This window comes from Solanum stenotomum, chromosome 6 (genome assembly GCF_019186545.1).
Source record: "Solanum stenotomum isolate F172 chromosome 6, ASM1918654v1, whole genome shotgun sequence".
Classification (NCBI taxonomy): domain Eukaryota; kingdom Viridiplantae; phylum Streptophyta; class Magnoliopsida; order Solanales; family Solanaceae; genus Solanum; species Solanum stenotomum.
Genome location: NC_064287.1, coordinates 54,663,530 through 54,726,495, shown reverse-complemented (window position 1 = coordinate 54,726,495; position 62,966 = coordinate 54,663,530). Strand labels below are relative to the sequence as shown.

Here is a 62,966-nt window from a genome sequence, read left to right as displayed (position 1 = left end):
ATTCTCTCTTCGAATTGTAGGCTGCAACTTGTCTGCAAAACTAGCTCCTAGATCACTTCTGGCAATCACCACCCAGAAAAACATAAATAGTCAATATAATTGCCACAAATTAAAATATAATTTTTTTTTGTTTTCCATTCAAATACTATTTGAGCTAGTTAAGAACAATGCAAGTTATAATTATTTCTCAATGTTGAATCTCACATCATTTGGGGATGAATATTTGGATACGGGATACCTCGATCTTAAACAATCCTCACATCATACTTGGACTCAATGTCCATTTCTTAATATGGAGCATAGTCAGACACATCTCAATTTTAATTTGATAGTAACCCCATACTGACAATGCTCTAGATGTCTAGTCCTAGACATGCGTAATATTGAGTTCCACATAAATTTATGGGATCGGCATTTCAACTCATATAATCTTGAACAATAATCTCATGAGCTACCTCTTATAGTCGAGTTAAGCCAAATTTCCATTTGTTAACATAATATCAGAGCCAAATCCACCCTAATTCTTATTTAATCCGATGTTCGTAATGGCATGTTGTTCTTTGGCAGATCCAAAAAGAGGAAATTGTTCCTTTTTTTGTGGACTTCAACATTCTTCTTAGCCCAATGGGCTTAATCTTTTCTTTGAGGTTCATTTAAGCTTTACCAGTTGGGCTGAAACCTTAAAGTCCATTTTGGACATTTAGGGGCCAATTTATAGGAACTAGACGATTGTCTCAGTTTTTCATGTGTGTAAGCCCATGAATATTTTAGTGATATGACTTTCGATCACTTTTTTTACAAAACCTTTACGAAATCCTCCGTAGGGAGTTGAGTGAGCAGTACGTACAATCTCACTATTTCTTAAGACATATTTTAACTTTTTGGGGTCAGTTTACAGAGTAGCTATACATGCATAACTTCATCACATATATATGCTTCTTTTTTTTCTTTCCTTTAACACTTTGTTTGGATAATTGTTACCCATTGTATTGTATTGTATTATTACTATACCTACAATGTTTGTTTTGATTGTTACTTAAAATATATTATATTGTATTGTTAAATTTCATTGTTACGTAACAATGAAAACCCCTATTTTATGGAACAACCGATTTGGTGTGTTTCCATTGTTACTTAAATTTCTTTTTCTAATTATATCTTTACATAATATTTCAAAATACTATTTTACCCTTTACCTTATATTATTTAATTCTAGTCAAACCTTCTATCCTAAAATAATTAAGGATATTTTAGTAAATTTATAAATTACAATACAATACGATACAATCAAACCAAACAATTAAAATGTTATTAAACAACAACAAACAATACAGTCTAACCAAACATTGTATCTACCATACAATACAATACAATAGAGTACAATACAATACATTATGAAACAATGGGTAACAATGATCTAAACAAAGTGTAAAGAGTAATTGATTTAATACTGTTATATTGGAATATAGTCAACCTAATAATTGTCTAACGTAATACGATTATGTATACTTTTAATAAAACTAACCGATTTAATTGATCTGATTTAATTCCAACATTTGAAAAACCAACTTAATTGATTTGGTTCCTTTTTAAGAGAATATCAACCCTCTTTCCCGAATAAGTTATTGTGAATAAATAAAATTAATATAAATATCGAATACAAACTTTTTTATCCACAAATTTATATATACATTCCAAACTACTCCTATGTGACTTGTGAGGTTCACAAGGCTATACCTACACTTCTATCTTTAGTGCTTTCAATAAATTCAACAACCAAACAATTTTTTTTTTGTTGGTAAAATATGTTTAAGATTAATTGGATTAAGATAACCTTCTAAATTCAATTTCCCTTGAATAAGAATTCAAAATAGGGATTAGGAGGAAGAATATTTCAGGTATAGTAGGGTAGTCATCTAGCTGTGCACCAACATATCTTATTTAAAGAAAAAACAAATTTCTTTAGTGGATTGAGAATGTCTTATATTTAAATTTTAACAATACAAAATATTAGATGATTTCAAATCTTAGTGACTATAGTTACTCGATATTTTTTATTGAATGAAAGATACCTTTTTTTTTTTTGTTCATATTTACTTGTTCACTAGAGTATTTTGAAAATAAAAATTTCACTTTTATTTGTCACTTTTAACAAATCAAGAAAAGAGAGTTTTTTCCCATGAATTATGCTTAACATTAATTACTTATTTTTCAAAACTTAGAGTACTAAACATTGATTAATAGGGATAATGTGGTAAAATAACCTGATTTTTTTTAATGAACGTGTAAAATTTAAATATGACAAGTAAAAATGAATGAAGAGAGTAGTAATTATCTCGTAAATTAATCGAGGTGCATAAATTGATTCGGATAGTGCAATTATATATATATAAAATTGCCTCCACTTAAATTCCTAACTTGAAGATATGCTATAAACAATTGGCTTTGAAGTGACACTTCAACAAATTATTGAAGCCGCTTAATTAGCATTAACTCACGAAAAAAACCCATAGTATAATGGGGTTTGGTCTAAGAGTTTGGCAGTGATTGACTAAAAGCATTTTCACTTTTTTTTAATATCTAAGTTCTTTTTATTTTTAATTTGTAAAAAAATACTTGTTATTTGAGGGAATGATTCTTGTGCCATACATGAGAAAAAATTATTAAATTAAGAGAACCATAAAGACAAAAAAATATAATATATGATTTCAAAATGGCTCTTTATTTTAATTATTGTGATTAAAATAGGGGGAAAAACAAAGGTGACTTGCCTAATGCAAGTTTGGGCCCTAAATTTTGTCTCTTCAATAGCATAATGCCTTCACCAAATTGTGCATTATTTTTTGTTGTCTAATTCCAAATATTATTATTATTATTATTATTATTATTATTATTATTATTATTACTATTATTATCTGCTTAAGAGAATCCCTCTTCCTTTTTTCCATTCTTTAATAAATAAAAATGACTTACTATATATCGATCATTAGAATCAACATTATTTTATGTTGTTGTTTAATGACTTGTTTGAATGCATGGGATGAATTTGATGAAATTTGAATACCCTTCACCTAATTCTTCAAAATACTCAAGGAGGTGGAAGGCAATTTCTTGAAATAAAACAAATAATTTCTTCCTAATTTGGTAGGAAAAAAAACAATTTGACTAAAGTTGGGACCGGTTTGTCGCATAGCAACTAAGACAGGGGCTCTACCACTAAAATCATAAAAGATATTATTGTTTTGTCTCAAAGCCTATAGTCCTTCTAATCATTTGTTACAAAAGTTGGTGTTTTTGCCTAAATCCCACCTACTTAAACAAAGTTTATTGCATTTTAATCAAAAAAAGTTAGAACCAATTCCAAATTCTTGCAATTTTCTAAAAAAATTTCAATGGTATCTTTACCAAATAAAGAATAATTTTATTGGTTTGTGGGGTTTGCACTTTGCACCGTGCATGTCGTGCCACATTATGTGACACATAAAAATAAGTTAGATAAAAAAAAAAGATCGGAATAATTTTTTCTAAAAAAAAGAAGTTATTTAATGAAATCTTTGCAAAAAGAATCTAATAATAGTGGTTTAGTGAAGTTTTGCATCCATGTTTTTTCTTGATATGTTAAATATAATTTGTATGATTATAAATCATCTAATAAGCAATAAAATGAGAAGTATACATTTATATTACTTATAAATATTAAAATATGTTTGTCATCAAAAGTATTTTTTTAAAAGCATTTTTTGAAGTAGAAAACATTTTTCAAAATAGACTAATTTTAGAAGTTTGGCAAACATACTATTAATTAACTTTTAAATATATATACGTATATACCACTTGTATATTATCATGGTAAGCACAATTTTTATTCCAACATAATACATATTAATTGTCTTACAAGTTACAACTCACAATGTTGCATTAGTTCATTCAACCTCTATTAAAAATATAAAAACCTATTAAGAAACATTAATTGAGGAAGGAAGCTAAGGTTGATTCTTTGATTCCAAAAAAACAACATGATTTTAGACCAAATCTTGATTAAAAATGATAAGAAATGATTAAACATTGTGATTAAAAAAACAAGATAGTTTGGATAGTCAGTTATTAGTTGACTTTCTATTAATTGACTTTGACAAAAGTTTGTGTTGTGTATTTTTTACTACCTTATAGTCTTGGTTTGGGCTTAATTAGTTCAAATGAATTTGTATTGGAATCTTGATTTTAGAAACTTTTATTTTTCCCCAAAAGAGTTGGTTGAATATTTTGACAACTTAAAAGAACAATGCTTAATTTTCATAAAAGGATGCATGTGATGTGTTTGTTTACATTTATCAAAAAGTCACAATCATCAATGAAATAAAATATTTAGGGTTAGTCAAATTCTCAAGCTATGACTTTTGGTTTTTTGTATGATACTCCATATGTCTCGTAAAATTTGTCATGTTTTATTTTTCAAGAGACAAATTAACTTTAGCTAACATTTAGATATTTTTCATCATATTAATGAGAGAATTGTAACTTGTAATTTTTTTGCGTAATTTTTTAGTATTTTATTATAATTTTAAAATATTCAATTAATCTAATTCAATTTAGCTTCAAAGATAAGTCAAATCGACTCTTAAGAAGTGAAACCTGAACTAATATAAGACAGAGAGTAGTTGAATTTGAGTTTCCCCTATCGTACGTCCACCCCATCTCGTTTTTCTTTAATATCTCATACGCATGTGAAAGGAAGTTAGAATTTTAACTTGACGTTAACAAATTAAATCTTTATAAATCTACCACACATTATATTCATTATGCTTTTAGCTAGTATGATGAGATTTTTTTAGAATTTCTACTTGTATATTCATGTTATGTTTCATGTAAAAAGTAATTAATTCGGTTAAATTCCTTAGTTTGTTAGCTATATTTGCTATTATTATACTTTCAATGAGCTTATAGAAGTGTGAAAATGCTAAAGAAAATGGAAAAGGAAATTTTGACTCATTTAAAATACTCTCTTTTCTGATTAGCCAAAAAATAAAAAGATTAAGACCTTTTCATGTTTGAGAATTATTTAATTATTTTATTTTATCTATAATAATGACATATGCTTTAATTTGAATAGCTTGGTACGTTTAAAATTACAAAATTTTGGTTATAATTTTAATAAAATATATTAAAAAAATCGTATCCAAACAAATATTATGGTATAAAATACATAATGATTATGTGGTATAGCTTTGACATGCCATATATACAGATAGTCATGAGTTAGAATGCATATTGTGAAATTATATGAGAACATAAAAAATTCAATATCCTTTTTTAAAGGAGACAATCAATAAAATAATTAGAGTTTCAATAGTTGTAATCCAATTTTGTGTATTGTGTGGGACCCTTTTACCCTACTTTAGGGGTGGAGGTGGGGGGGGGGGGTAGTAGCTAACTATATATGAATTGTACAAATTAGAACATAAACAAAACTTTAATTTGGAATTAGCAAGTGAACATTGGAAGATTTAAGTAAGTCCCTTCCTTTCTCTCTTCATCATTTTCTTCTTAGAATCTTATAATTGATTTTCTTTAATCACACTGATTTTTAATTATGTTATTTTTGTAGACTTCTCTTTACAAGTAAATATAATTAATCATACGCTAATAACAGTCGTGGTGAGATTGATAGAATCTCCATACTTAATCTGTAAGTCAAAAGTCTCGAGTTTAATCTTTGAGTTTGATTTTTTTTTGTTTAAAAAAGCGTTTTTCTTTTAAATGTGTCTTACGCCGTGTAAATCCCGATGAGTCGTGAGAAACCAAAATATATATATAATTCTAAGACTTTCCATCTTTAGTTTCATTTTTTGTTGTTCTTTTCAATTTTGCTTTTAGAAACAACTTAAACATAAGGGTAAGGTCTTTTCGTGTATATATTACCCTTCTCAAACCCCACGGGATAGATTATATTGAGTATGTTGTTGTTGTTTATCTTTTCGTTTGCTTATTGATATTGATTTATTTTTATGATTATGCAAGTTTCCAGCTTGTTTATTTCTTCTTATATGAAGACAACTATTTTTTATTCTAGTTGACCTATAGCTTTGTTTTCTTCAATGCATGCCAAAAGATATTTGCTTTATTTCCAAACTACGACCTTTCAAGAAAGTTTTATATTTCACTTAATTTTTTCTGAATTTAAAGATATACTTTTTATTTGTCCATGAATTTACAAATTGTATTGTGTTAATCTCTTAAATGCTTTAGGTAAATCTCTTTTGTCATTGTTGTTATTTTATACTATCATTCTGGTATCTGATTGAGACCTTTTAGCCATTACAACAAACTATTTAATAGTAGCAACCTTGTGTTTTATAAAGGACTTTTGCTTGACTTTTTGTATCTTATTCTTCAAGTTTTACGACTATCTGTTACTTCGATTGCTTTGTTTATTGTTATTTCCTTTTAGAAGGCCTGCGTGAAGTCCTACCCTCTCTAGACCCTACTTGTGAGATTACACTGGATATGTTGTTATTGTTGTTTGGCTGACTTCTTGTTTACTCTTTCAATCTTGAGATATTTCTTCATTTTCTTGATTTGGGGTTATCAAAATCTCCTATTTTATTCATCCTGTTGAAATATAATAAAGTCTTTATCTGATCCTCCAAAGATAATGACAAATTAAACACCAATATTTTGATTGCAAAAAAGGTTATCTTTTTTGCTTTCATAAAGTTCAATTTCAGATAGAGTTCTGCAAAACAATCAACATATTATTAGTGTATTTCATTTTCAATATTCACTAAATGTTATATTAGCTTATGGTCATTTAAGCCTTTTGTTCTTTTTTGGCATGTGAGGTAAAGAATGATTGGTACTTTGCACCTTTTTCTGAAAATACAAGAGAAATCATGTTTGTTTTGGTCTTATCTAAAGTGTCTTTATTGATGTTTTTGAATGCTATAATCTTGCAGTTTTCGGACGTTGATATATGCAAAAGGAGGAAGGGAGTGTTTTCTGGTGTTTGTGAACTTGTTAGTCTTGAGATATGGGTGGATGTGTGTCGAGTCCGTCTAAGAAGATTAAGTTAAAAGCAAAGTACATTCCCAAGACTCGTAGGTTTCGAAGGAAGGCACCATCTTCTGTTTCTGTTGCACCAATAGAGCAACTTACTGATGCAGGAGAGTATGCAAGAGATGTTGATGTTTGTGAGTTTGTCACAGTAGACTACGAGAGCAGGGCGTCAAGTCCTGCATTTCATCATTCCCTAAACTATCATCAAGTTGATGTAACCGGTATGGATACTTCTAATTTAGTAGCCCTTTAATTTGGTTATAGGAATTAGATACCAAGGAAAGTTTAGTATTTTAAATGGTTTTAGAAGTGTGTATTTTTTGTTTTGCAGGATTAAGCCAAGAGGAAGCATGGTTTGATACTTGCAGTGTCCTTGACTCGGATTCAGACGAAGACTTCACTAGTGTTCTTGGAGGTAATCGAAAAATCCTTATCCAAAGTCCAACAGTAATTAACCAAAAGAAGCTATTTTTGAGTTTTCGTTGTAATTTTGCATCTAGAAATTTGCCCTTCACTCGTCGTTGCTGCTGGGAGTGCATTAGATCATCAAAGCCAAATTGAAACCCACTCACGCTTTTATGATACTATCAACAACAATGATATACCATGTGTAAGTGACACTAGCATTGTGAAGCTCAAAATGAAAAGTTTTGCTTCATGTCTTTGGTAAGGCTTCCGAGTGAATGATTCGTTGATTCTCAATGCTTGATTCAGGTAGATGGAAATTTTACTAAGAGGAGAAATGTTGCGGAGGATCCAAGTTTGACATCTCAACGAAGGAAGTTATCAGTTGTAACACTTGCTGATAGTAAGATACTGCATGATGAAGACACGACGACTGAGTTCTGTAAGTGTCACTGAAAACACTAATTTAGTGCGTGTGATTCTTTTTAAATGCATTGTTTCTAAAAATGAACTTTGTGCTTCTATCTTAAACTGAAAATGCTATAGTATACTTTCATAATCTAAACGACTTTATAAAAATACAGGTCCTTCAAGAAGATTATTGTATCATCCAAAAGCAGGATGTCTTATTCCACATTCTAGTGATGTGAAATTGACTCAAGGATGTTGGAGTCCGGTTTCTCCTTCCATATTTAAGCTTCGTGGAATGAATTACTTCAGGCATGTTACTATGGTTATGTTATATATTCGCCTTATCTACATTGTGTACAATAAGATTTGCAAGTGTTTCTTGTTTTGCTCTGCATTCAAGCTTATAAGACTTTTTATATTTCTCAAATGCAGGGATAAAAGGAAATTTCCTGCCGCGAATTGTTGCCCTTATGTACCTATTGGTGTTGATTTATTTGTTTCTCCGCGGAAGATATCTCACATAGCACGGTATCTTGAACTTCCCTTTGTAGAGCCACATGAAAACGTTCCATCATTGCTTGTCGTCAATATACAGGTCCATAAATAAGACTTGACATTTTCTTGACAGAATGATACATTTATTCTGTTAGTTGTGATTAAGTGCATGAACTTAAGTGCTCCATTGTTGATTTTGTTATCGCAGCTGCCTAGTTACCCTACTTCGATGTTCCTTGGGGAAAACGATGGAGAGGGAATGAGCCTTGTACTATATTTCAAAGTATCAGAAAATTTTGAAAGAGAAGTTTCTCCACAATTTCAAGACAGTATAAAGGTAATAGACCTGTTCTTCCTGTTTTCATTTTCTTGAATACTACTTTCTGTATTGATCCGTTTCTACTTGTTCTTATCGCAGAGATTTGTGAAGGATGAAATGGAAATCGTAAAGGGATTTGCAAAGGAATCAACAGTTCCTTTCAGAGAAAGACTCAAAGTTATGGTTGGTTTAGCCAATCCTGAAGACCTTCATTTAAATCCCGCAGAGAAAAAGCTTTTACATGCATATAATGAAAAACCAGTGCTTTCGCGTCCTCAACATGCGTTCTACGAGGTAATGTGTTGTTAATTCTGAAATCAGTCCTCCTTTGAGATCTCATAGCTGATTTGATCGTTAATACTTCCTCCGTTCTCAAAATACTTGTCATGTTTCACTTTTCCGGTGTTAAACTACACATTTTAAAAGAATTGATTTTCGAGAATCAAAATATGACAACTAATATGGGACAAAGGGAGTACACTTTTGATAAAATTTTCATACTACTTAGTACCTGATATATTTGAAACTTCTTTTTTAATCTCACAGATGATTCTTGTGCAGGGAGACAGCTACTTCGAAATAGACTTGGATGTTCATCGTTTCAGTTACATCTCCAGGAAAGGATTTGATGCATTCCGAGAACGGTTGAAACATGGAATTCTTGATCTTGGATTGACAATTCAGGTATAGTTATCAGAAGTTCAGGTGGAGAAAAAAGGGAACTGTTGATAGTCAGGGAGTGAAACTCATGAAAAAGTGATAATTCACATGTGTTTTTACCATTATCTAAAAAAAAGGACATAAGTTTTACCTTGATTTTGTTCTTGATCTGAGATATATTTGGATTGTAATGCAGGCACAGAAGCAAGAGGAGTTGCCAGAGAGAGTTTTGTGCTGCGTTCAATTGAACAAAATTGATTTTGTGAATTGTGGCCAGATACCTCAACTTATTATTCCTATTGAAAATAATTGAGAGAGCTAGGCCACAATAGTTGTAAATATTTTTGCAACAAGAAAAAAGACTAAATTCTGAAATGTAACAATTACATCAATTTTTATTTGTATCAAGATTGACAAAATGTCAAAATAGTTTAGAACTTTTTCAATGAAATATGACAAAAAGTGGAAGTTGAATTTTCTCCAAGATATAATAATAAGGTCACATCAACTTTAAAGGAAAGTCCCCTCTTGATTATCTCAAATGATCCTCAATAGAAATAACGTTTATTGGCCACTTTTCGATCCCATCCATGAAAAATAATCACGTGTTATGAAGTTAATTAATCAGTTATAAGTCCTTCCAAAACAACTAAATGACCTTAGAAACAACTAGTTAAAATCTAGATAAAAAAATTGATAAAAAGGAAAACAAAAAGGCACACATACTAACATTTTACCAACTCATTTAGACTTGGAGCAGATTCAACCCTACTAAATAAAATATTAAGAATCATAAATTCATAACAGAAAGAAGATTGTCCAAAAACTTAATGCAACATCATTCAGATTCAGATGAAAGGCCTAATTATAAAACGATTACAAGATAAAATACCAAAACATGTGGGAATATAGAAACATTTACAGAAAGAATGCATATAGAAATACCATAGCTAACAACTCTATGCCCCTTTTGAGAACATTTACAAACAATTTTATATTCAAACCACTCCTTCCTGACCTATTATTTCGTGTCAACGCAACTTCTGTACCATTTTCGTTTCATGATTGTTGGGAGAGACCATCATCAACATTGCAAACACGAGAACTAGAACCATTCAGTAATAAATTACAGCCATCTACTGGCTGCCATGTTGATTACCTTGCTGGAATGAAGATTTGATAAATCATGTACTTTGTTCTTCTTTGAAGCGTAGAAGCGCTATAGGTTGTTGTTCATTTCTCTGAAAGTCCGCTCTTCGCATTGCAGCTGGTTTATCAACTACAGGGTTGTGTGGCCTCAATTGTGACATAGAATTATTGGCTGTATTGTGGCTACTATTCCTGGCTGCAGGCACATCATGATTATGTTTACCTTCATATGTTGTTATGACTGCTTTAGGGTCACTTGCAGCCCGTTCAACATGCTTTCTTACATTACATCCCTGGCTGGTACATTTGTAATAGCTTCTGTGGAAAATAACAAGGCATGTAAAAATCATGGCAAGCAAAATAACAAGGCAGCTGGCTATGCACTTGTTGAGTTATATGGACACTGATTAGCTAATTCGATACTGGCATACAGAGGCAAAGGGATACCGCAGCACTTCCTTTGAAACAAAAAATTCTAAATGACGGTCGCAGCAACCAAGATATATGACACCAGTGGTTAATTGCAATGGAAGTCAAAAGTTCCCAAGGTTATTGTAAAAACATACTCTAGTAACATAAATAGGAAGGCGAATGTAAACACGAAGGCTCTACAACTAAAATTTATATTGAAGGTTCACTTTATCAACAAAATTGATGAAATTGGACCTAAAAAGTCATTTAGGTTCGAGATTGATTAGGTATCAGTGGAAACATAAAAGATAAAAGAATAAAGTTAAGTATAAAATAACCAAATTGGACAAATGATAGGTCAAGGTCATGTTGTTCATTGGGAATTGAAAGGTAGAGAACGAGCAGATATCGAACGATTAATTTTGATTTCTTGTTATCATGGGAATTCATCAAATTCCCCTCTTCAAACAAGCTGAACACACCAAATGGATAGGTGATTCATATCACAGAGTTGTTCATTGACAATAAGGAAGTAAAATAAGCCGAACATTTTACCTTGGATAAGGGTTTCCTTTAACAACCTTCTGGCCATACTTTCGCCACCTATAACCATCGTCCAATAGATCAACTTCACTAGTTGTTTGAACAATGATCCTAGGTTCTGCAACAGTCCGGTGAGAACAAGCTGCCTCTGTACTTTGTACTTCTACAGCCCTGCAATGTACAGATATGTTAAAAGAAGAATCTCTGTAAAAATAGACACGGAAGCCAAAACAATCACTAAAATAGTGCTAAGAATGAAGGGATTAGGGAAGTACCTCCGCTTTGATTCCCGTTCGTCAATGTCCCTTCCGTCCACTCTAGTCTCTGCATTACCCACTTCCTCACTGTCACTTGAGCCAGAGGTCTGATCATTTGCTTGGCTGGATTCTTGATCCTTCATTCTTAACGAGTAGGAAGGTTCGCCCTCCTTGGGTTTGTTAAAATTTCCTGTCAGACCCTCTGAGCTGAGCTCATAGGGCCCCTGCAGATTATAGTTACCATTTGGATTTCCACTTTCTTTTGAACGCTTACTAGCTTGAGGTGGCTGATGGTTGTGTTGGCCCTTATATATAATCTCAGTCACCTGGCCATCTAGGGAGCGCTCAACCTTCTTCTTGACTGGACAATTTGGATTTGTACACTTGTAATAGCTACGAGGATATTCACTTCCCTTGACCTGCTTCTGCCCATACTTTCGCCAGTTGTAGCCATCATCAGCAGGTTTGTCAACAGCGAAGGAAGCAGGTTCTGACCTCTGATCAGATAGGGAAACATCTGATGACTCTTTCACGATGTTAGGATCCAAAGTGGGAGGTATCTGTCGGTTTGCTGCTGCATTTGTTGGTAAGGACTGGAACTGTGACATTGATGGTGCAGCTGCCGTTGCAGAAGATGGATAGTTAGGCTGAATGTGCATTTGAGACTGAGCCTGGGAGGCCTGAGATGTAAGTTGAGCAAGCACTTGCTGATGTGACATTCCAAAAGGACCCTGTCAAATGAAGATACATAACTAACTTTGGACAAGCAAATTCAAATTAAACTAATAACAATATCATTTCACATGTAGCAGAAACTAATTAATAGAGCGTTCTGCTCATAGTTTAGTTGCTAGTGCAGTGTCAAGGATAGCGGAGAGGAAAACAACTACTGTACATGTTAATCTATCTGGAGAAACATGTTTTTCCCAATTAGTCCAGTAGTCAAGTCTCAAAGAATCCTTAGAAGATTCAGAGTCGCAACAACATGTTTTATCTCAAACCTCCAAGGGCTGTTTCGTAAGTTATCAAACATCACCTATACTTCAATCATATTGTCGCTATAACTCAAGGAAGAAGCAAAATGGCAAGCTTCAGTAATTGTTAATTAGCATGACGTAGTTCTCCTTTGAAAGATCATTCTCTCTAGTAGATTATAGAGGGAATTCCGTTAAAACACTTCTAAACCTTGACACAGACATCAGAATAGGTCTTGACAATGGCATACGTCAAAGGATTGGCAATCCATTCACCTATGCAACAAGTAATAGAAATAAATGAAGAATAGTGACATCCCAAGTACAATTTTCATTACACAGGACTGGAAAAGCCCGTAGCACCGGAAATTGTCTTTGCCATGGACATAAGCTTCCAATTTGCAACAACAAGAATTGTCTTGAATGCCAACCTCCTCCTTTCATCTGAACTACTGGAAACAGAAACTTTCTTCCCGTGTAACTTTATTCCAACAAATTAACACCACAATGCCAAATAAAGAACATTTACCATCACCAAGAGATCTCTAATTGCAGAGCAGTGTTAGTTACTGAAACTCAATTATGTTACTACAAACAAAACCTGCTTATTTAAAGTTCAAAATCTTACTGTCTGCCTTTTGTTTTATTTCATAACTGGGGTTTTATTCTAGAAGAATACAACGTTGAGATTATTTTTTAAAAGAGAAGGATAATACAAGGCCCACTAGAAAGATGTTCCCTTTCTCCATATTTCTACTTACTAGATGGGTGCAGATAACAATGTAATAATAACAACTCCAAATAGAGATATTGTTCCTTCAAAATTGATTTAGATGATGAGGACCCACAGAAAAGTCCACCTTATTCATGCATTTGCATTTAAAAACCAAATGCCTGTATATTCACTAACAACAAAACATAAGACATTATGTCGAGTAGTTTCTGTTGTCTTTTCTCTGTATCAGTTCATGTGAGGCCACGAATTCCTTTCTCCCAACTACTTCCCAGGGTAATATGTTTGGCACTAGATGGGACTGAAAATAGTTCTTTTAAGTGAATCTTGTGGGACAATTAGTTGAGAGGGAAAATGGGATGGACCTGCTCTACTCATACATTGCCATCTTGAGCTGGTATTCAAGTGGACAACTTAATGAATCAAAGAAGGTTAGTACAGTGTTCCTGACACTTCTAGTTTTCCTTTTTTTGCTTCCTTCAAGAAATGCTATAATTTCAACTATAGCCCTCGATCTTTTTTTTCCCTATTTGATAAGCAGTCATAGAGGAGATGAGGAAGGATCTGTACATATAGAGACTTTAACTTGTCCCCCGGGAAAGGCAGATATATACTAAGTGGAAGTGGTCAATCCCTGTCTTTAAAACATAAAGTGATCTAATTCGATCGCAAAGAGAAGAGTTCATTTTTATTGCCTACTTTGGGTCTATATGTGACAGTGGCACAGATTTTCTAAGGTAGAATAAGATTAGACTAGTCTCCCTAAACTCATTCTAGAATGATTCATTGATGAAACTAGGCCTAGGTGTATGAAAACTTGTCGTGGTTCCCCTTCTTTCCTACACCGAAATGGTTGGAGAGAGAAAAGGTTCTTTCATTTTTAGGACCACCTGGGAATAGATACAGTGGAGATGGGGTGGGCATGTAACTCAGATGATTAAATCACGAGGTAAAATAAACAAAAGAAAGAGGCTGGACGAGGATATGCTTCAATTAAATGAACTGAAAACGAAGATCAGTACTCTGATATTTCGTACTACTTACTAGTATAATGTCTCTCATGTGAGTCAGATACCTTATTCAAGGAACATCAAAAGGCACACTCCAGATATAAAGGAAATGCACTTTTGGCAGTAAAGTTCAAAGTTTTTAGGAAATAATTCCTTTTCCCAGATCCAGTATGCCACTACAGTGCCTTAAAAATCATTGCCACTTACAGTAGATTCTTCCAGGGAAAATAAGGCACACACCAATCTGATCATCCTCCCGTCATGACTGTTGCTATACTAACAAACTATTAAAATCAACCATTAATGCTAAAACAACTTAATTAGTATCTACATAAAAATTCAGCAATTAAAGCCAAAAAAAATAGTTACTAATTATGGTAACAATTATTGGATTCCATTCCATCTTGGCTACTTAACATGTTTTGTTTTCCTTTCTTTTGTGCCCGTCAATCGGAAACAACCTCTCTATCCCAAAATACCTCAAAACTAATCTAACACTTGCAAACCCAAAAATCGATTCTTTAATGATATCGTTGTTCAGGTCAACTCGTGCGCACGTCACATAAATCTACCAATCATCCAAGATTGACATATTGTCACAAAACACTAAAATTATGAATCCAAATTCAAAAACTGTATTGTGTTCATGCTAAAAACCTTAAGGTTGAATCAATTATCTACAAATCGGAAAATAAAGTTATGAACTTTAATCAAGTACCTGACCAGGTGAGAAGAACCCATCAAACAAACTAGTTGGATTCAATCCAGGCGGCACAGTAAACGTAGTCGGTGACTGAGTTATCGCCGCCGTAGATGGTGGCGGAAGTGGCGGGAAACCTGGTCTACCACCGGTAAAACCCGCCGGAGGTGTCATTGCACCGGCGAGAAGCTGTGAAAATGAACGACACTCAGAATCTGGATCGTTATCGGAGAAGAAACTGGATACAAGGGTCATCGGACCCGGGCTAATACCACTTGACCCGCCTGAAAATAGACTCTCAATAGAACTTCTCGGCGGTAAAGTAATAGTTGGACGGAGTAATTGACCTCTTGACGTTGAAGAAGATGATGATCCTTCATTTTCGGCCATAATTTCTGGGTATTTTATTTTTTTTTCTTTCTTATACAAATATTATGTAGAAAATTAATTTATCATTTCTTCCTTGTAATTCTCTGTAAATTATCAAAAAAACTTGATTTTTGTTGGAAAAAGTGGGTGTTTGTGAACAGATTTGATGATTGGAGTTTACTCTTCAATTTGGAAAAAAAAGGAAAAATTAAACAGAAAGGTGTGTGTATAGGATAGGATCTGAACAAACTTTTAGTAGAAACTAGAAAGTCCACGCTTGCTTATACGAAAATGGAGGCTTTGCAGTTTTGCTCATTTTCACCTTTTTCTTTTTGTTATTTAAATAAACAATCATATAAGACATAAGTATATTTTTTTCTTTTGTCTTGATATAGAATACACTATACAAGTTGAACACATAAAAATTATAGTAATATATAAATAGATATTTAAATTTGAATTTGGTTAATGAGTAAGTACTTTAATTTTGAAGTTTACATTTAAATTTTTAAAATTGATTTTAATTGATAAGTAAATACTTTAATTTGATCTCATAGATACCTTTGCGCTAATATGACACATAAATTTGAAAGGTGTGTAGATGATCAATTTGTAAGTTGGAATATTCATGTGATACAATAGAGATAAGTTGAGATGTCTAGATATGCATATTCAAAATTGGACTATGTACTTATCAATCGAGACCAAATTTAAATGTTTGTTTGGATATTATTACTGAAAATAAGTAGCACATTATTTATTTTTCATCTGATCTTTCACTCGATTTTGAGGCTAACTATATTCAAAGTATGTGTTTTCAAACTGTATGTAAATTGTATTGATCAACTGTATAGGAGATTAGTTATCCGCAAAGTATTTGTGAAGTGTATATTATATGTAGGGAAAAAGGACAAATATATCCCCGAACTTTCAAAAATTGTATATATATACCCTTCGTTATACTTTGAGACTGTATATACCATTGCCGTTCAATAATCGGTGCACATTTACCCCTCCCACTAACGGCACACTCTTTATGTACACATGGCGCAATCCTAAGCCATTATCGAATTGACCAATTTTTTTTAACCCAATTCCTAAGAACCCGCCCATGACCCAATACCACCAAATTTATGGGTAAAATATACTCTCTAAAATTTAAAGAAAAGACTCAAATCCTTGGAAGCGATTAGATTGGTGAGATCAAGAAGGAGAGGCCGAAGACAGTGAATTGGGGCTTCGTCGAGTTCAGGACCAACAGGAAAAATAGAAAAGAAAAGCATAGGAAGTGATTAGATTGGTGGGTTTCATTAGATGACGGAAAAAAATGTGAAGGAGGAGAAGAGGAGGCCTGCAAGGGAGGTGGAGGTGAGCGTACACAATAAGGCAATGGTGATGGAGGAGGTGGAGATGGTGGGGGTGGTGGCGGTGAATAAACAGGTGGTGGAGGTGATGGTGGTGGCGGTGGAGGAGGAGATGAAGTTGGTAGTGGCAGTGAATAGACTGGTGGTGGAGGAGGTGGAAAGGGTGGTGGTGGCAGTGGTGAATAAACTGGAGGTGGAGGAGGTGGTGGTGAAGGTGAAGGAGGAGTATAAATTGGTGGCGGNCCTTGTAATTCTCTGTAAATTATCAAAAAAACTTGATTTTTGTTGGAAAAAGTGGGTGTTTGTGAACAGATTTGATGATTGGAGTTTACTCTTCAATTTGGAAAAAAAAGGAAAAATTAAACAGAAAGGTGTGTGTATAGGATAGGATCTGAACAAACTTTTAGTAGAAACTAGAAAGTCCACGCTTGCTTATACGAAAATGGAGGCTTTGCAGTTTTGCTCATTTTAACCTTTTTCTTTTTGTTATTTAATTTAAACAATCATATAAGACATAATATTTTTTTTTTCTCCTTTTGTCTTGATATATAGAACACACTATACAAGTTGAACACATAAAAGTAGATATTTAAATTTAAATCCGGCTAATGAGTAAGTACTTTAATTTCGAAGTTTATATTTAAACTTTTAAAATTGGTTTCAATTAATAAGTAAATACTTTAATTTCATCTCGTAGATATCTTTGTGCTAATATGACACATAAATTTAAAAGGTGTGTAGATGATCATTTTGTAAGTTGGATTATTCAAGTGACACAATAGAGATAAGTTGAGATGTGTAAATATGCATACTCAAAATTGGACTATGTACTTGTCAATTGAGACCAAATATAAATGTTTGTTTGGATATTATTTCTGAAAATAAGTAGTACATTATTTATTTTTCATATGATCTTTCACTCGATTTACAATTCAAATTAATTTAAAGACATTAACTATATTTGAGGCTAATTGTATTCAAAGTTTGTGTTTTCAAACTGTATGTAGATTGTATTGATCAACTGTAGAGGAGATTAGTTGTCCGCAAAGTATTTGTGAAGTGTATATTATATGTATAATAATCTCCGACTAACCAATATCTATTTTTCGGTAGCCAATTTAAACGTTGACAAACTCCAATTATGGTTGGGTGGACAATAACAACTACAACTTTTAGATACATGTGTAAGTATAAGAATATGACGATGACGCCACACATCGCATTAGGACAACATAGATTAGTTGGAGGCTTGCCTTTGGAGTATTGTGTGATAAGAAGGTAGCATCTAAACTCTTAAAGGTAAATTCTACAAAGTGATGGTTAGACCATCCTTGTTGTATGGGGTGGCGGAGTGCTGACCAGTCAAGAACTCACATGTTCAAAAGATTAATGTTGTAAGAGATGAGGATGTCGAGATGGATGTATGGGCATACTATGAGTGACAAGATTAGGAATGAGGTTATTCGGGAGAAGGCGAGAGTGACCTATGTGGCTGACAAGATGAAGGAATGGAAACTGAGATGATTTTGAACATGTGAAGAGAAGGTGTGTCGTGCGTCGATGCCCAGTAAGGAGATGCAAAAGGTTCGATATAGGGGACACACAGAGGGTTAGGAATAAGCTGAAAAAGTATTGGAGATAGGCGATTAAACAAGACATCGTGCAACTTCATATTACCGAAGATATGACTTTAAATAGGAAGGAGTGGAGGTCACGTATTATGGTATTAGGATAGAAGGCTAGTATAGGGAGAACCATTGTCTTGCCTTATGAATGCTTAGGATCTGTCATAGGACTAGTCGTGCCACTATAGTTGTATCACATTATTTTGTTTTTGTTATTGTTTTCTCTTATAGATTTTACACTGCTTTTTTTTTAGTCGCTATGTTTTCTCTATTATTTTTTCTTCTTATACTTGAGTTTGATACACTTGAACAAAAGATATTTCAGGAAAAATAGCAAGAGAGTAAAATATGGGATATTTGTTACTATTTTAAAATATATAATGTGGCGTGAAATTAGTTGTAGTCCCCGACGACTTAAGAGTTGCCGTGGAGCATAAGGGAATCTATAATCACAAACGACAAACACAGTCTGGATAATTCTGGCTACTAGTCCCCACGTTTTAGACTCTAATTTCTAAATTTGTTGTCACATTTTATAAATAAATAAATTGCTTCAACAATTTTACACCACACAATTAAACTCAATTATTTTCTTCAACATCAAATTGTCATTCTAGTCTTTGTTTATCAATTTGAAATAGAATTGAGGGAGGTTTTATCATGATATATCTTTAATTTTATTAAGGACATGATATTAAATACAAATATTTAGGTAAAAGTTTTTATTTTGTTTTTTTCTATTATTACATATTGTAGCTATATTTATTATTCAATATTTGTATCCAATCATTAAAAATTTAAACATAGTATATGTTTAAAAATATGTTTATTAGGAAAATGACATTTTTGACCCAAAAGTAACGATATGAGCATTTTAGATTAAAGTATGACAATAAGAACATATTTAAACCAAGCTAGTAACAAAGGATATTTTTGTTCGATTTCACCTAGTTCAACAACAATTTTAACCCCTTTTCCATTTTACTTATCTTTTTCTTTTATTCATATTTTTAAAAAATAATTTGACTAAATTATTTTATTTATTCATCAACCTCAATTTAATATATTTTTTTTACCACATGTTCTCTCTATATTTATTAAATAAAAATTAATAATTAATAATAGCTTAATTTTTTAAAATAATAGTATTACGTTGGACTAGTTATTTATTACAAGTACAATATAATTAAAATGGATCGTCCAAAGGAAGTACTATACATAACTTTAGAGAAATATTATTATTTTAATAGTATATATAAGCCAAATAAAAAGTGTATATATAAGACAAAACACAGAAATCCAAATAAACATTATAATTTTTGCCAAAATTACCAATTCATAGGATGAAGAGATTGTCGGTGAAGGCTGAACTGGTGAAGTGCAGGCACTCATTTTAGTATATTCAATTTTAATGTTGTTATTAATATCTTGTCTATATGTATCTAAAATAAAAATAAAAATAAAAATAAGTAAAACATATGACATACTATTGTACTACTTATAAGTATTTAATGATGATATATTATAATTTTTTTGGTGGAGAAATAATTTTTAAATATAAATGACGTTATCGTCAAGTTGTTGACAAAAGGAAATGAAAGCTTGGAATTACATCCCATAACGAAGTTAAATTTTGATTTCTCTATTATAAATTCGATAAAACTCAATAATTTTGAATAAAATTTTATATTCATATAAAAAATTTACTTTTTTCCTATATATTACAATAATTTATACGAATACAATAACTTATATTTTAAAAAAAATTAAAATTTATAAATTCAAAATTTTAGAACGTCTTAATATGCTAATACGACAAATCTTTGTATTTAATCATACAAATAAGTTTAGAAAAACATGGGACTGTGTGATTATCTGGAGACTTTCAAGGAAAATAGATTAATCAGTTATCTTTTCAAAAACAACAATTATACAAAAGTGTGTTTTTCTTTTGTCTTCTATCAAATACTTTTTTCTATAATTTTCTTTACTCCAAATAATGGCTAAATTTCCTTAAATAAATGTACAAACAAATGGATACTTAAAAATAGGAAAATTTAATGTAATTTGAGCAACTAGTCAAAATAGATTAAACTTTAATTTTATATTCATTTCAAAACTTGATAAAAATCATGATCCAAGGAAATTAATCATATAAAAACAAATGAATCTGTCCGTATCACAACTAATTATGTAAATGTATATATAGTATATTTAAAAACTATGCACTAATTTTATTATATTTTTTTAAAAAAAATAGTCTATATATACATAGTGATTTTTTGTCAAAGAGATTCAAATGAATATCCTCGCCTCCTCCTACATCCGTCCTTGCGTTTAAAATTTAAAATCTTTAATTAAAAATAAGGAAGTATTTAACACTCTATCACAATCTTCGGTAATACTTATCCCTCTTCAGTTCTTCTTGGCAATCATTGATCAAGCACTAGAATAAAATATTGTATATAACCATAAAAAACATATTAAAATATTTTGCATGCTTAATTGTGTTTTTCTATTTAAGTTGAGGCCAACTTGCCAACTTTAAATTCATCTTAAGAGCTCATAATCCCCTTTCTGACTTTTAAATCACATTAATAATATAAAGAGTTATTACAATCTCAATGAATTGCTTAAGTGCAAAGTACGATAAAATCAGGTTGTAATGAATTATTCGAGTATGTCCTACGTGGGGTACTAATAATTAATTGTGCCAAACTCCTCTAAATTAGCTGCTCAATAATTAATGATCCTAATTAACAACCTGTTTTACTTTATTATTATTATGAGAGACTAATTTCAAGTGCTTACTCAAGTTTTAGCAAGAAAGTATATATGTGTGTAGGTGTTTGGATTTTATTACCATTAATTTAGATTTTATGGTTACTAAAAAGAATAGTTCAAAATAAGTACTTATTATTTTAGAAAATCAAGATTGAATTAAAAAAATAATCCACTTGTATCCTTACTATAATAAGTGTGAAGAGAGATTAATGTGGTGAAATGAAAAGTGATATTAATTGAGATAAAAGAACAAATAAAAGTACTTAGTAACATTATCTTATATACTATCAGTCTTTTTTTTTTAATTCGTTAAAAAGAACGTTTTTTTTTGGAAATTTTCTAATTCTAACTTTTCACGTGACATGTTTAAATTATCATATTTTGATATTTCTACTTATCTTTAATTTAATATCACAAAATTCAATATTTTTTTACTTTTTAAAACTTTATGTCAAATCAAAACCGACAGATAAACTGAAAAAAAAGTCCAACTATACTAAGTACTTTGTTAAGCATTAACTACGGAATGGATGTTTACCAAATTTTCTATTAGCTACACAGTAGTTATGTTATTAGGGGGACCTCCTGTTTTTTTTTTCTTTCAACCTTTGGAACTCATTAATCGTTTAGACCACTTTATAGTTTATTAGTTAATGAAAATTGACTTTTATAATGGAAGTCGAGAAAACAAATTTCATAAGCTAATGAGTAATGACATAACATATTGACCGTGTTATGTCCAACCTACAACACTTAACGCTGCAACACACTCATTTTCACCTGTCCACATAATGCTCATCTCTACCACCCTCAATTTTATATTTTATAATATTTATTTAAATTATATATGAATACATTTAGTATAATATTTTTTGTTGTTTACATCTCAAAAAGAAGAAAATAAATAAGAAAATTTTATATTTCTGTAAAATATTTTACAAGAAATAGTTTCCTTCATATCAAACACTCCCATTGGTGACAAATGGAATAATTTCTTAGTTTCTGTGCAACAGCTTGCAAATCACACACAAAAAAAAGATAAAATCCACTAGATAAGCCTTGTATCACGAGCTAAACTCAGAATTAAGGCCAACTCCCTGTTGTGTATTGTAAAGAATTTCGAACCTAAGCCCTTCATTATAGGAGTTCAATACTGTATATAACATTATATACCTTTCTTTCTCTTCTCATAACAATCTATGCGTAGACAAATATGTAACATTTTAGAAAATGTATCTACTAATTCCATAACAAAGTAAATCACACCTTTAAAAATGACAAAAAATACTTTCAAAGTTGATATTTCTCATGACAATCTGTTTTCCTCAAAAATTGTATAAATTGGTTTCATCAGACCATGTTAAGTCTCTGCATATACCTTTCTTAATATTGGCTCGAAGTTTTTTATAATCAATTCACATAAGTGTCTCGTGTAATGGAAAATCATAGTCAAGCCATCCTTTTTATATGGATATCAATTAAAATCATAATTTTAAAATTTTAGATTATAATTGTTCTAAATTTTTAGGATCTAAGACACTATATTTACCACATTAATTTCCATCGTACAATAGTGTGATCTAAGTCCTAACCAGACTATTTAAAGTTGACTTAATGTGCATAGAATCTAAACAAAACTTAGTAGAAACTAGAAAGTCCACACTTGCAGAAATGAAAATGAAGGTTTTGCTATTTTATTCATTTTCTTCTTTTTCTATCTCTATCCTTTTCTATTTAAAAAAAAAATGTTACATGAATGTTTTTAAGCTTATACAAAAAGTGTGTAAATAAAAAACAAATAGTACATATATAAAGACACATATTTAACTTCAGTTACAGTGGCTCAACATGATGCATATCTGATAACCAAATTGAGTTGACATTTGAGGTTCAAAGTATAACTGTTCTATTGGACTAAGAGCCTGAAAACATAATTTTGCATATCTTCAATTTGTGTTTTCCAGATATCAGATTTGTATCAAGCTTATAATATGATAAATACAGGCAATAGAAATCACATGTCAAAACATTATATCTCAATTTTTGAAGATTTTATATTTTTGCGTACAAGTAAAAAAGTTTTGAGTCAATTCTCTATGGAAGCAATGTCTTGTCTTAAGACTTTTGTGTTTAATCTTTTTTATCAGTTAATATATAGACAGTTTTATGTCTATGAGTTATCCCAATGGTAATAAAATCATTGAAGGACAATTTTAGCAGGGGAAAATACTATATTCTATACCATACAATTCGTGAGCCAACTTGTGAACATCTACAGCTAAATAACTACTGTAGTATTAAGGTATCGATAACTTGCACATATAATAAACCAGATAACTTGCATCTGAGGTGACTCTTCTCTGTTAAAGGCAATTGAACATTTCAGATGCATTAAAAGAAGGAAGGGAGACCAACAACACACCAAATCCAACAAATAAAATAACTATTAGACAACATAGCGCGGAAGTTTAGCATAACAGCTATCTCACACATTTCATTAGCGGAAGTTTAGCATAACAACTTAACAGAAGATGTATTATGTATTAGTTGATTTACTGGTGTTATCACTTATGGTATTCTGCAACCGATTTTAGGTGCTTTGTTTAATTACTTCTATGGATTGAGATTGTGTGTATGATATATAAAGATATTGAGTTCTTTCAGCCTCGATGATTCACTAATAAAACTAAATCCATTTATAAGAGATCCTTTAAATAAACAACAGAAAAGATAAAAAATTACTATAAGGTCATTTACACTATATATTAAATTCAGACGTCTTAATCTTAATGAAAACAAATGAGGCCTAATACTAAGTTCCTAACTTCCTTTATTGTTCTTTCATCTGTGTAAATCTCAATTTCATCATTCGATGTTGAATGTCTTTGATTCATTTCATACATGTTCATAACTATAGTATTATGTTTGCTGCAATTTACTTGACCGTTGGTTAAGATGGACAAATCCATTTTATCTTTCATGTGATGAATTTTAACAGTATGATAACTCTAGTACTGTATTAGTTATGGTTCAATAAAGAAGAATACAATTGTATAAAATGAGAATACTACAAGTTAAAACACCTTGTTCTGCATCCAACAAATTGTAACCAAAACGGAAATGCATACCACCAAGCAAAGTGTATGTTATAATGAAAGCGCATGAGTAAGACTCAGTAATATCAAAGAGCAATCCTTCAGGAAATGCTCATCTTCTTGCGAGACAATCTCATTAATCTACCAAGAGAGGTCCTTGAAGATTTAGACACCACAATTATTGATATTGGGCTTCTAGTTTACTCATTGTATGAAAGCGTGGAGGAAAAGGAAGACATGTCAGTGGGGGAGTTAAACCAAGTGACAGTTCTTGATTTCTCAGGCACGAGCAGTGATCTACCGCATCATACAGAGGTCATTTCATTCAAATTTACCTAAGATTGATGGACTGGGATCTGTTGATATCATTTTAGACCACCTGAAGAAGTTGCTAAGCCTCTATGCACACTCTCTTTCTTCTATAAGGAGCCAACTTTGGACAATTCAGCAGCAACTGGAGCACTTTCAGAAGCAACATGATGGATTTGGATCTTTTGCGATGCAGGTGATTGCTAAAGCATATGAGGTGGAACATATAGTTGATTCCTGTATAAACAAAGACATTCCTGAGTGGTGCCTTTTTCTCTGGACCGGGGACATCATTGAGGAGATTACACTACTCATGAGGGAGGTAGCGGCGATTCATGAAAAGAAAGTCCCTGACTTGGTATTGCATAATACCACTGACGTTGCCAGTGCTCATACTTCACAATTTGATAGGATTACAAGCACAAGCGAAGAAATGGTGGGTTTTGATGAGGTGGTGAACAAGCTAAGGTGGAAGCTAATCAGAGGATCACCAGACTTGGATGTTATCTCAATCGTGGGCATGGCCAGATTGGGTAAGACAACTCTGGCTAGTAAACTTTATAATGATGAAACTGTTGCCTCTCATTTTGATGTCCGTGCACAATGTTGTGTGTCTCAAGTATATGCACGCAAGGACTTGTTACTAACCATTCTACGTGGTGTTAAGAGGGATACAGTTATAAGTGATAAGCTACCAGAGGATGAATTAGCAGATAAGTTGCAGAAACTTCTAATGGTTCAGAGGTACCTTATCCTTGTTGATGATGTCTGGGAAACTAGTGCATGGGATGATCTAGAGCCTTGCTTTTATGATGCTAGGAAGGGAAGTAGAATTATTCTGACAACTCGCCTTGATCATGTTGCCTCCCATGCTAAACTCATCAGTGATCCTCATTGTCTTCGATTGTTTACTCAAGAAGAAAGTTGGATGTTATTGAAGAATAAGGTGTTCAATACAAAGAGTTGCCCCCTTGTCTTAGAAGATGTTGGCCAAAAGATAGCAAAAAGGTGTGGAGGGCTACCTCTTTCAGTTGTCCTGGTAGCAGGCATTCTCAAAACAATGGAGAAGGAAAAACGTTGTTGGGAACAAGTTGCAATAAATTTAGTTTCAGACATCTGGGATAAGTCACAAGAGATAATAAATCTTAGTTACCAAGTTTTACCATTTCATTTGAAACCTTGTTTTTTGTATTTTTGGAGGATGAAGAGATACAAGTTTCAAAGTTAACATGGTTGTGGATAGCAGAAGGTCTGGTAAAATCTCATAAAGAGAAACTTTCCGAGGATGTAGCGGAAGATCACTTAAAAAACCTTATTGGAAGAAACCTTGTAATGGTTTCCAAGAAGAGTTGTGATGGTAAGACCAAGACATGTCGCATTCATGACTTGTTGCTTGATTTTTGTAAAAAGAAAGCCAAGCTGGAGAACTTTCTACAATGCATAAAAGGGTAATACAATCTAGTATTCCTCTTCGTAGAATCAATTTTATCTTTTAAACGTATTCTGATCGTACTAATTTATGTATTAACAGGGACAATGATAGTATGAATCCTTCTTCTATTTCCTATCAGAAGCATAGCATTCATGCCTTAACTTTCAAGGTGATAATCTTGCAGAATGGAGTTCGATTTGTTCAAATGTACAATCTTTCCACTTGATAAAGGGAAGACAAATTGCATCATCATCAATACACCATGCATCATACACTTTTAATAGCTTCAAGTTTCTGAGGGTGTTAGATTTGGAATTCACTGTAATTGATTCTTTCCCAGAAGCATTAACCTGCTTGAGATATGTTGCTGTTAGAATTGCTGAAGATTCTTCATTATCATTCTCATCCAATCTTTGGAACCTTGAAACATTGATAGTTAAAGGAATTGGTGGACAAGTATCATTACCAGACACACTTTGGAATATGGTCAAGCTGCGCCATCTACATATATATAATCGTGCTATTTTCACTATACCCAATGTTCATGAAGAGAGTCTCCCAAAAATGAAAGAGTTGAGAACTCTTGCCTCAGTATGGTTTTCTTGTGAGGAGGATGCGAATAACATCTTGGCAAGGACACCAAATCTTCAAAAACTGAGATGTGAAGTTTCAAAATGTGATAGTTTCTTTTTTATGCTGTAGTTTCTTTTAGCTCACTCCTAATTTTTGAACTTTCTGTATTGCTATTGAATCTGTCCAAGTCTCAACTAGATGTTAATAANAGTCTCCCAAAAATGAAAGAGTTGAGAACTCTTGCCTCAGTATGGTTTTCTTGTGAGGAGGACGCGAATAACATCTTGGCAAGGACACCAAATCTTCAAAAACTGAGATGTGAAGTTTCAAAATGTGATAGTTTCTTTCCTGCATTTAACAATCTTACTAAGCTTGAAATGCTCAAATTTTCTGGGGGTCCTTGCTGGACCTTGGCTGAGATGAACTTGCCACCATGTCTCAAGAAATTAACACTATTCAACTGTGCGTGTATATAGTCTTGATCAAGTCGCAACCCTCCCCGAGCTTGTGGTACTCAAACTGCTACAAGTTACCTTTTATTCCGAAGTATGGGAAGTGACCGATGAGCAGTTCCCTCACCTCAAATTCTTGAAACTTCTAGTTCCTAATCTTTCAGAATGGAAAGTCTCAGATGATGCTTTTCCATGCCTTGAGCAATTGGTGTTAAGAAGATTGCGAAATCTGGAGGAGATCCCTTCTGGCTTTCAGTACATGCCGACTCTAAAATCTATTGAGGTGATATCATGCAAAGAATCACTTGTTGAATCAGCCAAGGATATCCGGGAAATACAAGTTGAAGAAATGCAAAATTGTGATTTCAAGCTCGATTTGGTTATCAGGTATGTATGTACCCTTTCTTCTTCTTTTCTTTTTTATGCTGTAGTTTCTTTTAGATCACTACTAATTTTTGAACTTCCTGTATTGCTATTGAATCTGTCAAAGTCTCAACTAGATGTTAATAATGCAGTTGATTTGCCATTAACTTCACGGAATAGGGAGAATACTAAATAATAGTACTCGATTTTGAAAACAAGGCCAACAAATAAGTAGATTACCAAATAAATCTCAAATGCCATCTCCTTTTCAAATGTGAACTATTTTATGAATAGGATGGAGGCCAAGTATTAGAGCTTTCACAAAGCAAATGTGCAATGGAGTTGTTGACAGTTCTCTTTTTTGGTTTGTTTTAGGGAACAAAGAAGCAGAAGAAGATTTTGAGTCAATTCTCTATTATGTTACTGTGTTCAATCTTTTTCGTGTTTTGGTTCTTCCAAAACACATTCTGTCTGTTCATTATATTATGGCTTAATGAATGAAATTTCAGAATTTTTGTATTGTTATATTATACATTTCAGATCTATTTATATATATTTATATCCCTGTACTGTGATCCAATATTTGAAGATGACTTTGTTCTTTTATCCTAAAAGTCTTTAAATCAATCAACTGTCCTTGGTATGAGTATTGACAAAGAACAAAAGTAGGAGGAGTTACAACTTACTGTTTCTCAAGTATGTGTAGTTTTGTGTCCTTTATTTGCTTTATCCACAATGATGCTTTTATTTTGGAGTTTCTCTTGGAAATCTAAAACAATGGGACTCGAGTAGTCGAGTTCACCAATAAAGTTCTCCTTCTAGTTAGTTCTTCCCTGGTCAAGAGGGTGTGTGGGACTGCTCTGTACTATATTCTACTATGGTGAAAATCCTATATTCTACTGTACTATACAACAATTGTGTGTGTCTACTGAACCTTTGATGGACGAAACTCTTTCTTCTGTGTATAAAATTAACATAGAACAAATAAATAAATGTTATAAGCAAACATGGAAGTCAACAAATGAGTAAATCTTGAGGTTCAGCTTGATCCTACCAAGGTTTTAGATCACCAACTGGACCAGCAGTCCAGTTTAAGACGTTGTTGCCTCCGTATATGGTCTTGTGATGATGGGGTAATTTACGAGCAAGTCCATTCAAGATTTGGTGGAAAGCATCACCTGGTTGAGCAGGTTGTAGAAATAACATAGCCTGCTTCATTGAAGGATTGGCAAGCAATCTCTGCTTCCTCAGTATTTCTTGTGGTGGAACAGAAGTAAGAATGTTATCCAAATATGGAACATCCTTCTCCGCTACAAACAATCCAATATCTTCCCATGGAATGGCATCAGCAAATGGCAATACAATGTCATCTGCTATTATAACGGGGATGCATCCGAATACAACAGCTTCAACCAATCTAGGACTCCATGGAGCCCATCCGAGAGGGCACAAGCAAAAGATAGCTCGTTGCATATCTTCGTAGTATGTAGTTGGATGATCTGTAGAAATATCAAAGAGTGGATTGTCCTTAAAGTTCTCCCACACTGCTGCTCGAGCACCTCTTGCATAGTACCCGCCTTTAGGATCATTTCTTTTGTCATAAAACAAGCCACGGAAATAGACAAATATGGATCTTGGAGTATCAGGAGAGATCAAGTGAGACTGAATTTTCTGTGGAGGAGCATAAGGAGGAATAGTTATTGATCCTTCCTTCAAACAAACATGATTCCGTTGTCCAAAAGTTTGAACCAAGGTAGCACGCTGGAGCAACGGAAGAATTCCTCTTCCAATAGCTTTCTCTTCTTGAAAATGGAAACATGCACCAAAATCATGTGGTACAATGAAGAAATGATCACCCCCCTGTGTCCTGTTCCAGTATGGCCAGCTAGAAGCAACAAGCTGAATCGCGCTTCTCATCATACGTGGTGAGTTAAAAGGTAAAGGATGACCATGTGGTGTCAAGTACTCACAAGTCGTGTAAACTGGAGTGTAAAACCAATCCGCTTCCTCTGGATCAAGTGTTCTAACAGGACTGGATAACAGAAACTGATGCATATATATCTCAGCAGCAAACATGTGACTGAGGCATCGCGAGTCCCTCTGCACAGTCTTCTTGTTATACTTGCTTGGAAGCTCATACACAAAAACTTTCAACCTACCTGTAGGATCATCCTCCAACACATCACCAGCACTTCCGGAGATTCTTTCAACGTGTTGATCACTCCTATGAAATTTTAAGGATTCAACTCTCAATACGAAAGCTAGACAGAGAAATCCAAGAAAGTTCCAATTTCTCATCTTCTACTATGTAGCAGAAGCAAATCGAAAAAGATGAGTAACTCTAAAAGATGTGTGTTCTATTGATGAACTACAAATATTGAGGAGTCAATATATAGTTGCAAATGTGAATAGATAAGTTAGGAGGAATCAATCAGTTGGAGTGTCAGTAGACAAAGCTAGTAGGAATCAACAGTTGAAGTGTCACTAGACAGGGTAGTTAATCCTTATTTTAGTGTAAAATCTTGAACTTAATTAGGGCCTACTAATAAAGAACAGATGAAAAACAAAGATTACAACTCAGGTCAACACTTGTTATGCTTGACAATAAACATTGTAAGAAAATTTGTCTGAAAAATAGCTTTTCCGGACAAGTTTAGGTGACAACTTATGTATTTTTTTGGGACAAGTTTAGGTGGCAACTTGTGTATTTTTCCTTAGTTTTTTAGTTTCTATCATTTCAATCATTTTGCGTTTCAAGATTCTCCCTTGTAGTGTGAGAGATCGGATTACAAATAAAAAAAATTTGGATAATGGGCCCATTTGTCTACCCTTCTTCACTTACTTATGACATGTGTCTAATCCACACATGCGTTGCGCTCTTACCACTTGATCAAAGCCCTAGGGGACAACCTTTTGTAGTATTACTATCTTTCTTATTTCTTACTTGGATTTTTCCCAGGTCAAAAAAAATTGGTGATTAATCAAAATTACTTACAACGGGTTGGGTGCGCTTAGTACAAATACCAAACATCATTAGAAAATAAACAATCATTGCTCTGAAAATATATGAATTTATGTGTTTCTCTTCAAGGTAATATTTAAAGAATATGTTAAGAGGTCACCATATTAATTTTTTTAAGTTACTACAATCGTACATGTTTCAAAGAATAATCAACACTGGTAGCTTAATTGTTCTTTAACATGACTAATATTTTGCATGAAAAAAATACAAGGAAAAGAAAAAGGGTTTAATTAAAGAAATATTTCAAGCAAAAGAATATAACATGTGATTCTTGAAGAAAGGAAAATATGGGTTACTTCACATTACACATGTTAGGAGCTAAAACATATAAAGCTCCATCTGAAATAAATCAATTTGAATAAAACTAGGCTCAAATCAATCAATTCAAAAGAGATTTTGGTATGAGCAAAAACTAAATTCAAAAATACACATTCCACTCAGCAAACGATATGCTAGACACAGATACATCAACTGGACATGATGTTTACATCAGTGGAAATTCTACACTCCAGCGCGCGCGCCCAAGTTTGTGTTGAGTCCTTTGCTTGTAATATCAGTCAGAATCAAATAGCCATCGCAGAAGGTAAGCGAGGAAAAGCCAACTTGTACACAGGTATCAGCAGATTTTGCTGTTTAAGAGCTAGCTTAAAATAGAAAATAATGAGGGGGAGCAGAATTTGTGATCAGGGACCAAATATTACAAGGGGTTGATAAGTACAGTATCTCGTAAACAAGATGACTTACATAAGGAAAGACAAGCAACAACCATAATCTGAGTTGTGTATTAGCAGTCATTTTTTGTTTGAAGCTCCTGAAGAAGGCGACATGAGATCACAGTTCCCTATTTCATGTATAAATATCTGAGCTGGCTCTTCTCTGTTAAAGGCAGTTGAACAAATTAAAGGGGTTATAAAAGGGAGGATAGCGAAGAACATACCCAATTTTCACATAATAAGAAGATGACTAAACAAGTTTGCCTTACATTTCGTTAGCTTCTTGGTATGAATAACTGGATGCGACTGCTAAAAGTAATCCATCATGGCTATATGATAGAGAGACGACACTGTTGGGATATCTTGACATCTAAAGAGGGAAACACCGTACAAATTGACTGAGATCCATGAATTGGTTGAAATAAGCAAATAGCTATACAGCAAATCTCAAATTGGAAAATAAACAGAAGCAATAGTTTAAAGAGGAATGTGCGATAAAAGTGGATTTAGAGATTAACTGGCAAGTTTTACTTTGGCATGTTACACATATAAATGACGAGATTTGTTCATTCGGTTTCAGAAGCACAAGATTTCTTTCAAAACCATGACGTCAACCAAGTGATATCAAAACTGCAATTACTAGTTTATAACTGTATTATCACTTTTGGGGGAACTTATGCAATATCTGATTGACAAACGAACAAGAGTACCTCAAATATCCGTTTCCTTCCTCGAGCATCCCACAAGGTGGCATAGCCATCATTGTCACCAGTAACAAATGAACCAATAATGCTGGGAAAAGAAAAGTTACTATGAATATAACTTCTATTATAACAATAACAGAAGGCTGAAACTGGAAAATCACATACGATGGGTTAAATGCAATGTCATTAACTGTTACAACATGACGTCTCCCATCTTTAACCTTTGGGTGACATCTAAATGCGTACCTACAAAAGTAGAAACAAAATTAATTAAGAGATCCACAAAGGAGAGTAGTCTGATATACTACAAACTTTCATCTTATCAAACCAAAAAAACAGTACTATAAACTTTTACTGACCCCTCATGTGAGCTGGATTTGCAGATGTACTCCAGAAGAACTCGCCCATCAATTGATCCAACAACAAATCCTGCACAAAGATGTTATCCAGAAGGAAATTGAAAGAAGGTACAATAAAATATAAGCAGTAGATAGAAACATGCAATGGAGAACTATTTTTGCCTGTTGTCTAGACAATATAAGATGGATAATGCAGAAGACTAAAAAACCAAAATAATTGTACCCCTCTGCAGTCTTTTCTTTTTTATGGTGCGCTTCTGTGGTCATGTTATCTAAGGCAAAAAAGCAGAAGATAGAAAAACAGAAGCGGACATCCATTGGAGCTTTAAGCTCAAAGTGCAAATAAAGAATAGGCTTAAATGGAGAAAGGCACAATAGGAGGGAAAGATACACATGCATACTAAACCAAAGCGCCACTTAAGTTGGGCGAAGAGAACACCCTATTTTATACCTACTTTCAAGGCTTAATCTCGCCTCAAGTAAGTCATTAACTACATCATTTGCAGTGAAGTACTTTTTTAATAAGGGAAAAAGTTCTATTAATAGGGTACCAAGAAGGTACTAAAAGGTTACAAAAACAACATAAAGCTTCAGAAAGAAATACAGACTACTAGACTTCCCTTCCTAACATATCCAGAAAATCCATTAACTGGCTCAAACTGCCTATTGAACTACTTCCACACCAGAAGAACATATTCTGCAAAAAGCTAGTTTTGACTCTAGAAATCGGAGATGTATGCCCTTTAAAATAGGCCTTGTTCCTTTCCAGCCATATTCCAGAAAATGCACAACGGCATAGTCCACCATATCTTCTTGTTCTCCTTGTGAGTAACCTGTTATTGCCAACTTTATAATAAACCTCTCATATTCTGAGGCATCACTATGTAATACCACAGACACTTAGAAATAACTCCCAGCATTGTTTGGAAACTCTGCAGTGGATAAACAGGTGCTCAACAGTTTCTTGATCTTCTTGACACAAGTAGCATCTATTACATAATACAAAACCCTTCTTTTGCAGATTATGTGGTATTAAACATGCCATGTTGCAACCCACCCAAAGCATGCTACTTTAACAGGAGCCTAAGTCTTCTTCCATAACATCTTCCATTTCCAAGAAGTCTCCCATTGACCTGATTGCTTCCTTAACAGGTTGTAACAACTCCTAACTGAGATTTGTTTGTCCTTGCTTGCTAGACAGATTAGGGGAATTCACTTTACAATGAAGTACTTACATGCATAATAGAGATCTTTAAATAGAACTATTCTTCAACTTTCAAGAAGACACTTAAACCTTTTGTTCTTTCGTTCTTTTTAGTTCAGTGGGGGTGAAGGGGTGTGAGGGGACCTTGGAAGCACAACATAGTTGATATTAGAATTTGGGTAAGAGTACCTTTAGGATTAAAAATTGGTCGTATACATTTTACTTTCACGCCTTTCGTGTGAACTGATGTCTTAAAACTTCGTATGTCATATAAACTAACTGACGACCCAGCAGCAACCATCAAATTTAATCCAGATAGTGACATTGACTCCACCTCTGAAACTAAGCTGCTCAAGCATCCATGAGATTGTGTTGAACGAGCATCCCAAAAATTTATCTTTTTATCCCAACCAGCAGTAATTATTTGACCTACAAATAAAGAAAAAGATATTTAAGGAGAGAAACTTGAGTCAATATCTATACCCTTTAGAGCACTAAAAATGTAAGCAAGTGAATTTTTGGCCCTCTCCATTTTGGCACATTATGTTGAACATATAGCCAAATAAATCAAGTTGTCCAACTAAGAAACTAATTAATAGATCCTCTACTTTAGGAATACATATTAATAGAATTCTTGTGCGTAGTAGAGCCATTAGCTTTGAAATTTACAAAAACCTATTGCTCTGAATAATACGAGTAATGTCTTTTTCTGAGGCAATATTTAATGAATAAGTTAAGAAGTCACCTTATTGAATTTACAGAGTTATCAATATCTTACATGTTTCGGCAGAATACTCAACACAGGTTGCTGAATCATCATGATTTCCCACTGAGACTTTAATACCTGAATCCAAATCATACCTAGGGAGAACAACAATCCAAAAAAATAATAATAAGAAATTCAATGCATTCCCCAGAGAATGCACCAGGAAACATGAGAAAACTATTTCTAGCTCTAAGCTCAGCATATAAAGCTTCATCTTTTCCTTCTTCTTTTCTCACATGAAAAGTTTTCCGCTTTAGTTCATGCAATACAAAACGAAAGGGCTCACCCGTGCTCTCAGTGCAGGGTAGCCGGGGAGTTGATAAAATACATTTGACAAGAGAATCTACCCAAGTAGAACAACAATCGAGGAGCAAAAACCTGTTAACTGAACCATCAGAAGCAGCACTAAAGCACACCCTCTCATTCTCAAAACAGCAATCGAGGAGCTCAGCTTCCCCGGGAGCTTCCATTCGAAGCTTAGAGCTATCAACATCGTATAATCGTAGACTCTGCAGATTAAGTTTTTGCATTACATTTAAATGAACTAGAGTTCGATAACATAACTAAACCCAGCTAGTATAAAATTGAGGCGAATTTTCTATACAGAGGAAGGGGATTTACTTACAGAATCCCAAGAAGAAATAAGCAGATTGTTCGAATGTGGAGCAAATCGTATCCTTGAAATTGCGTCCCGAATTGGGTCAGCCAAATTCAGAGAAAAAGTTTTCATTGTGAAGTCAAACAATGAAAAAAAAAACTACTTTTGAGTTGTGAACCCTAAAAATGGGGAAATTATACGGAGACTGATTTCCCTCTGAAGAACCACACTTCGATTTGAAGTAAACGCAGAGTTCTGAAGACGGCAGTGAAATGCTAGGGAAGACGAAAACTCGAAGCCATTAAAGATCTTCAGAAAACCTTCAAGTATTTCCCGCCTAATTACTGCCAAAATTTCGGTTTTTTTTCTTTTAAACATGTCTAATATTATTATTTTTGTTGAATATGTGTCTCTTAAATTAGTTACTAAATTATCAATACCATATATTTTTACATGTACTTTCAAAAAAAGTTATATTTATCTCCAATTCTAGTGCGTTAAATTTACATGAGTGTTTTTTTTTTCTATTGAATCTACTAAATTTTTTTAGCCTATTCAATCGACCCTCTAAAAGATCAGAACTAAAAGAATCTTATTGTTCATCTATGGTGGATGCCATTTTATCACTCAAATCTCATCCAAATTAGAACACGACTTCTATTATTGCGATAGAATAATAGGTGTTCCAACAATTCTTATTTATTGTACTGATTTTCTAAATCAGAAAATTACAACAAAAAAATTGGAAATAGTCTAAGCTATTTTTATGTGTACATAAATTAGCATACAAGATAGGTAATGCGTCATTAGCGTTCTCTCTATATGAGGAAAAAAAAAAACTAACCAAAAATGTATTAATAATGCTTAGCTTTGATGTGTAGATAAATTCTCGCAATGCAACGAACCAAACATCACCTTATAGTTTGTTCTCGATTAAACTATTGTATCCTGCATTTGTTGAGTATTAATTAGTCCCGAAAACCATTTTGTACTCAAATGGTAGGATTAACTATCTCAATATCCTTGTCTATCTCATCCAGATAATCAACTTTCTCCAATATATCTTTCTTGCAAACAGAAAGACACTTTTACAAACAAAAAAAATGCATTGAGGATTCACACTTGCCTAAAACAATGGTTACATATAACGAATTGTTACGAAGTGTCTTGGATTGTAACCAAAACTAGCAAATTCATCGAACACTTCCAAAAGGGATTTTCAGGTATTTACAGCACTCTTAAAGTTGATTGTCACAGTATATTTGGAGGACCACCTACTAGTATGTTTAAAAAGGTGAAAAAAAATTTATCAAATGCCAGACAAACAAGACAGAGCAACCCTCTTTTCCGGTTAGGCGGAAGGCATGTCAAGGTTTCACATACCATAATCATTGAAATTCTCGTCTGGAATGTAAAAGTCGAACTTGACATCAACCGAACCAGAATTATCTCCAGTATCTTTGTACTCAACATTAGTTATTGTTCCCGTTGGATCGTCTACCTGGTATTCTGATCTCACCCGTCTAACTGGCACTGTGACTGAGTAGATTGTCCCTAGGTCTGGATCCGTTGAGACGCTCAGCTGTACTTTCTCCTGCGATTCTATTTCCACAAAATCAGAGAGAGCACTAACAACGTTGCTTACAATCTTCTGTTTGGCCTCATCACTGACAGCACACCTATCAGAGAAGAGAATCATCCTCAGGCGTTGCTTAGCAATATTAGCAGCAGAATTACTTGCCGAAGGGGATGGTGGAAACATTATCTTCCAAGCCAAGCTTAGGCGCTCAAAAAAGCTCATGCTGATAGCATTGAGGAGTAAATTATCAAATTCCTGGCTGATGGAACTTGCTGCTACTTTATAGTCTCCAAGGATCCCAAGAGGCTTTCTTGAGTGGCATCGGAAGCTATGGCTATCAGATGATAGACGAGACCATTTGGGCAACACCTCAGCAGAACTAGATCCACCATTAAGAAAGGCACTAAAATCTACCTGCAATGTGCAAGAAAATTATCTTTCATTCTGGTCATGATACAATCAATGGGAGACGCAACACAAAAATTTAGGTACATTTTATGAAATTGTTTACAAGATGCTAGGCCGCATACGCTTTCCTACATATTGCACAGCTTGTAGGAACCATTATTTCCCCAATGCTTACAATTTTTCTGGATACAACTGAAGTAAAAAGCAGAAGTAGAGATGCAAATGTTTAATTCCACATTCAAGCATGGTTTACCAATAAGCCAATCTTTGAAAGTGCTAGCATTCAAAAGATATAGAGAATGCACTTAAAAGGATATCGGCAAAAGTTTTTATTAGGGGAATAAGTAAACATAACCATCTTATTGCTTCTCTCATCTATCAAGGAAAAAATACAGTTCTACAATCGAAGCAAACGATAAATTCAGGTGAATCAATGAATAAACATATTGCACAAGCATATCCACTGACGAGTTAAGAGTTCAAAGTACTTTTTACAGAGACGCACACATGGACACAATTGATGCAAATGTATGACCATGAATATTTAACACCTTGAGCACATCTGATCCAGCTTGGACACAACATCTCACATTTAGCTAGGGCTCTAAGATCCAAAGAGGGAAAGGAAAGACAATATTGAACTAAAACTAGAAATCAAGGAAACAACTTTTGAGCATATATCAACCTGGTACCAGGCAGAATGAAGAAGACCAGTTGAACTGTGAATCACATTTAGGGCCCAGTTAACTAATTTCAACCATCTCGGCAAAAGAGACGAAGCCAAGCAGGCACCAAGTCCAGCCTTTTCTTTTAAATAGGACCTAGCCAGTTTCTCTAATATGTCGCAACACAATTATTAGGTATCAGAAGTGTCAACCACTCAGTCCTCATTACAATTATAGGAACCATATTAGGTGTTATTGAAGAGGTCTACCAACAAGACCACAACTACATATTTCGGCCTGATAATGTCATTGGTGCATGTTTCTGGAAAGGCAATGCACCAATGGCATTACCATCTGTGTAATAACTACATGCCTATAGCAAACCAAAATATTAAAAAGATGTGGCTATGCTAACATGACCAGATGTAAATTAGTAGAAGTTAAGGCATCAAATTCACATAGAAAATGTTAACTATTAAGGGAAAAAACCAACCAAAGTTCCCAACAGCGTAAGCTCAAACGAATCAACGCATTGAGATAATTTTGAAAACTTTACTGTGTCCTAAGTCCTAACAGAAAAGTCATCATCTTAAGAAAAAAGGAAATTAAGTGAAGTGAATGTCCAAGCAATTCAGTGGGAAGCACTCTCTTCAACTAGAACATTGGTTGAGCTTGAGTTAATGGGTTGTTATCTCCTCACATAGTCTTGGACAATCCTTACCTCATGAGTTGCCTTTTCATGTTGAATTAAGCCCAAGGTTCATTTTTTTAACATGATATCACAACCAAACTCATCCCTGTTCTTGGTTTACCCAATGGATGCCCATGTTATGTTGTCTACACACCAAATGTCCAGCTCGGTCTGGGTGGGTGGGGTGTGTGTNGGGGGGTCATCCCATATTTGAGGGAATGGTATGGTTATCTCTGTACACAGTCTAGCACAATCCTCATCTCATAGCTAGCTTTTGAGGTCGCATAGGCCCTAGGTTCATTTTCTTCACATGATAAATGAAGTAAACCAGAAGAAAAGTGGTGATTAAGATAATGTCCATCAACTCTTATTTAAAGCGGAAAAAAAAACTAAATTAATTTAGTCATCAATAACCATACAGGAACTTTCCTAATACACACACACCAACAACACGGGACCATTACCCAAGCTTCTGTCACAAAAGCAGGTCCAGAATCATAAGCCAGGGGTGTGGAGTACCTCTAACCTCACTACTTTATTTTTGTAACAAAATGCTCAATTGAGTATAAATATACTTCTAAAAAAGTTTCAACATGTGTGTGTGTACATATAGACCTCAAGCAAAGGCAGTGGGACTCATGATCCCTGCCTTCACTGTTGATCAACTCATGTTCACATATGCCAAAAGAGAACTAGTAAGCAAAACCTTTACCTAACAAGTCCCAAAGTTCCAAACGCATTAAATAGAGCCCTGAATAATTAGCTAGACATTACTCAGATGATGCTCGTCACCTAATTCCATACTGCATCAACCATACTAGCTGTAGCTACTCTTCTCAGCTTAGCTTAACTCACATAGTTACCAAGCACTTACTCATCTAGAAAAACATAGACACCTAGCACTTAAGCCCTCCAATTCTGAAAGTTTCTTAATCACTTTTCATTCAAAACCAAGGAGAAAAGAACGAATCTTTCACTATAAAAGAGTACATAGACACCTCCCACCTAGCACTTAGTTTTTTCATTTTTGCTAGGATTTGAACCTGAAACTTCAATGCTCAACCCACTTCATTCACAACTACTAGTTAACTAAAGTAGACCCATATCACCAAATTTCACAAAAAGGTACCAAAAAAGCTAGAGAAATTTCCTCAAAAATTACAGTAAACACAATCTCTTAGATTTGGCAAAATGATGGGAAGAAGATAACATTCCCATAAAGTTAACAACTTGACAAATACCCAACAAACAATTCACTTAAAAAAACATGAATTTGTTAAGCTATGAAAAGCCAAACCTTTGAAGGAGGTAAAGACGTCCGAAGTGGATTCTTTGGGTAGGGAACCAATGTAGCGGAGACCCTTAAATCTCCTGAAATTGCCATTTTTCTCTTTCTCGCTGCTTCTACTTCGCACAGAAACGGAGGTTAGGGTTTGGAAATGGGGACTTTCAGGTGAAATTGCCAATACAGTAGAGCTCACGCCAACCCTACGTACTCAGCTCATCATTACGACGCCGTTTCCGGGTATTTGTGAATTTTGTTCTGATCATTGGGGTTGTTTAGATTGATGTATTGGAATAATTAATCCCCGCATAAAATTTCGCTTAAGATAATATTGTTTCGTTGAATTTATTGACGTGACTCAAGAACATATAGATTGAGATGACCAAGAATGCGTAATAACGAGTGTAAAATAAAATGAAATTAAACAATAAAATAAAAGAATAGAAATACCTTGAGGTATTTCAATTTTAAATAGCAAATAAATGTAACGATAAGATTGAAGGTTGAAATGAAGCATATCTTTCTAAATTTAAGTAAAAATAAACATAGTAGAAGTAACATTAGGGTTATCGATAGGACAATTCATTCGGTTATTTAAAAAAAAATTTATATCATTCAATTTTTCGGCTGTTTTATAATGTATAACCAAAATTAAAATTTTAAAATCATCCCAATCCTAATTTATGTGACACAAGCAGTACAAAAATTAGTCTTTTTTTTGTTGTATTGTAGATATTTTAAGTTATTATTTATTATAAATTATAGTACTTTTTATTAAAGTTTTTAATAACATATGTTACTTTTTATGTTTGAGAGTTAAATCAACTTTTTTTATATGTCTTTTAATTTTATATGTGTTTTGTCCTTTTCCATTTTGAAAAACCAATACTCTCTCCATTTTATTTTATATGTCATTTCTTTTTATAAATATATTGGTTATTCCCTCTTCTTATTAAAACACATATTGACTTGTGGTGAATACTTATTCCCTCTTCTTATATAGTAATATATCATATGATTATTATTATTATTACTTTTAATAAAAAGCATTTGATTTTTTTAATAATCGTTATGTCCGGTCCAATTTTTTTATGCGTCAATTAATTTAGGGAATATTTATTATCAACAAAAATCCGTGTTGGATCAGTTCCACGTGTATCCTCCACTACCAGCCTTTGCATTCTTCTTCATCGACCAAAATTGTCCAATTTTAGCTATGATTTTTCCGGTGAGTCCTCTTCTATTTGCTAATTTTTCCGGTGAGTTCTCTTCTATTAGCTAAGAATTGAATATTGTTAACTCTTATGGTAAACTATTTGTATCCTATCTGTTTGATAAATTTCCTGAATGAAATCAGTCTTTTCATTAAATTTTTAGATGTTGCTTTGTTCAAAACTTTAGCTGAAAGAATATTGTGTATAACAAGGATTAAACTAAACAAATAATCAAGGTGTTTGATTTTTAGTATTTTGTAGGCATAAAAAGAAGAGGAAATACAAAGGTATAGTTCATATAAGTTATTTTATAAAACTATTCAACTTCATTTGTACACTACTAGAAACAAAGGTTTTTCCACCGCAAATCAGTGAGAAATTTGTACTATAGCATATGATTTCCACCGAATCAGCTTACTGGGAAAATGCACCATGGAAAACAGAATCTCACTGAAATAGTGGGGATATAATGATTTTTTAGTAGGGGGTAGATTCTTTATTTTCTTCAATTATACATGTTAGATAGTTCTTCATAAACACATATTTTTGTGGAGCTACTCCTGTCCTCATTTAATGACATGAAATTTCTTCACTTCTGTTTTTCTTCTTTCAAAACTGCTTTCTGTTATTTTTACTTGAGCCGGGGGTCTATTGGAAATAGCCTCTCGGGTAAGGTCTGCGTACACAGTATCATCTCCAGACACCACTTGTGGGATTATACTGTGTATGTTGTTGTTGTATTTTCCTTTGCTATCACTTTTTGATTTATTGGATTGAAGAATGGATAGTCATTCCTGATGCTAAGTATGGCTGTAAGATTTTTTTCTTGTGGACATATTTTTGTAAATGTAGAATTCGTTTGTCTTAGGCATAACATTCACACATTCTCATTTAGTCGACTTGTGGGTTTAACAGGAATAGAAGAACAAGGGGAAACAGTTTTGAGTTCATTGATCGCCAACAGCTAGCCAGGGAGCATGAATTCAGTAACGGCATCGGCATCAGCATACATTTCACTTTCACTTAGCATCTCGCCTCCTACTAGAAAAGCGTGGTCTAAATTTCTGCCAGGAAAATGCAAACCCCTAATATCATCCAATTTTGACTGCAAGTGCAGGGCACTGGGAGAAGACTCTCAGCCAGAGACACAGTCCCAGACAACCCAACCTACAATTTATCAAGGCGTTTATGGCCCTTGGACAATCGAAGACTCTGATATTCGAGAGGTGAAACCAACTCCACTCTACTGTGCTGCGCACTTTATATACTAGTTAAACTTGGAGTTGTTCCATTTGAATTTGTTTCACAACACGGTCAAAGAGAAATGTATACAGCATAGCTTAAATTTAATTGAAGGTCTGGCACTTTTTGCTCCTACAATAATATATTTATGCTTACTATTTTTCTAAATGAAGGATGTTAATATTAGCAATCCAACACACTGAAATCGGTTTGCATTCGTTTTGACAATGTTATTGAACAAAAAATTCTCCCTTCATGTTCATTAATGCTTTTCAGTTTTGTCTTTGTTACTATGTTCTCTTCCTGAATAAATTTTGCTAGATAAAACAATTTTTTCTTCTAGCAACAATCAAGATGGCTAACTCTCGATGATGCAAAGTTAATGTTATCAACTTTGCAGGTAATTTTGTATAGATCAGGATTAGTAACTGCGGCTGCATCATTCGTTCTTGCTTCTTCTGCGGCTTTGCTTCCCAATGATTCAGTTATGAGCAACTTGATTGAGAAAAACCTTGATTTGTTTTATGCAATTGGATCGTGTGGACTTGGCCTGTCATTATTTCTTATTCACATTTATGTGACTGAAATTAAACGCTCTCTGCAAGCTTTATGGCTCCTGGGTGCTATCGGATCATTGGCAACATATTCTACCCTTGCTCACCCAGCTGGCATGAATCTAGTTCAATATGTTATCGAGAATCCAATAGCTGTTTGGTTTGTCGGACCACTATTTGCATCATTGACAGGACTTGTGTTCAAGGAAGGTTAGGTTCCAGTTACATCTTTATAAACATGCAGTTACAATTTCACCTACCACAGCACAGTATTATCAAATGGTTACTCATTTTAGATACCACATTAACTAGTAGAAATAGTAATTTTTGTTTGCAAGTTGAGGTTTTGGAGATGTAACAAAATGTATGCTGATTATCAGAATAAAGGAACTTACTGATTGTCCCTTAGCTGAGTTATCATGTGCAGCTATGATATATAACTCATATGTAACAAATTATACTTCTCTTAACTTACACTTTCTGTAGAACACTCGTTCATTTAAGGATCTCTGAGTTTATTTTTGTTATCTTGGAACAGGACTTTGCTATGGAAAGTTGGAAGCTGGTCTTCTTACATTTGTCATCCCTTCCCTCCTACTGGGGCACCTGGTAACGTTTTCAGCTATGCTGCTAGTCCTAAAATTTCATTCCATACAGAGTTATTTAGTGATAAACTTGAAATATACTTCTCCAACCTTAGCAATTGAAACATCAATCCTTCGTCATCCGAAAATGATAACCTAAAGATCTCGAGATGTTCCAATCAGAACTTCTTTTTCCACAGCACTCAGATTGTTTGACTAGGCTTTCAAAAGTTAACAAAACCATTGAAACTAATAGAATTTGACTTCATAGTTCTATTTGTCCACCCAAGAAATTAAGGACATTATATTTTTCCTGTTGAATTTGTTTCGTTTCATATATATACTAATGATCCAACTAGACTATCTTCTTGATTGCAGACTGGTTTTATGGATGACGGAGTAAAGATTACCCTATTGAGCACATGGTTGGCACTGTTTGTGGTCTTTGCTGGGAGGAAGTTCACTCAGCCTATCAAGGTAAGACCTCATCCATTTGCTTTGTTGTTGTGCTCTTTATCTGTATTTTTTCAAATTTAACAAAAGTAGCATATTTCAGGATCCCAGTGACAAGATCTAATCCACTTTGCGGATTTTATATTTCAGGATGATATAGGAGACAAATCAGTATTCATATTCAACGATCTGCCAGAGGAAGAAAAAGCTGATTTGATCAAGAGACTTGAGCAACAATAATACACTAAACAAGAGCAATGATTAGGATGTTACACTTAGCTCAAAGGAAGGGAAATGAAGTGTATCGACTATGTATCAAAGAGTGATGAACATAAAGCCATCAGCCCTCGCCCTACAGTCAAGTCAGCTCTTTTCCTTCGCTACTAGGAACGTAAGCAACTTCTATTAGCACCAGACCTTGAGTCGAGTTGATCGTGTCCCCTTTCACAGCTATTCAGGAGTTGCAAAGCCAGATATCATGACAGTAGGAGTGTTAATGTTAGAAGCCAGTTGCATTAGTAGCTCTATAGATTGATGTCAAAATAGCTGCAATTGTTAAGTTTGTGGGTGATTGTGAAGAAAAAAAATAGTGTACTTGGATTTAAATATAATTCATCCTATCTTTTGTATGTATGTTATTATATTGTATTAAAATTTATCATCTTTAATCTGGTGAATAAAATTACTAAGAAATACAACTTCTTTAGTCAAATCAGTAGTCATATTTTTGAATAAATGAGTTTGGAATTCATAGCTTTATTTTTTCTTAAAAACTTAAGGTGTAACATGCATTAGCTAATTAGAAATAAATAAAAATTGATTCATCTAAATAAAAAGTGTATAAGACATTTTTTTAAAAAAACATATAGCCAAACGATATGAAGTCGTCTTTGTTAGGGAGCGTTTTACCAAGAGATTTTTCGATGCGAATTTGAATTTAATCGGGTTTCAATGTGAGTAACGGACGCCGAATGAAAAAAAAAAAAAACATATAGCCAAACATTTGAAAGATAATTTTTTAAAATTCAATCTGAAATCTACCACCAAGCTTAATTTAATTGAGTGACCCCTAAGAAATAAACTCTAAATTAACAAAGTACTTATTTTTTTTCACCACTCATTGAAACAAAACACAAACACATCGTGCCGAGGAGGAAGAGAAGAAGAAGAAGAAGCAAGAGAGAGCCTATACCCAGTTCATGGGGAGATGGAGAGCTGCTAACTTTGTAGCTCGTATTGTTGCTAAATCTAGATCAATCCAACCCACCCCTCAAAACCCATTTCAAAAAATCCGCAATTTTTCATCAGTTTCAGTACCCACGATTCAATTCTTGAATTTCAGGTCTTTTTCTGCTGCCCCAGCTACATATCCACAATATGTGGATGATTTTGAGTATAAACCTTATAAGATTGATAATACACAATCTTTGGAGTCCGAAGATGATGATGGAATCGGAAAAATTCCTGTCAAAGCTTACTTCCTTTGCACGAGGTATTGATTTGTGAATTTTTATTTGTTTGTTTTGTTCAATAGTTGTGTCATGATTAAAAAGAGGGGTTTTTGAGAGGAGGGTGTTTGTTGCTTAGGTGTTTGTTATTGGCGAATAAATAAAGAAACAATTTTTTTGTTTTAACACCTCTGGATGATTTGCTGTTTTGGTATAATTAGTTAAGGTTTGAGGTAGTGGTAGAGTAAATTGTGTGATTAGAGGTCTAGAATTATGATATTGGAACAGTAGGTGGTTTCTTCCCATATGTCCTAGCCTTAATGAATAGAGTTTAGCAATGGTAGTCGAGGTGTGTGCAAGCTGGTATGGACACCACAGTTATCAAAAGAAAGTTATGGCCTTGGAATCATGGGCAGATTTATTTTATAAGCTACGGGTGCATACAATAGGTTTGGTTTAGACTAGGTATATGTGTAACGACGGAATAAGTACAATAATAGATTTGTGATTTAGTTATTTGTTTTGTTTTGTAGTTATATCGTGCATAAAAAGAGGGGTTTTCGAGAGGAGGGTGTTTGTTGTTCAGGTGTTTGTTATTGGAGAATGAATCAAGAAATTATTTTTTTGTTTTAACACCCTGGATGGTTTGTTGTTTTGGTATACTTGGTAAAGATTTCAGGTAGTGGTAGAGTAAATTGTGTGATCGGAGGTCTAGAATTATGGCATTGGAACACTAGGTAGTTTCTTCCCATATGTCCTAGCCTTGGTGGACAGAGTTACCTTTGCTAGCGGGTGGTACTCGAGGTGTGTGCAACTGGTACAGACACCACGGTTATCAAAAAAAGTTATGGCCTTGGAATCGTGGGAGGATCTATTTTATAAGCTACGGGTGCATAAAATAGCTTTGGTTTAGACTGTATATGTGTAACAATGTAATAAGTACAAATAATACGTTGTCATTTATTTGTTTGTTTCGTTTTGTAGTTATATCATGCGTAAAAGAGGGGTTTTCGAGAGGAAGGTGTTTGTTATTGGTGAATGAATCAAGAAACCGTTTTTTGTTTAACACCCCTGCATGATTTGCTGTTTTAGTATAATTAGTAAAGATTTCAGGTAGTAGTAGAGTAAATTGTGTGATTTGAGGTCTAGAATTATGGCCTTGGAATCATAGGCGGATCTAGTGAATAAGCTATGGGTGTGTATACAGTAGCTTTGGTTTAGACTATGTATATGTGTAAGAACGGAATAAGTATAAATAATAGATTTTGAATATTGTAAATTAGATGGGTTGTGGTATAGTTATGAATTTTGAACCTATAAAGTTTAAATTTTGGATCCCCTTTGCTTGGAATGGTGTATTCAAGCTTAAGGCTTGCTGGCCTAATTGCGTTGGTGTTCCTACTTTACAAATGACTGCAAAAGGCCACTTGATAATAGTTGTTATTAATGATACAATTCATTTATAGTAACCTACTGACAATTTTCTGTGGTGCTATTTCATGGTCACAAAAAGATGACCTCGTCACTCGTCCTGTATATTAAGTGTTTTGGGATTCACTACCTCTTTCACTATTTACTATCAATGCATTTTCTTCTTTATTTCATGCTTTCTCAGATTCATCGTTTTGGCAGTATTGATTTGAAGCGCATGCAAGCTGAAATTCCAAGAGACGTTCTTCCGTCATCCTCCCGTTCACCCAATCATATTGCCCTCAGATTTTTCAATCTTCTACCAACAAATACTGTAAGAAGAAATTCTAGACACCAAGCTATTTTGTTGTAATGGCCTGAAGTAATGAACTTATGTCTCTATCATTCTATGATTAGAAGGGCATCTTTCAAGATTATTTCAGGCCCATATATATTATGTGTGCAGATGTATAGTGTCAAGAAACAATCATGTTATTGTCGTCAGGTATTTTGGTAGGCTCCTATTACTTTTATGGATAGTAAAAAGCCTTATCAGTAACATGATAGTTTAGTAGATTACTCATATTCATGAATCTCTCATTTGCTTTTCAACTTGTATAAGAGAAAACAGTTGTTTAGTCTTGAATTTGAGAAGCAAATTCCATACGTCAATCATGATAGAAGTAGGATATACTAACATCAATAGATGATTCTTAAGAGGAGAACCATTCAGTCCAAGTACATACCATGAAACAGTTAGAATTCTTCAAACTTCTTATACAACCAAGGATTATATTCTTATTTTTAAGTTTTTTCTTTTCAGCTAATTTGTACTTTCTGAAAATGTTTCCTCAATAATAAACATAGGTTATGCTTTCACACAATAACAAACAAATAACAACTATTCACTACCCTTAAATTGCTCAAGATTTCAGAGTCTACATTCATATCAATTCTTCTTCCTTCTGCTGCTCATTTGAAGCAACACTAACAGTAGAAAGCCATAAATCTTGTAGAGGTGTTCTGTAACATAAAACAAACGTTCCTTATGTGCGCATTCCGTGTACATTTAGTGAGTCGGGGCGATGGCTTAATATAGTAGGGGTGTGTCAACTGCTGCCTTCCGTTGAATCATAGGTATCCCACAGTCCGCACCCCAAATTGAGTTAGTGAGCCTGTTGTAGGTGACCAGTTAGTTCATGGGGCACTTCAGCCAACTGGCCTGACTTATTAAGACCATTAGGCGAGTTTGAAATATTGTGTGTTTAGGTGCAACTCAACCTTTAATATTGTATAATAATGGCTACTACAACACATAAAAAAGAGGTGTCTGTCTTGCTCATATGTTGTTGTTGATCTTTTGCTCATTTATTTGAATTGAAAAAAAAAATGAAGACTTAATGATTTACCCATTTAGTCTATGTTAGCCCGTCTTATGCTTTTGGTTGGCCAGTTGAGCTTTACATTTTTTCAACCTCTTCATTGAACATCTTGCAGTCTTTATTCTTTCTTTTTTTAAGAAAAAGTATAACAGCTTGATATCTTTGTTATTTTTAAACTATAAGTTCTCTTTGCAACGATACTTGTCTAATTTTCTCTCTTGTAGCCTTTCCTATGCACATAATTAACAACAGAGAGAGGATTATATTTGTCCTGGCTTTTGTTCTGTTCTTTGGAGGGGAATTTAGTTATGCATTGCCATGATGGCACCATTTATTTGGAGTATGCAGTATCATATATGAAATTCTTGTGCCTGAATGGACTATCAATGCACTGGGTCTTTTTTTCATAATTTAACCTTTGTTTTCAGCTCCTTAGATTTGGAGGAAACACAAATGGTTGCAGTTATATGGTTGTATTCCAGTATGGTTCAGTTGTCCTGTTCAATGTGGAGGATGATGAAGCTGAGTACTACTTGCAAATTGTGAGAAGATTTGCATCTGGGTTGCTACGTGAAATGAAAAAAGATGGTTTGTTTTTTATGTGAAACTTCATAGTTTCGTCTTATGTTCTTCTGCAATTGTTTATCTGAGAGAATTAGATATATGGGAAACCAAACATAATTAATATAGATATATAAGGGGTGCTCCCTTCCTATATACTTGTACATACATAGGAAAAAGTGGGGGGAAATAGAAAGTAAGTTTGAGTTGACTAATTAAGCATATGAAGATCTTAATTCATTCTATGTGTGTTAGACTACGATAACACGGTTGGTTTAGCAACTAACAATTTCGGTCAGCTAATTAAGGTCAATTATGTGATACTGGGAGCTTGCTTGGACTGAAGAGAATGAAAACCATATGATTCTTTGTGGCATTTCAAGCAGTGCCTAAAACAAAATGTTCTCTAAATAGCTTCTGGTTATTTTCTTCCACTTAATACAGATATACATGCCAAATGCTGCATCTTTACACTGCTTACTTGTAATCTTCTCTTTCGAACATTCTTTCTACCGGCTACAATATTTCTCTTATTATGAAGGTCTCTTCACTTTCTATCAGACTATGCTGTAAAAGAGAAGCCATTGCTAGTTGAGGATATGCAGGGAGGCGCAGATCACATAGTTCTGAAAAATTTGGACACAGATAGTATTCGTATAATAAGCAGTGTGCTTGGCCAAAGCATTGCCCTTGATTACTTTGTCTCACAGGTAGATATTCCAGAACTTGTTTATGGTTGAACCAACTAATGGTAACTGTTTGAGAATCATACAACTCTTACTGTCACCATCTGGAAAAGCTGAGAAGCATGTTTCAATAAAACAGACAGCACAAAATTGTAATGATAAGTAGAAAGAGATTGGCTAGTAATTCTAACTTCAATGAAATTGGATGCTATCCTGCTTGTAGGTTGATGGTATGGTTGAAGAGTTTGCTGGGATAAATCGTGAAATGGAGAAAACAGGGACTTTCACAATGACAAGGAAGAAATTGTTCCAACTTGTGGGCAAGGCTAACTCAAATATAGCTGATGTAATTTTGAAAGTAGGTATCTTTGAAAGGTAATGCTTTAAAAGTGCCTTTGTGTGCTTTCTCTACTCCTGAAAGTGGCCAAGTACTGCTCGACATTTTTCATTCTTGCTGTTGGTCAATATGTTTTTACTTTTTTCTTTTAGAAAGGATAAGTTCCTCTTTTGTCAGATTTTGGTTGGAGATAGAAGGATAAGAAATAGACCATCATGTCTCCATTAGTCTAAATGTGAGACATGTTATCGTTTACACAACATCTGCCTTGAAACCTGTATTTGTGGCAGTGAACTATCTGAACAGAGTCCTGATTCTTACATATGCTGAACAACTTCTCTTGAAGCTTATTTTGGTTACAATTACTTACTTTCATTTGCATTGGGATTGTGTGTGTGGTAATCCATGTATACACAAGCTTGTAGCGACTCGACATCTCAACCTATAGGAAAATTCATGTTTAGGCTTTATTTGCAGTCTCCGATATGTTTTTGGGGCTCTCAAAGACTTCTGCAAGAAGTAGCCAAACTTGCCTTTTGGGGATTCTGGATTACTTGCAATCTTACAATTGCTATGAGGTTTCCCACCCAGCAAGCTTCCTAGCTTTTTAGGGGTTCTTTCTTCTGGTTTGACGTGCTTGTTTAAAAGACAATGTTACTTATAGAGTAACCAAATGCTCACAGTTTCAGAAATTTGTGTATTATAGGATGGTAGAGCTACCTGTTACTTTTAAGTTTTGAGTTGATGTAGAGTGGTTGTTGTCATTGATGATCTTTCTAAATTATTTCCTTGTTTTGCAACTCATTGTTAAGATCTGAAATTGCTTGGAGAGATGCAAAGTATGCTCAGATACTTGAGTACCTTCGGGAGGAATACGAGGTTTCACAACGTTTTGGGAACCTCAACTTCAAACTAAAGTTTGTCGAGGTATTGATCTCCTTTGTTTGACCTATTTTGCTTTATTAGATCCATGTTAATTGTAGATTCTCTTAAATTTTTGTTGCTTCCGAGACCAATTTTGTGTTAACATGACTTGTCTATAAATGTGACTGCTCAACCGAAGAACAAGTAATAAAAAAGGGAAGGAAATAGCTGACTTTAGTTGTTATGACATGCACGCGGCTGTGCACAAACACATATTTATGTTGATACATCAGATAGGTCTCAGTCAGTTCCTTTAAAAAGGAATAACAATATATCAAAGCCACTTTGGGCAGGTTTATGACTGTTTGTAGATGATCTTTCCTCTTAACTCATTACTATTTCGTACAAGATATTCATTTCAACTCTCATTCACCGACTGCTGTTGTGAATTTAATTATAGGCAAGCTCTATCTATGTACTTCATAACAATATGTGCAATTGCACTTATACAATCTCTTTCAGTACTCTTTGATACTATTTCTGAATGAAATTTTCCTTGTTGCAGCATAACATTCACTTTCTTCAGGAAGTTCTTCAAAACAGAAAGTCGGATCTACTAGAATGGTGCATCATCGTTTTGTTGGTTGTTGAGAATGCGGTATGTATATATGAGATTATCCGGGAGTCAAGTGTAATCCCTGTGTAAACAAGAACACGACAGGGAAATAAAAGTGTGGCAATGATACATGATAGGATCAACATAGCAGATGCCAAAAGAAAGAAACCACATTTCTGGGCATTCATATTGCAATTTTGTTATTTATACATCCATAGAACACAATTGTGAATTAGTGATCTAGTCTTTTTTGTTGCAAAATTCTATTTAGCCTCATTAGACAAGTTTTCTTTTTCTTTGATAACTGAGAATACTCTTGAATATCAATTCAATTGATAAAGCTGCCCATTTATCTCAACACTTGATTATCATTTTTTTTTTTTTGAGAATTTAGGTTAAGCTTTGGCCTTTCCTGTTTGGTAAAGTAGAATAAAATGTGCTGCAAAAGAATTAGGAGTCGTTTGGTACATGGGATAAGGATAATAATCCTAGTATAGAGTTAAAGATTAACTTTATCCCATGTTTGGTTATGTGTATTAACAAGTCCTGAGATTATTTTATCCCATCGTTTATACTAAAATGGTAGGATTATTGTTCCATACAGAAGGTGGGATTTCCTTTCCTATCTCATCCCGCATGCCAAACGACCCTTTTAAGTGCAAACTGTTAATAAACCAAACACAATTTGTTAAGAGAATGGAGAACATCTCAAGATTGATTCACTCAACAACTCAATTAGACTCCCCTAACATGAGGCAGCTGAATAATTTTCTTCAAGTAAAAGCCATAATTAATAGCATCTCAAAAAATTCCAGAAAAAAAAAGTTAGATGTCTAACCATCCAACTACTGTTACAATCTAGCTGAGTATGCTAAATTGCCAAACACCATTTTGCATGAATTTTGTAACATGTTTCCATATACTTCTTTCCTGAAGTGTTCATCAGATCGATTCTGCTACGATGAGGAGTGACCGACCAATAAAACCATCAAAACATAGCCTACTCGAAAATCTTTTTGATTGTTGAGGACTTGTACTTGTATGAATAATCAGACTCTCAAAACTCTTTTATTCTAACTGCATCGCGAGGAATGTCATAAGCTTCTCTTGGCCTTGATTTCTTTACACCAGCAGTAAACGAAATCTTCTCTGATCTGTTGCCTTCAACAGACACATTTGTGACTTTCACCCATACTAAGACTTTAGTCTTCATTCCTTCTATGCCAATAAGCTTGTCTCTTAGTAAAATGCATTTCACCCTCGTAGCATACCTAATCAGAGAGCCGTCCTTGAAGGTTATCTCAGATGGGGAGGGAAGGTGAACGGTCAGCTTTTTGGACTCGTCTAATTCATAACTTGTTATGTTTTGGGGGAAAAGGCCTAGTGGGAGATTGTGTTCTCGAAGAAGATCTGTCAAACTCTTCATAGGCGTTCCTGATCAGGAAAAAAGATTTGTTTTCTCAGAATTCATTGTGCGGTTAACATGTGTTAAATGAGATCTACAATTTACTATGATCAAACAAATAAATAATACTCAGAGAAGTGACTACAAGAGTGTAAAATGAATATGCACCTTTTAGCTTGTTAAAGATCCATTTCGCCTTCTCTTCAACAGTATTTGAGATGCTCTGTGACAATAAATAACCATTGAGTTAAGTGCAAGTTGTTGGTGTTAAGACAGATTAAAGTTTTGTATTCAGTGTTTGGAAAGTCAGATGATAGTACAATCTGCTTCAATGGTATAAATAGGACAGCTAATTGATTCTGGTTTTAGCATGTAAACACACAGATTTTTCTTTCAAATTCAATGTGTATATCTACTGTTAGCTAAGATGCCAGATATGGAAGGACAAAGATCACCTACAAAGGAAGTCTCATCACATTTCGTTTAAGCTGGTAGCCTAATGCAACAACAATAACATACCAAGTGTAATCCCACAAGTGAGGTCTAGGAAGGATAGGATGTACGCAGACGTTACCCCTACCTTAGAGGTAGAGAGGCAGTTTCCAATAGCTGGTAGTCTAATCCAAGGCACATATATTTGAGACCTTAAAGAAATTGTTAGTCTTTCATGTTTCCTATTTAAGAATTTCCTCAATGGCCTATTAATGATAGTTAGAAAGCAGATAACTCATCAAAAGCTCCAACCTTATACATTAGAATCTCACAATTTAACAAGTAGACAACCAACACTCAAGAATCAAAGATATGCAACAACCAATGCCTAACATAGATAATCCTATATAGTCAAATTTCAAATAACTTGCAAAAAATGTAAACTTAAAGCTACTTGTGATTTACATGGTATCAGAGTTGAGTCCATTCTTGTTTGTGCTCCCAATTGAGCCTTCAACCAAAAGCTAACTCATGAGACGAGGATTAACCATATTCAAATAAGCACATTACCAGTCCATTCCTCAACCAACAAAAGACTCTAACCTACCCTTTATGCATCTTGGAGCAAGAATTAAATATCCAATTTGAAAAATGAGCATATGGGGTTTAGTGTATACAATTAAAAAATCCAAAAACTAAATTAACAATACGAAATAACAAGCAAAATGAAATCTTGATGAGAAAAAAAAGAGAAATTGAGAGAACATACATTGATATCTTGAGATATGTTGTTGAATTCTGCCTTAGCTTTCTTGGTTAGCCAAAAGCTTCCAACTTTAATACTCCCAACTTTAGTTAAAGCTTTCTCCATTCTTCTTTCTTCTCCACACCCACAAAAAAAAACCCTCTTCTTCCTCCTTCAACAAACAGAGGTGTATAGTATACTAAAAAAAGAGTGTGAATAAGACAAACAAAATGTGGTGTGCAGCTAGCTGTATTTGAAATTCCCCTTCACTTTACCCAATAAAGCACAACAACTAGTAAAAATGAAATTTTACCCCTTGAAGTTTTTGAATCAAACACTTTAACCCTCTTAGTTATTACTCTCTCCATTCCAAATTAAGTAGTGTTCTGTATTGTCAAACTACTCATTCTTTTTTAAAAAAATGTTTTTACTAATTTATCCCTAATCAAATTTTATCTCTTTTTGAGTCGACGGTAATTGATGATTTTTAAAAAAAGATTAGAAAATTATAGTAGGAAAATTTTAGAAGTATTATTTTTGAATTGCATATTTAACTAAGTAGTTTAGTATGATATTCGTATATATTCTTTTTATAAGTACTTAATATTATATCAAACTAATTGTCTTTTTGAAAATATATATATAGGAAATATTAGAATACCAAAACAAAAGTATAGAAAATTTCAATTTTGAATTGGTAATTCAATATTTATGTAAGTATATATATGCATACCCTTAATTAATTAAAGATTAGAGTGACTAAAGCCATAAAAAATGTTGATCAAATTATAAGATATTTTCCTTTTTCATTTCTTTTTATTTCCTTTTACCTTTTTATGGTTTGAAGTCAGCAAAATCTGAAAAAGAAAAAAAGAAACTCTAAAGAATATCATTTTAAGATGAAATTAAAATAAGAGAAAAAGGGATATGCTTTTTTTAAATCAATTTTTTTTAGTGAAAAGAGTAGATGCATGTTAGAATATTATTCTACTTATTTTAAAAAGCACAAAGCACTAACAAGAGCATCTATGCTTCACCAAACTGGAAAAAAATGTACAACTCAAAAGTATGAAGAAGAAAAAAGCAGTTTGGACATTAACCCCAGCTTGTTTGGATGGTTGTTACTTAATATACGAGTAAACACATAAATTTGTATAAATTTGAATAAATAGAAACATACGCGTCCTACTTGCATAATACAATATAGGACGTGAATTATCATGTAAGATGTGTGTGTCTATTTGTTCAAGTCTACACAAGTTTAAGCTAGCGTTTGGCCATAGATTTCCAAATATTATTTGGGTGAAAATTTGGGTGAAATTTCACCATGTTTTTTGCCATAGTATTTGGAAAATATATTTCAACTTTTTAGAAAAATATGATTTATACCCATAAGTTTTAAAAATTTTCAAAATTAACCATAAGTTTGTATTATAAGTCAATTGGATCTTTATTGCAACAAATAACAAGTAGTGTCCAAGACATTAGAGCAATGTGGTAGTTTGGAGTGAGTGCAACAAGCATCATTCCATACATCGTAAGCACATGACTTTGTTATCCTGAGCCGATTGTTCATCATTTTCATCAATAACCATATCATCACTTTCATATTCACTGAATATTTCATCACTACTTTGGTGTTCACGAAAAAAATTATATAATACAACGCAAACAACTACTATAAAGAGTGTTTTTGTAAAAGATAAAAGTTTGATGTAAAATTTCAATTTTCAAAAGATCCCAAATAATGAGATTTGACTCATATACTAGAAAAAACTAGTATTTGGGAATTTGGGATATTTGCCAAATAATGACAAATTATATGTACAAATATTATTTGCCAAAATTTTCCCCAAATATTATTTGGGAAATCTATGGCCAAACGGGCCATAAGAGTTTGTTTGATATGAAGGAAAATAATTTCCTAAATGAAGTTCTCTACAAAATTGTGTTTGTTACTTATTTTTAGTATTGATAAATAAGTAAGAAAATATTAATTTGAGAGCTTTTATATGTTATCAGGCAAAATGTTATGAAGACTAATAGAAACGGGAAGTGGGGGTTCAGGGATAGTTAGGGATGAGATGATCAAGAGGTGAGGGTTGGATACAGTGGCGGAGCCACCTTAGAATGAGGGGTCACCCGAATTCCTTTCGGTGAAAAATTATATGATTTATATATGGTTAAAATAATTTTTTAAGTATATATAATAGATGTCGAACCCCTTTCGCCTACGTCGTGTGTCTATTTTTTTAAATTTTGAACCCCCTTATTAAAAATTCTAACTTCATCACTAGTTAGATAGTTGGATAGGTGGAGAGAAGACAAAAAGTGATATATAAATCATTCAAATCATATTCATCAAAATAATATAATATAATATATCGCAAATGATGTAACAACCATCCAAACAAAGTTGGGCCCTGTATCACATGCTTGTTTTACTCAAAGATTTTTATTTATGCCCAACTTGTCAAGTATGATAAACATCAATTTTATTATATTCAGAATTGTTAAAGTCTTGTAACGATATTTATATAAAATATATAGTATGACATTTCTTTCTAACTTCTTGAAATCTCCTCTCTTCCTCTGGATCCGACTCATCTACATCAACAAAGTCCCCAATTCCTGAACTCAAACAAGGTGTTCATATTAATACTCAAAAATGCATACTTCTCACCACTAAAAACGAGTATGAGTAGTTATGAAGAAGAGGAAATAGCATTCAATATCTTCTCGTATTTCACCCCTCACATGCATGAGAGCTATAACACAATGTAGTTAAACAAAAACACCCCACTTAATTAAAGACAAACCGACAACAACAATAACAATAACACATCTAGTAGTTTCATAAGTAGTACAAAAACAAACAGATTCCACAACAAAATAACCTTATTCGAATAACCATACGAGAAATCAACTCCGTCACTAATCATCTTGTGATATGAGCAATGAATGAATCCATCTGCTTCTTTTGTGATCCACCATCTCCAACGGACTTCTTAATAGCTCTGCTCAACTCTATTGCTCTCTTCCTCATCTCTTCCCCTTCCGCGGAATCCATCAATGTTCTCACACCAGTTTCAATTTTATCACATTTGATCAATTCATCTTTGTTTACCCAATCCCTCACCACTAAACCAACTTTCAACACCTTTGTAATAAGCACATCATTGTACGGATTATCCGAATTCAATGGCCAAGTTGCCATTGGCACTCCCATTGTTACACTCTCCAGAAAAGAGTTCCATCCCGAATGAAAAAAGTAACCACCTGTAGAAGGATGAGCTAGAATTTCCAGCTGAGGTACCCATTCTCTCGCGATGATTCCTCTGTTTTCTACTCTTTCTTCGAATCCATTTGGCAGCTCAATCTTCCCAGTAATATCTCCAACATTTTCCCCTTTTTTATCTTTTCCTCGTAAAACCCAGATGAATTTTTGCTCCGATCTCTCTAAACCAATTGCAATCTCATGAATTTGTTCGATTGAGAAACTGTTTGCAGTTCCAAACGAAACGAATATAACAGAATTAACCTGTTGCTTATCAAGCCATTCAATGCATCTGTGAGTTTTATCAGAGTTTTGGACGATGTTGACAGGATTAAACGGACCAAGCCCCCAAAATGGGGTATTGCTCTGTTTACAGAGTTCGTCAAGATAAGGCCCTTCAATTTCTCTACAAGTATTCAAAATTTCTCCACATTTGAACTTACAATCTCTCAGCATTTTCGTCAATTCCCCCATTCCAGGCTTGAAACAGCTCTCAATAGAGGGAATATAAGCTTGCAAACTTGTAAACAATGCATCATCATTGCAATTGTTTACTTCGTTATTCTCTTTAATTTGTTGGAGCATTGAGTAAGTAGTGAAAGCAGATACAGCATGAAAAAAGTATGCTTCAACGTGTGATATTGTATACACAGATTCAACAACAAACTGCATTATAGCGTCATGAATAACGACTACTCTTTTATCATTATTGCTATGACAAATAGCGGAAAGAGGCTCTGTAATTTGTAACAAGGATTCCAAGTAAGGCATATAGTTTTCTTCGTCATTTTCTTTTGATGTTATTGAAAGATCATGGAATTGTATGTTGGGAAATTCTTCTTCTTGTTGTTGTTGTCGTTGTTTCAGTTCTTGATTTCGTGCACCAACACTCATATAATGGACTGGTATATTGTAGGAAGAGATGAGTTGAGAGAGACGAAGAAGAGGGATTTGGTGTCCATATTCAGGGAAGGGCACCATAACTACCACAAGGTTGGAGTTGGATGCCATTGGAAATGTGTGTGTGTTGCTTTACAATTTCTGAAATGATGAAGGATGATAATAGTAGTAGCTTACTTACTATATACTCCCTCTAGTCCAATTAGTGACGAAGTGATTCTGGTGGAGTGATAAGTACTCGTTCATTCTTAACTAGAGATCACAAGTTTGAGTTTTTCTAAGTATGGAGTCGTCTGTGTTAGAAAGTGTTTTACTCTCTTTCTTTAGTCGAGCTCCAATGTAGGTACTGGACACAGAGTGGAATACCAAAAAAAAGAAGGATTGAGGTGGAGTGATAAGTACTCTTTCATCCTTAATCATTAATTAGAGGTTATCGATTCGAGTTCCCTTATATATGGAGTCGTTTTTATTAGGAAGCGATTTACTCTCAATATGGAACTTCCTAGACACTGGGTCAGAAAAAAAAAGTGAAGTGTAAGTACTGAATTGTTGAGACGTTTTTATTGTTCAAAATAAGCATATTACATAAATGTGTTTTCTCCAACTTTATATATACACAAGTAGACAGTTAAACTTAAACAAGTAGACTTTATGTGACATCATTTAAATCTCGAGACTGCTATATCAATTAATGCTTTACATAGTAATTTCAACTACACGTGATCGTCTGTAAAGATTCTCACAAAAGGACCATTTTTCATAAGGAGTACTCATCTCGAAATCGGAAATTTACGCATGAAATTTTCAATATTTTTGAAATGAAATTTATATATTCGTAAACTTCGTAAAAAGTACTATAAGTCACAATAATTAATAATTTAAAATGTTCAAAAGATCTATGAAAAATTTACGGTTAAAGTTAGACTTGTTTGAATCTCAAAATCTGAAAAGTGTCACATAAAATGGGACGGAGGGAGTATTTATTTCTAACGTTCTGTGAGATTTTTTTATTTATGGGGGGCTAGAATTAATTAAAAACGTGTGTACATTTTCAAAGCAAATTATCAGGTGGACCCCCAATATTTTAACATAAATTCATCAATTCCATCGAGGGTGTATCAGAAATCAGAATAGTATTTCTTTCATTTTTTATCATATTCAAGTTTCTCTAAGTACGTTCGAAAACATTTTACCTTAATATTTTGATGTGAGTATGAATTTAATTAAGGTGAGTATCAGAAATTGAATGGAAAATCAAGAAAATAATTAAAATATTGATATTAGTAATGTTTGCATTAGTTATATTAAGTATATGATATTTGATTTGATGTTTTAAAATAATTAATAAACTATACTTTAAGTTTTGAAATTTTTTAATGAGCATTGAAATAATTAAAACGACAATTGAAATAGAACGGGAAGTAGGTTTCAAAGTAAAACCAACAACCCACCAACAATAAATAAAGGAGCAATCAATATAAACATGAAGACAAGATTTGAGGGACCTAGTCAACACTATTGATAAGTCTGATAAATGGTACAGTCTAGATTTTAAAATAAGTGATATTTTTAATTTAAGATAAAAAATTATTTATATATTTTTTGGATTTGTTCATACTATTAAAAATATTTATTTTGAATTATTTATTAATTTATGAAATCAAAATAGAATTAATTATTTTATCTCATGCCCTTAAATTAGTTTTTTAAAAAGTTTTCTATTCTTAATCTTGATATTAATGGATAAAACACATTAATAAAAGGTGTTGAAAATAATTAAATGGTAAAATAGAAAAAATATTCTTTTTATTTATCAATTTTTAAGAGTGCATAAATAAATAAAAAATGAATAGGTAATATGAGATAGAGAAAAGAGGTGATGATAACCAAATAAAAGTATATACATATAAAGAAAAAAGAAAAAAGAAAATTTCATCAACCCTCTATTTACTAACCATTAATAGCCATAAATATTTTTGCATTTTGATATGCTTTCTCTAAGTACATTCTAAATCTATTTAAATCCAAATTTATATTTTGTTCTCTAAGATAAATATCCATAATCTCTTGAGACCAACCTTTTTCTTGAAGAGCCTTTGGATTTTTCAACACCAAATTATCTCCTTTTCCAAATTTTTCCATTAAGGTACTTTCTTCAACTTCAATTTTGTATTCCTCATAAACCAACTTCATTTCCCTGGCTAATTTTCCAAAACAAATATCAGATACACCTTCTGCTCCAATTGGAACAATTTGTATGAATATTGAACTAGGTCGTAAAAATAATGCATGTGTTAGCGCTGCTCCATGCACTCCAATCATTGCATGGCTTGAATGAATCAATCCAAATGACTCATGCAATGATGTTGTTTTGCTCGGCTCGAATAAAATCACCTCAAAACCTATATGTTCTGCGACCAATCTTAATTCATCCTGGTTCAGTATCAGACGCCCTATGCTATCACCGCGACTTGCTAGGACAAGTCGAGGCCTATGTTGAGACTGAGGTTGAAGCTGAGACTGACCCTGACCCTGAACGGTGCCATATGTGGTGGCTAGAAATTTATGAAAATCTATTAGGGTTTTTGGGGTTGGTGTTAATTTTGGGTCAATGTTCATGAAACCATGTGACATAAGTCCAATTGTGACTTTAGGGAAACAATGCGTGACATTAATCTCCTTGTCAATATCAATAATTGGGTGTTTACTAAAACTTTGTAGTAAATCTTTGTACTTGTGGACCCACCAATCTTCTAATTTGGAGATTACTAAGATGAAATCTCGATTAGGAAACAAAGAATTAACAGTAATAAAAAGGGGAATAAATCCATCGTTGATATCATGGAAGAAATTACCAGTGTACCCTCCCAAACTGAATACAAGTGCTTGGGCTTTATGATGGATCAAGCAATTTGGGCCTATTGGGCCTTTAGTAAGAGTGAATTCTTTGATTTGGCCCATTGTGAAATTCTCCCATTTTCTTGGATAGGGCTTAATCTTTTCAACTATGATATTTGTCTCATTATTATTGGTTGAGCCCATGTCATAAAATGTTGACTTAAATGGGTCAAAAATTGTTGGCCCATTGATTGAGCAAATATCATAGGAATAATGAGACCTATTGCAATTGATTATTGACTTTGATTTTTCTACTGAAAAAAAAAAACAAAAGAAAGATTGTTAGAAATATTAACAATGCATGAGTAACACGAGTTTTATATGTCTATACACTTGAATCCGATACAAAAAAAGAATCTAATATTTACTTACGCAAAATCCAGACAAAGTTTAAACTTCAAATATAAATTTTTTATAATTTTAGTTGTGTCTGATCGGAAGTTGTTTATGCCCAAGCAAAACTTTTATATATATATATATATAACTTTTATATATATATATATATATATATAAAGTTTATATATAAAGTCTCAAAATCGACTATTTGTATACTTCCTCCAACATTTCCTTCTTTATTGAATTTTTGTGACGTAAATCTAAAATAATTAGATCAACATATATCGGCTAAAAGAAATAAGTGTCCCGAAAAAAGTCCATACAAAAAAATAGTATTCTAATTTTCCGTAACGGATGCATGATGATTGAAGAAATCACGGAAAATAAAATTTGGTTGGGACGTTAGCAAAATGACACGTGTAATTTATTTACTCTTAAAACTATATTCAAATATATTATTTACACCGTTTGAACATGCAAGTCCGAATAATTTTATTTTATTCTTTTTTTAAAAAATAAATAAAGGCACTTGCTCGAACTTAAAAACTGAAAATAAACATATTAAACCTGAGGAACTCATGAAAAACGAGGTCTGAAAGACTGAGAATCTATCAAAAACGACTTGTTTTACACATAATGGTAAGTGTAAGGTTTGTTTTTGTATATTCCTTTTTGAGATTCCACTTATGAAATTGTGTTGAATATGTTATTGTTATTGAGGAACATTTCTCTTAGCTTTTCCAACAAATAAGAGCATTATGTAAATATTTACATACTATATTATTGTATAACTAACATGATTAAATATTTTTATAACTTAATATCGTCAATAAATGCATGAATACATAGAACTTAAACTCTTTAAAGAGATAGAAGCAACATACCTTCATGGTTATAATTATGACGACTTATTGCATGAGGAGTTGATATAATAAAAGAATTATGAGGTTTCGAGTTGAAGAAAACTTGATTTTGCCTCAACACTATAATCATCAAGACGAAGAGCATAAGTCCCATTAACGCCGTTGTTGAATTTGAAGCTTTTTTCTTTATTACATTAATCTTCATTATTTCTAGCACGCTCTTTCAACTTCCCAAAAAAAAAGGAAGGAAAATTTAGTGAGGAAAAATAGAGGGGTTTTTTGAAGAAGAAAAGAAGAGGAGAGATGGGAAGTAAATGAGAATTTTCTTCTAATATATATGAGCTTTATATCTTTTTATTTTATAAGAATAATTTAGTGAGTAATAATTAGTTGTCATGTTTTATACAAAGTGCATAAAACTTAAATTTCAAATAAGAAAAAAAAACATATATAGTCAAAGTTTGAATAGGTTGACTTGTCCACTTGGCACAAGGAGGTAGTAAATTGAAACTTCTTTTTTGGCTGATTGAGTGGAAGAAAAATTAATGGAGAAATACTTGGATATATCACTTTCAAGTTGTTGAATAAAATTCAAATTAAATAAATTTTGTGCAACTTCATAGCATGCTCATATATATTTTTGGCATCTTTCAAAAACTTCATATCTTATATAGTAACATTCAACTTCATATTAAACATTCTAAACAAAGGAATGAAGCCAAGAAAATAACGTATATGAATGTGTATGTGCAGTTATTGGTGTAATTGTGTGTGTGAGATTATTGTAGGTGAGACAAAAGTCGGTTATGGAATTAATAAGATGGAATCTTTATCGAGTAACAATAGATCATTGACTCTCTCTTGATTTTATTTTTAAAAAATAACTAATAATATTTTAATGGTGTGAGATTTTTTGGAGAAAATCGTGCAAGTTTATCCAAAGCGAATAACATCACATCATGTTAAGAGAATTTTTGAATTGTTTTAGTAGAATGATAATAATGTGGGGTACGGCTTAGTGCCTTTCCCCATCTACATGCTGATTTTCTATCTTTACCCATAGCTTCAAAGACGCATGCACAAAATAGAAGCTAGTAGACTTTGGTGGCCATAAATATTCGTTTAATGGGGGGTGGCACACAGTTCATCTCCAAATAAACCCATAAATGGTGATGGTTCGGGCCATGTGGAACTTAACTCAAATAGGAGGTTGTTAGGTGCGTGTGAACAAAGTCTCACATTAACATCTAGAAGAAAAGCAAACTTACTTGTAATGTGT

At 33.3% G+C, this 62,966-nt stretch overlaps 10 protein-coding genes and 1 pseudogene across 13 annotated transcripts; 4 read left to right on the top strand and 7 right to left on the bottom strand.

Moving 5' to 3' along the window:
* The first annotated feature begins 6,703 nt into the window (after positions 1–6,703).
* Positions 6,704–9,796, top strand: LOC125867486 (uncharacterized). Of its 2 annotated transcripts, none has more exons than XM_049548003.1 (10): positions 6,704–6,839; positions 6,954–7,274; positions 7,385–7,468; positions 7,554–7,663; positions 7,768–7,861; positions 8,043–8,464; positions 8,573–8,701; positions 8,783–8,977; positions 9,245–9,367; positions 9,540–9,796. In XM_049548003.1, exons 2-10 carry the CDS (start codon positions 7,028–7,030, stop codon positions 9,654–9,656), a joined length of 1,521 nt encoding a protein of 506 aa, XP_049403960.1. In that variant the 5' UTR covers positions 6,704–6,839; positions 6,954–7,027; the 3' UTR covers positions 9,657–9,796. The 2 variants fall into 2 exon arrangements, with proteins under 2 accessions (XP_049403960.1, XP_049403959.1); XM_049548002.1 differs by having other exon boundaries at positions 6,705–6,839; positions 7,768–7,900.
* A 344-nt stretch (positions 9,797–10,140) lies between these two features.
* LOC125867556 (probable WRKY transcription factor 4) lies at positions 10,141–15,813 on the bottom strand. The gene is made up of 4 exons (XM_049548100.1): positions 15,139–15,813; positions 11,722–12,434; positions 11,459–11,617; positions 10,141–10,810 (listed from the first exon to the last, which is right to left on the bottom strand). Exons 1-4 carry the CDS (start codon positions 15,508–15,510, stop codon positions 10,528–10,530), a joined length of 1,527 nt encoding a protein of 508 aa, XP_049404057.1. The 5' UTR covers positions 15,511–15,813; the 3' UTR covers positions 10,141–10,527.
* A 990-nt stretch (positions 15,814–16,803) lies between these two features.
* LOC125868930 (putative late blight resistance protein homolog R1C-3) lies at positions 16,804–27,682 on the top strand (annotated as a pseudogene).
* Positions 27,683–28,405: 723 nt separating this feature from the next.
* Positions 28,406–29,788, bottom strand: LOC125867741 (probable beta-1,4-xylosyltransferase IRX10L). The gene has a single exon (XM_049548310.1). It carries the CDS (start codon positions 29,782–29,784, stop codon positions 28,537–28,539), a length of 1,248 nt encoding a protein of 415 aa, XP_049404267.1. The 5' UTR covers positions 29,785–29,788; the 3' UTR covers positions 28,406–28,536.
* Positions 29,789–30,733: 945 nt separating this feature from the next.
* LOC125867578 (mitotic checkpoint protein BUB3.3) lies at positions 30,734–35,204 on the bottom strand. 2 transcript variants are annotated; one of them, XM_049548127.1, is made up of 10 exons: positions 34,880–35,204; positions 34,633–34,763; positions 34,267–34,349; positions 33,678–33,917; positions 32,285–32,354; positions 32,091–32,171; positions 31,932–32,013; positions 31,491–31,591; positions 31,253–31,384; positions 30,734–31,152 (listed from the first exon to the last, which is right to left on the bottom strand). In XM_049548127.1, the coding sequence occupies exons 1-9, from the start codon at positions 34,982–34,984 to the stop codon at positions 31,300–31,302; spliced, it is 978 nt and encodes a 325-aa protein (XP_049404084.1). In that variant the 5' UTR covers positions 34,985–35,204; the 3' UTR covers positions 30,734–31,152; positions 31,253–31,299. The 2 variants fall into 2 exon arrangements, with proteins under 2 accessions (XP_049404084.1, XP_049404082.1); XM_049548125.1 differs by having other exon boundaries at positions 30,734–31,148.
* A 776-nt stretch (positions 35,205–35,980) lies between these two features.
* LOC125868280 (cell division topological specificity factor homolog, chloroplastic) lies at positions 35,981–39,742 on the bottom strand. Its single transcript, XM_049548913.1, has 2 exons — positions 39,493–39,742; positions 35,981–36,845 (listed from the first exon to the last, which is right to left on the bottom strand). The coding sequence occupies exons 1-2, from the start codon at positions 39,577–39,579 to the stop codon at positions 36,228–36,230; spliced, it is 705 nt and encodes a 234-aa protein (XP_049404870.1). The 5' UTR covers positions 39,580–39,742; the 3' UTR covers positions 35,981–36,227.
* An 806-nt stretch (positions 39,743–40,548) lies between these two features.
* Positions 40,549–44,239, top strand: LOC125868134 (uncharacterized). 2 transcript variants are annotated; one of them, XM_049548738.1, is made up of 6 exons: positions 40,549–40,708; positions 41,610–41,920; positions 42,337–42,700; positions 43,029–43,099; positions 43,453–43,551; positions 43,678–44,239. In XM_049548738.1, exons 2-6 carry the CDS (start codon positions 41,672–41,674, stop codon positions 43,765–43,767), a joined length of 873 nt encoding a protein of 290 aa, XP_049404695.1. In that variant the 5' UTR covers positions 40,549–40,708; positions 41,610–41,671; the 3' UTR covers positions 43,768–44,239. The 2 variants fall into 2 exon arrangements, with proteins under 2 accessions (XP_049404695.1, XP_049404694.1); XM_049548737.1 differs by having other exon boundaries at positions 40,656–40,739.
* Positions 44,240–44,648: 409 nt separating this feature from the next.
* Positions 44,649–51,189, top strand: LOC125868189 (protein RETARDED ROOT GROWTH, mitochondrial). Its single transcript, XM_049548815.1, has 7 exons — positions 44,649–45,019; positions 46,608–46,719; positions 48,196–48,355; positions 48,890–49,038; positions 49,238–49,389; positions 50,164–50,278; positions 50,781–51,189. Exons 1-7 carry the CDS (start codon positions 44,727–44,729, stop codon positions 50,919–50,921), a joined length of 1,122 nt encoding a protein of 373 aa, XP_049404772.1. The 5' UTR covers positions 44,649–44,726; the 3' UTR covers positions 50,922–51,189.
* A 377-nt stretch (positions 51,190–51,566) lies between these two features.
* On the bottom strand, positions 51,567–53,644 carry LOC125867491 (uncharacterized protein At5g01610). Its single transcript, XM_049548010.1, has 3 exons — positions 53,438–53,644; positions 52,405–52,459; positions 51,567–52,265 (listed from the first exon to the last, which is right to left on the bottom strand). The coding sequence occupies exons 1-3, from the start codon at positions 53,537–53,539 to the stop codon at positions 51,889–51,891; spliced, it is 534 nt and encodes a 177-aa protein (XP_049403967.1). The 5' UTR covers positions 53,540–53,644; the 3' UTR covers positions 51,567–51,888.
* Positions 53,645–56,351: 2,707 nt separating this feature from the next.
* LOC125868929 (zeatin O-glucosyltransferase-like) lies at positions 56,352–57,701 on the bottom strand. Its single transcript, XM_049549494.1, has one exon. The coding sequence runs from the start codon at positions 57,699–57,701 to the stop codon at positions 56,352–56,354; it is 1,350 nt and encodes a 449-aa protein (XP_049405451.1).
* A 1,781-nt stretch (positions 57,702–59,482) lies between these two features.
* Positions 59,483–61,892, bottom strand: LOC125868928 (xylan glycosyltransferase MUCI21-like). Its single transcript, XM_049549493.1, has 2 exons — positions 61,709–61,892; positions 59,483–60,742 (listed from the first exon to the last, which is right to left on the bottom strand). The coding sequence occupies exons 1-2, from the start codon at positions 61,890–61,892 to the stop codon at positions 59,541–59,543; spliced, it is 1,386 nt and encodes a 461-aa protein (XP_049405450.1). The 3' UTR covers positions 59,483–59,540.
* Positions 61,893–62,966: the final 1,074 nt, after the last annotated feature.

What these genes read in the sequence shown, in the direction of transcription:
- LOC125867491 (XM_049548010.1), bottom strand. Translation starts at nt 53,539, where the DNA reads ATGGAGAAAGCTTTAACTAAAGTTGGGAGTATTAAAGTTGGAAGCTTT. An exon ending in ACATATCTCAAGATATCAAT is followed by an intron (nt 52,460 to 53,437) that starts GTATGTTCTCTC and finishes TTATTGTCACAG; the next exon opens with AGCATCTCAAATACTGTTGA. An exon ending in GATCTTTAACAAGCTAAAAG is followed by an intron (nt 52,266 to 52,404) that starts GTGCATATTCAT and finishes TTTCCTGATCAG; the next exon opens with GAACGCCTATGAAGAGTTTG.
- LOC125867578 (XM_049548127.1), bottom strand. Translation starts at nt 34,984, where the DNA reads ATGAAAACTTTTTCTCTGAATTTGGCTGACCCAATTCGGGACGCAATT. An exon ending in ACCAATTTTTAATCCTAAAG is followed by an intron (nt 32,355 to 33,677) that starts GTACTCTTACCC and finishes ATCTTTGTGCAG; the next exon opens with GATTTGTTGTTGGATCAATT. An exon ending in GACATTGCATTTAACCCATC is followed by an intron (nt 32,014 to 32,090) that starts GTATGTGATTTT and finishes TTCTTTTCCCAG; the next exon opens with CATTATTGGTTCATTTGTTA.
- LOC125867741 (XM_049548310.1), bottom strand. Translation starts at nt 29,784, where the DNA reads ATGAGAAATTGGAACTTTCTTGGATTTCTCTGTCTAGCTTTCGTATTG.
- LOC125868280 (XM_049548913.1), bottom strand. Translation starts at nt 39,579, where the DNA reads ATGGCAATTTCAGGAGATTTAAGGGTCTCCGCTACATTGGTTCCCTAC. An exon ending in CGTCTTTACCTCCTTCAAAG is followed by an intron (nt 36,846 to 39,492) that starts GTTTGGCTTTTC and finishes TGCACATTGCAG; the next exon opens with GTAGATTTTAGTGCCTTTCT.
- LOC125868928 (XM_049549493.1), bottom strand. Translation starts at nt 61,892, where the DNA reads ATGAAGATTAATGTAATAAAGAAAAAAGCTTCAAATTCAACAACGGCG. An exon ending in TCATAATTATAACCATGAAG is followed by an intron (nt 60,743 to 61,708) that starts GTATGTTGCTTC and finishes TTTTTTTTTCAG; the next exon opens with TAGAAAAATCAAAGTCAATA.
- LOC125868189 (XM_049548815.1), top strand. Translation starts at nt 44,727, where the DNA reads ATGGGGAGATGGAGAGCTGCTAACTTTGTAGCTCGTATTGTTGCTAAA. An exon ending in GCTTACTTCCTTTGCACGAG is followed by an intron (nt 45,020 to 46,607) that starts GTATTGATTTGT and finishes TCGTTTTGGCAG; the next exon opens with TATTGATTTGAAGCGCATGC. An exon ending in ATCTTCTACCAACAAATACT is followed by an intron (nt 46,720 to 48,195) that starts GTAAGAAGAAAT and finishes CTTTGTTTTCAG; the next exon opens with CTCCTTAGATTTGGAGGAAA.
- LOC125867556 (XM_049548100.1), bottom strand. Translation starts at nt 15,510, where the DNA reads ATGGCCGAAAATGAAGGATCATCATCTTCTTCAACGTCAAGAGGTCAA. An exon ending in GGTTCTTCTCACCTGGTCAG is followed by an intron (nt 12,435 to 15,138) that starts GTACTTGATTAA and finishes TTCATTTGACAG; the next exon opens with GGTCCTTTTGGAATGTCACA. An exon ending in AAAGGAAACCCTTATCCAAG is followed by an intron (nt 10,811 to 11,458) that starts GTAAAATGTTCG and finishes TATTTTCCACAG; the next exon opens with AAGCTATTACAAATGTACCA.
- LOC125868134 (XM_049548738.1), top strand. Translation starts at nt 41,672, where the DNA reads ATGAATTCAGTAACGGCATCGGCATCAGCATACATTTCACTTTCACTT. An exon ending in CCCTCCTACTGGGGCACCTG is followed by an intron (nt 43,100 to 43,452) that starts GTAACGTTTTCA and finishes TCTTGATTGCAG; the next exon opens with ACTGGTTTTATGGATGACGG. An exon ending in AGTTCACTCAGCCTATCAAG is followed by an intron (nt 43,552 to 43,677) that starts GTAAGACCTCAT and finishes TTTATATTTCAG; the next exon opens with GATGATATAGGAGACAAATC.
- LOC125867486 (XM_049548002.1), top strand. Translation starts at nt 7,028, where the DNA reads ATGGGTGGATGTGTGTCGAGTCCGTCTAAGAAGATTAAGTTAAAAGCA. An exon ending in CTTCACTAGTGTTCTTGGAG is followed by an intron (nt 7,469 to 7,553) that starts GTAATCGAAAAA and finishes TTTTGCATCTAG; the next exon opens with AAATTTGCCCTTCACTCGTC. An exon ending in AGACACGACGACTGAGTTCT is followed by an intron (nt 7,901 to 8,042) that starts GTAAGTGTCACT and finishes ATAAAAATACAG; the next exon opens with GTCCTTCAAGAAGATTATTG.
- LOC125868929 (XM_049549494.1), bottom strand. Translation starts at nt 57,701, where the DNA reads ATGGCATCCAACTCCAACCTTGTGGTAGTTATGGTGCCCTTCCCTGAA.